The 72,089-nt window shown below is 42.4% G+C and overlaps 2 protein-coding genes and 4 long non-coding RNA genes across 8 annotated transcripts; 3 read left to right on the plus strand and 3 right to left on the minus strand.

Moving 5' to 3' along the window:
* Positions 1–8,502: 8,502 nt before the first annotated feature.
* Positions 8,503–12,634, minus strand: LOC140546934 (uncharacterized). Of its 2 annotated transcripts, XR_011978373.1 has the most exons (5): positions 11,749–12,634; positions 11,360–11,665; positions 10,426–10,706; positions 9,991–10,338; positions 8,503–9,765 (listed from the first exon to the last, which is right to left on the minus strand). XR_011978373.1 is itself a non-coding variant. In XM_072670408.1 (4 exons), exons 2-4 carry the CDS (start codon positions 10,505–10,507, stop codon positions 9,707–9,709), a joined length of 489 nt encoding a protein of 162 aa, XP_072526509.1. In that variant the 5' UTR covers positions 10,508–10,706; positions 11,360–11,414; the 3' UTR covers positions 8,503–9,706. The 2 variants fall into 2 exon arrangements, 1 of the variants encoding a protein (XP_072526509.1); XM_072670408.1 differs by lacking the exon at positions 11,749–12,634 and having other exon boundaries at positions 11,360–11,414.
* A 313-nt stretch (positions 12,635–12,947) lies between these two features.
* Positions 12,948–19,325, minus strand: LOC140547199 (scavenger receptor cysteine-rich type 1 protein M130-like). Its single transcript, XM_072670788.1, has 9 exons — positions 19,242–19,325; positions 18,394–18,687; positions 18,031–18,291; positions 16,876–17,013; positions 16,486–16,791; positions 16,110–16,403; positions 15,344–15,691; positions 15,140–15,262; positions 12,948–14,922 (listed from the first exon to the last, which is right to left on the minus strand). Exons 1-9 carry the CDS (start codon positions 19,297–19,299, stop codon positions 14,762–14,764), a joined length of 1,983 nt encoding a protein of 660 aa, XP_072526889.1. The 5' UTR covers positions 19,300–19,325; the 3' UTR covers positions 12,948–14,761.
* A 3,492-nt stretch (positions 19,326–22,817) lies between these two features.
* Positions 22,818–24,785, plus strand: LOC140547092 (uncharacterized). The gene is made up of 4 exons (XR_011978392.1): positions 22,818–22,851; positions 22,933–23,322; positions 24,315–24,452; positions 24,742–24,785. It is a non-coding gene; the product is annotated as an uncharacterized lncRNA (long non-coding RNA).
* A 1,334-nt stretch (positions 24,786–26,119) lies between these two features.
* Positions 26,120–27,728, plus strand: LOC140547165 (uncharacterized). Its single transcript, XR_011978399.1, has 3 exons — positions 26,120–26,182; positions 26,316–26,380; positions 27,579–27,728. It is a non-coding gene; the product is annotated as an uncharacterized lncRNA (long non-coding RNA).
* Positions 27,729–29,188: 1,460 nt separating this feature from the next.
* On the plus strand, positions 29,189–40,135 carry LOC140547102 (uncharacterized). Of its 2 annotated transcripts, none has more exons than XR_011978393.1 (5): positions 29,189–29,409; positions 33,214–37,427; positions 38,386–38,553; positions 38,865–38,923; positions 39,847–40,135. It is a non-coding gene; the product is annotated as an uncharacterized lncRNA (long non-coding RNA). The 2 variants fall into 2 exon arrangements; XR_011978394.1 differs by having other exon boundaries at positions 38,868–38,923.
* Positions 40,136–58,966: 18,831 nt separating this feature from the next.
* LOC140546539 (uncharacterized) lies at positions 58,967–59,532 on the minus strand. Its single transcript, XR_011978356.1, has 3 exons — positions 59,501–59,532; positions 59,198–59,241; positions 58,967–59,093 (listed from the first exon to the last, which is right to left on the minus strand). It is a non-coding gene; the product is annotated as an uncharacterized lncRNA (long non-coding RNA).
* Positions 59,533–72,089: the final 12,557 nt, after the last annotated feature.

Raw genomic sequence — 72,089 nt, forward strand, 5'->3', positions numbered from 1 at the left:
CACCCAGGAATGGCTTTCCTCCTTGCACTCCTTCCATAAAAATCAGTCTTGTCTGGTCTCTTTCTGATGGTAGATGCTGCACTTCAAAATCAATTCTGCAAGAGCTTCCTACTACTATGATGATATTTTAGGATTGTTGGAGGCTTCTTTACTCATCGTGTTGATCTGCTGTTGGACTAAACTTCCTTAGATGTCCTGACCTGGTCATATTGGTTAGATGTTCCACTTGTAAAAGATTTAGTGAACAGTGGAACAACTGATTTCGAACTGTTCTGAGATCTTTTTAAACACCTTCCCAGACTCCTCTGCATCTCCACACTTCTTTCTGAAGGCTTCAAAGAGCTCTCTGGATCTGACCATGGTGATCTTCACCTCTCACTTCAACCATCAAGATCAGACATTTACATTTAGGGCATTTAGCAGACGCTCTTATCCAGAGTGACTTACAAAAGTGCTTCGCTATTTACCCAAGATTAAACCCAGACAAAATGTCTATGGTTTAAATCAGACAGACTCCTTCAGAATAATCCTCTCCAACCATGTTCTGATCATCTGCTGCTGATCTTCTGCACCTGGTTCTAATTCTACACGTTTGAAGGAGTAATAATGTTTTTTTTTTAAATGGACCCTTTAGAAGCAGCTCTTTACCTGACATGGTGAGGTGGAGTTCCTCACTCTTGGAGGTGAAGTTATGGACAGAGATCCTGTTGCCCTTAACCATCTCCAATCCCAAGTGGTTCTCATATATGCAGCTGTAAGTCCCCTTGTGGAAATCTTCAGCTTCAGGAAAGAAGAAGGTGGCGGAGTAATTGACAGCTTTCTGGGTGTAGCTGCTGATGGTCCATGGCACCTTGAGGTGGAAGACGCCTCCTGGGAACTGTAGCTCTGTGGAGCAGGTGATGGTGAAGTTGTTGCTCCATAGCAACTGATGGTTGTGGAGATCAATGGAGGCAATTGGTGGAGTGGAGAAAAAGATGCTGGGCTCCTCCAGAGCCTCTGTTGAGATACAAAAAGAGAGAAACTGTTCACTTTCAATCACCTACCAACCCAGCAACCACCTAGGATCCACATGAGATACTATAGTAATAATTTGAAATACAATGGCAACCACCCTTACAGCATAGAAACCACAAAGCAACCCTATAGCAACCATCTGATATACTATTTCAACCACCTGAAATACCGTAAAAAAAAAACTTACCTGAACAGATCACTCCCTCGATTATGTTGGTCCGGTATTTCTTCACATGCTTGCATTCTCTCAGTGCAGACTCAGAACCCGTACAGGTGCTCAGAAACTGCCATTGTTGGTCAGCTGCTCTAGCTAGAGTTGTAGCTCCAGCAGCAGAACCACAGCGCAGCTGTCTGCACACCACATCAGCCAGCTTTAGAGACCAGGGCTTCGCACTCACTCTCCTCCACTGTCCACTGTGAAACACCTGTACTGTCCCATCACAGCGACTGTATCCGTCCACCAGCCTCACGTCATTTCCTGCACAGCAAGGACACTGCTCAGGGCTTGTTGCTTTTTGATCAGATGTACGGTTTCGACATAGTGACGGACTGTTCACCGATTATTTTCTAAAGGAATGAATGAACAAATATACTAGACCCAACCAAGCATGTGGGGTACCACAGCAACCACTTGGCAATACACTAGCAGCCACCTGAGACATCTCTAAAACCATTAGAAATACCCAACATTACATTTACATTAGATTCCATTGAAGGCATTTGGGCAGACGCTCTTCTCCAGGGCGACTTAAAGAAGAGCTTTACTGTTCATACAGAAAATACACTAAGCTAGTTTCTATCGGCTAAAATCCAAAAGATCCCTCTAAGCTTAGATGCTACTAAATTCAGAAGTCAATTTGGACTTCAGTCTAGGTTTGAAGACAGTAAGTGACTCTGCCGTTCAGACAGCCTTGGGAAGTTTGTCCCACCATTTCAGAGCCAGGATAGGAAAACACCCTGGATGCTGTCTTCCGTGGATTTTAAAGGATGGTGGGTCAAGCCAACCAAGCATGTGGGGTACCACAGCAACCACTTGGCAACACACTAGCAGCAACCTGAAACACCTCTAAAACTATTACTGTAACATAGGCTCGATGAAACAGACACTCATGGATGTAAAAGCAAGAGTCTTTAATGAAAAAGGGTAATACACAAAAACAGTAGTGAAATCTACAAAAAAAGAACAATAGAAACAGGTGAGGGTACTTAGTATTCCGGTGACATAGAGTGTAGGAACTGTTCATGATTGGTTCTGCAACTATGTTCTGCACCTAAATGACTCTTAGGAGCAGCTCTTTACCTGACATGGTGAGGTGGAGTTCTTGACTCTCAGAGGTGAAGTTATGGACGGAGATCCTGTCGCCCTTGGTCATCTTAAATCCCACTTTGTTCTTATAGATGCAGCTGTACCTGCCCTTATGGATTTTTTTAGCTTCAGGAAAGAAGAAGGTGGTGGAGTAATTGACAGCTTTCTGGGTGTAGCTGCTGATGGTCCACGGCACCTTGAGGTGGAAGACACCTCCTGGGAACTGTGGCTTTGTGGAGCAGGTGATGGTGAAGTTGTTGCTCCACAGCAACTCATGGTTCTGGAGATTAATGGAGGTGATTGGCGGAGTGGAGAAAATGATGCTGGGCCGCTCCAGGACCTCTGTTGAGATGCACAATGATAGAGAGAAACTGTATTGTTTCATAGGAATCACTTACTAACCACCTAGCAACCACCTGAGATACTTACCTGAGCAGATCACTCTCTCGATCAAGTTGGTTTGGTATTCCTTCACATGCTTGCATTCTCTTAGTGCAGACTCAGAACCCGTACAGGTGCTCAGAAGCTGCCATTGTTGGTCAGCTGCTCTGGCTAAAGTTGTAGCTGCAACAGCAGAACCACAGCGCAGCTGTCTGCACACCACATCAGCCAGGTTTAGAGACCAGGGCTTCGCACTCACTCTCCTCCACTGTCCACTGTGAAGCACCTGTACTGTCCCGTCACAGCGACTGTATCCATCCACCAGCCTCACATTGTTAGGTCCTGCAGAGAAAGGATGGGAAAACACCACTGATACAATCCAATAACAACTACCTTTGCAACCATCTGAAATACCTTAGAATCTACCCTTCTACATGGAATATCGTAACAACCACCAATAAAAACATTAGCAACACATTTGAGACACATCCAGCTGAGACACCATTGAAACATTTTATAATATCATAGCAACCACCATAGCATCCACCTGGAATACCATAGCAAGTTCCATAGCCTTCACCTTTCAGGTGTTCCAGCTGACATATCATATCAGCTGCCCTAGCCACCACCAATGAACACATCCTAGCACCCACTTATCAACACCTTAGCAACCACCCAGGAACACGTTAGCAACAAAATTGCAGCTGTAAAATGAAAAATTTTGGTCCAGAACAATCAAAACCCTTTTTTCCCTCTGATTCAGTATGCAATGTAATTCCTACCTGAACAGGTGAGCTTCAGAGGATAGCTATACTTGCAGTTGGGCATCACACTGGCTGAGGTGCTGCAGTTAAGAAGACGGTTCTCTGTGCCTTCGCACTGGAACTTCTCTGTTACAAATTGCGGTTCCATTTCTCCAAAGAGCACCCCCTGTAGAGTTAGCGCTGTCCCACAGCCCAGCTCCCTACAGACTACATCCGCCTCCTGCCAGTCAAAGTCAACATCACACACTGCGGTCCAGGACTGATTGAACTTCACCTCCACTCTCCCAGAGCAGAGTCCATCTCTACCCAAAAGCCTCACAGAGTCTGAGGGAACAAACCAGACATTGCAGTTTGCATGAAAGTCATGAATTTTAGAAAGACAGAGTTTGTTCAATGCTGTTTCTCACCTGAGCAGACCACCACTGGGCTGGACATGGGAGATGGGGAAGGGACAGAAAACTGACACTCTTTAACAGACGCTTCATTGCCTTCACACGTGAAATCAGCGCTGAGCATCTTTTTTATGCCCCTTCTTACAGTAACGCTGACCGCATTCCCGCAGTCCAGCTCTCTGCACAACACCGTAGCAGCTCTCAAGTCAAAGGTCCTGCTGTTGACATTCTGCCATTGTCCATTGCGAAAGATCTCTGCTGTCCCAGAACAATGACCATCACTGTCCACCAGTCTGACATCAGCCATCTCTAAACAGAGAATAGGAGATAGAACAGCATAGCATACAAGTTTCCGACCAACACAACACATAAATAAGAAGAGGACCAGCATCTGTGGTTGAAGGCACTACATGGTAAGTAGAGATGTTTGGTTGGATGTTTTACATTTAGATTTAGAACTTTTAGAAGTTGTTCAGTTAGAAACTGAGGTGGAACCTCTTAAGGTGCTTTTAGTTGCCCTTTGATTCTTAAAATCTTTTCTGGAAGGTTCCTCTATTCAAAAGAGGTTCCCCCACAGTTTCAAATTGAAGAACCTCCAAAAAGTTCTCAAAGATTGTTCAGTTTTAACAGTGGGGTTAAAATCTAGATCAATGGATCTTCTGTCATATTGGAGGTTCTAACACAAAGTAAACAAAAATGGCCACCCCCCTTTGTATCATGGAATTAGTGTAGAACTTCTGACTTCTAACTAAGCTGTGCAAAGTTCTAATTATGCATTTTAGGTTCAAAGTAGATCCAGGTAACATCCAGGTATAAAAAGCATGTTAATGCCAGGTGTAAACAGTCTCTTTGTAATAAATCATTGCTTAGTCTCATTTAGTGAGATGTTTCTTCATATTATAGCTCTTCCTGTTGGGAAAGCCTAGAAATGCTCCTACACCTACCTGCAGTGGAGCAGATGATCATTAGCATTACAGCCGCTAGCATGGCTGTCCACCGTCGACCACGGTCTTTACTCTCTACTTCGAAATGAGGGAAATGTGTGTGTTTAAGCTTCTGTTTGTCAGACCGTGACCAGTGCCCTCATCTCTCTCTCTCTTGCTCTCTCTCATGTTGCAATAGGGGGACATTTCTAGTGGAGGTCTAAGTAAACTACATAGGGGCAGTTCGGGGGGGGGGGGTGGTGTCTAATCTGTAACAGCCACTAAACAGTGTTTTAAATTCATACAAACTCTACCAATTCCGTACAATTCTACACTGTTCAAAGCAGACAAGCTTTCCCACCTGAACACATGAAAATATTTGTGTCCAAATACTTAAGACCAGTAAAACCACCATCACATCTACAGCTTTTCCAGAGTTCAGGGTCAGTGTGTGTGTCAACACTGGTGGTTGTCACGTCCCCCTCTGTACTCGTCGACCAACTGGACTCCAATTCCCAGAATCCTTCACCACATAACATCACTCCCTGGTCATCCACCACAACCAGGTGGTGAGATTGTGTCTTGGTCTCGGTATTGTCATAAAAATTGTCTCTGCCTACCCACAGTTATGCTCAGGTCTACTTCCATCGAGAGTCCAGAATATGCCAGCTTCTCAGAAGTATTTAGTAAACATAATGCCACCAAGTTGCCCTCTCATCGGGACTATGACTGTGCTGTTGAGCTTATTGACAATCAGATTCCACCTAAATCTTGTGTTTATCCACTCACTAAAGCTAAGGAGACTGCATGGAGGAGTATGAACAGGAGGCATTAGCTCAAGGATTTATTTGCCCTTCTACATCCCTCACAGCTGTAGGCTTTTTCTTTGTAAAGAAAAAAGATGGGGGCCTGAGACCCTGTATAGATTACAGAGGCCTTAACCAAATCACCAAAGCCTATTTTTATCCTCTGCCCATTGTCCCTGTGGCCTTAGAACAGCTCAGAGGAGCTGCAACATATACCAAATTGGACTTACGGAGTGCTTATAACCTGGTTAGGATTAAAGATGGTGATGAATGGAAAACTGCTTACCTCACTGCTAGGGGCCACTACGAGTACAGGGTCATGCCATTTGGATTACGCAATCTGTTTTCCAAGCCTTCATAAATATTGTCCGCAGAGATATGTTTGTTCAATTAGTAATTATGTACATTGATGATATATTGATTTACCCGCCAGATAAAGAGTCAGGTAGGAGTTTGGTGGCCGCTCCTCTCACGGTGCTTCTTAAAGGATTCCTATAGGCTCCCCGGGCTGACTCTGAATCCTGAAGGACTGGTTTACATCAGCTCTCCTCTTAAAACACCCTGATCCGGCAGAGCCGTTTGTCATGAAGGATGACCCCTCAAATGTTGGCATAGGTGCTGTACTGTCCCAGTTCTGTGGGAATCCTCATAAATTGTACCTTCTTGCTTACTATTTACAGAAGCTGACCCCGTCAGAAAGAAACTACAGCACTGGTGACCACAAACTCTTAGCTATGAGGAGTGGAGGCACTGGCTTAAAGGAGCTAGACATCCCTTCCTAGTCCTTACTGACTATAAGAACCTTGAGTATTTATGTTCAGTTAAACGTATAAACCCCCGTCAGGCTCGTTGGTCACTTTTGTTATTGACTTGATTTCAGTTCACCATTACATATTGCGCTGAGTCTCATAACACTAAAGCCGTTGCGCTCTCGCATATATAATACCAAACCCACGGCTCTGGAAGACCCAACCAGTGTATTACTGCCTGGTTTGGTGGTAGCTCCCATTACATGGGACATCAACATGGAGATTGATCAGTATAATAATCGAATACCACCACCTGAACAGTGTCCTCCAGACAAAAAATTTGTTCCAATGTCATGTAGAGATAGGTTAATTACTTGGGCTCATTCCTCTGTGACCTTCAGTCATCCTGGAGAAACACAAACGTATCAGTTGCTAGCGGATAAAAACTGGTGGGAGTCTATGCTGGCTGATATACACCATTTTATAGCTTCCTGTTTGGTGTGTTCCCAATGTAAGACCCCTCGTACTCTACCTGCTGGAAACCCCTGCCTCCTCAGGTGTGGAGGGCAGTTATGGAAAGGTTGGGTATTATTGCCAGTTTGACTTCTGGATATCACCCTCAATCTAACGGCAAGTGTGAATGAATGAATCAAGAGTTAGGGAAATTCTTAAGGCTTTATTGTTTCAAAAATCAGCATGATTGGTTGACTTATCTACCATGGGCTGAAATGGCGCAAAATTCTCTCACCAGCTCTACCACCAATCTCACCCTATTACAATGTATGTTTGGGTATCAGCCACCATTAATGCTCTGGACTTTTGACTTCTCAGATGTGCCATACATCAGCGCATTGAGTTGGTTCTGCACTGCCAGAAAACGCCAAGTGGAGTGATGCCCCTCCCTACGCTCCAGGTGACCAAGTCTGGTTATCGACCAGGGACTTTAGGTTTTCTGAGGGAAGTAAAAAGTTGCTTCCTAAATACATCAATCCATTCAAAATATTGGGAAAAATGAATGACGTTACGTTTAAGATGGACTTGCCTGGCCCCACCTCCACCCCCAGTTGATGTTGACAGCTAGCTCGCATTTGCTGTCCAGTGGCTACTGCACTCTGTATGGAGAGGGGGTATTCTCCAATACTCCAAGACTAGGAGGGGTATGGTCTTGGCATCTGACGTGTTGGACCTGGGTCTGGTGGAAGCTTTTCACAGGTGTCATCCAGGCCATCTGGCTCCACGACTGTGGGGTCGCCCCAGGCGCTGCTCGTGGGATTCCCCAGGCCTGCCTTGTCGATTGTCGGGGATTGGTCATCATGGTCACACTCTCTCGACTGTTCCAGGCTCCCCTGTCATGTCCTTCTCTGTACCAATCACCCACCTGGACAATTCCCAGAACCTCACCCCATAACATCACTACCTCATCCTCCACCACAACCAATCAGTTTTCCGCTCATGTTCACCTGTTTGTAATTGTCCTGTTTGTACATATTCATTACATCTCTGTGAAGTATTGCCAACTTTTCATTGTCTACAGAGCATTTGTTATTTTTAATTGTGTTCATGTACTGATTACTGCCTGTTTATAATTTTTTTCCAATTATTGGTTTTGCCCTCCTGGTTTGTTTGTTCAACTGTTTGCTCTTTTGGTTCTGACCCTGGATTGTGTCTCAATTTACGTTTTTGTCTATTCCTTATCTGCCCTGTTAGATTTGTTTATTGAACCTTGGTGTTTCGTATTAGTCCTCAGACTCTCTAAATCTCCTTTTATTAAAGTATTTTATTACTTTACATCCGCAAGCATCTGACTCATTTACCCAGCACCACAGAGGGTGGCAGGCAGAGTGATCAAAGACTAATCCACATCGCAAAGTACATTGCTGCTCTCATTTTAAGGACTTTTTGTCCTTAATTATCCTTAAATAGCCAGGGTTCCAGACAAACATGCCAGAGCTCTAACTGTCTAGGGAAATTTACAGTTGGTGGATAATCAGCCGGAGCAGCTCGGCTACCAAAAGCACACAGTTGTTGCATTTGCTACTGATCAGGCTGGCAGATGTCACAATATCCAATCCAGAGAATTTAGCCATTTAGGAGTTTATTCTGAAACCTGAACATGTGTTACAGTCAGAAACAGCAGAAGACACAAATAAGCAAAAGGAGGGCAGACTAGGCAATCCATGCCAGCTCACCTACAGCAAGGCTGGATGCAATCATATCCTCACAGCAATGCTCCTCCAAAATTGAGCAGAAAGCCTTGTTCACTTGAACCTGGCAAAGAAGCATTTATGCATACAAATGTTTTTTTTAAGTTGGCATGGTTCCATATCGATCCACTGCCTTTACTAAACAACCCTTGACTGTAGAAAATATTGACAAAAGTATTGGGACACTTGCTCATTCATTGTGAGTTTATACAGGCTTTGTTGGATTCACTGTTTCAAGGAAACCTTTTTACTAGACCTTGAAGCAGGGCATTGTTGTGAAGATTGGCCAACAGCTTATTTTCATGTCTGTTTTCTTGTTTAAATAGCATTGATGCTTGCGGTGGTCTCGAAATTAGGTGTGTTTAGTTTGTTGATATGAAATTGTCGTAGAAATCTATAATGTGACCGGACAGGCCCCCAGGTGAACTGGTGTTGAGTCACCCAAATACAAAGCATGTCATGACAACAGTTCATATTTATGGCTGGATACAATCAAATTTAACAAATTATATTTGGTGAAGCACAGGAAAATATGACAAGTATGACCGGACTGTCTGACTGAGCACTGTTAAGAACAGCTGAAATACAAGAGGGCGTCATGGCCAACATTCACACTGGACTTTCTCTCAGGCTGTGAAGTCCATCTTGCAGCTCTCCTCTTTTGCAAGTTAAACATCAGCAGATTCTCTTGTTCACTCTCCACACTCACCTTCTCTCTCACTAACCTATTATCATTTCACGTGATCTCACTGAAGGTGGTCCCATACCTCCTTCACCGATGCCCCCACCTGTAACACACCAACGCACCAACGTATCAACACCCACTAAAGTATCAACACACCACAGTACCTCAGTGTCTGTTCTGGATGGCTGATGTAACTGGTTAAGATCACCATAGCTGAGGCATTTCTGAGGCCTTTAGAAAGAAGGATGAAGATGCAGAGGAGTCTGGGAAGGGGTGAACAGTTAGAAATCAGACATTCCACCGTCCACTAATTTACAAGAGGAACCTGAGGTTTTTAAACATCAAGGGTTTCCTCCATCCACTTCTTCCATGAAGATCAAGCTTGTCTGGTCTCTTTCTGATGGTAGATGCTACATTTTAACATTAGCTGTGGCGAGAGCTTCCTGCTACTGAGATTTTAGGACTGTTGGGGTCTTCTTCATTCAGGGTCTGCTGTTGAGCTGAACTTGCTGGGACGGTCTGATCTGGTCATGTTGGGCAGCTGTAAAAGCAAGAGCCTTTAATGAAAAAGGATAATCCACAAAAACAGTAGTCAAATGAGATCCAAGGAAAAAACAGCGACTCAGTGTAGTACATGGGAGAGGCAAAGACGTAGTCGAGAAGCAGAACATCAAAACCAAAGAAAAGCAGAATCAAAACAAAACAGATGGGCTAGACAAAACGTGAGAAATCAGAGGGCAGAAAAACACGTCGAGCAGCTCTTTACCTGACATGAAGAGGTGGAGTTCCTGACTCTGAGAGGTGATGTTATGGACGGAGATCCTGCTGCCCTTGGTCATCTCAAATCCCACTTGGTTCTCATAGACGCAGCTGTACCTCCCCTCGTGGAAATTCTCAGCTTTAGGAAAGAAGAAGGTGGTGGAGTAATTAACAGCTTTCTGGGTGTAGCTGCTGATGGTCCATGGCACCTTGAGGTGGAAGACGCCTCCTGGGAACTGTGGTTTTGTGGAGCAAGTGATGGTGAAGTTGTTGCTCCACAGCACATGATGACTGTAGAGATTAATAGAGGTGATCGGTGGAGTGGAGAAAAAGATGCTGGGCTGCTCCAGGATCTCTGTCGAGATACATAAAGATAGAGAGAAACTGTATGGTTTCATAGGAATCACCTACTAACCACCAAGCAACCACCTGAGATACTTACCTGAGCAGATCACTCTCTCGATCAAATTGGACTGATATTCCTTCACATGCTTGCATTCTCTCAGTGCAGACTCAGAACCCATACAGGTGCTCAGAAGCTGCCATTGTTGGTCAGCTGCTCTGGCTAAAGTTGTAGCTGCAACAGTAGAACCACAGTGCAGCTGTCTGCACACCACATCAGCCAGGTTTGGAGACCAGGGCTCTTCACTCTCCTCCACTGTCCACTGTGAAGCACCTGTACTGTCCCGTCACAGCGACTGTGTCCATCCACCAGCCTCACATCTGGAATGGAAAGGAAAAAAATACTGCTTCAATCCGTCCCTCCAGAACTTTTCTGACAGAACTTGTCCTGCAGTTACTGAGAAAGACACCAGTCCATCTGCAGATCTCCAGTTGGGTGCAATTCTAGCTAAAGACCATTTTCCCCCTTAGTGGAATCAATGCCCCCTTTATATGTTGCTATGATACAAATATGCTAAAAATATCCAAACAATCCCATTGGGGAAACCACAAAAAACACTTGGAATCACCCTAGTAGCCGCTTGAAACAGCAGTAAGACCATTTTAAAAAATCCAATAACAACTACCATTGCAACTTTCTGAAAAACCTTAGTAACTTTTCTTGCAACCACCCGGAATACCGTAATAACCGCCAAGAAACATATTAGCAACACATTTGAAACACATCCAGCTGAGATCCATTGAAACATATATATAATATCATAGCAACCACCATAGCATCCACCTGGAATACCATAGCAAATTCTATAGCCTTCACTTAGCCCTTGCAACCACCTGGTACACAATGAACACATCCTAGCACCCACTTACCAACACCAGCAACCACCCAGGAACACATTAGCAACAGAATTGCAGAATTGCCAAAACAATCAAAACCATTTTCCCTCTGATTCAGTATGCCGTGTAATTCCTACCTGAACAGGTGAGCTTCAGAGGATAGCTATACTTGCAGTTGGGCATCACACTGGCTGAGGTGCTGCAGTTAAGAAGACGGTTCTCTGTGCCTTCGCACTGGAACTTCTCGGTTACAAATTGCTGTTTCATTTCTCCAAAGAGCACCCCCTGTAGAGTTAGCGCTGTCCCACAGCCCAGCTCCCTACAGACTACATCCGCCTCCTGCCAGTCAAAGTCAGCATCACACGCTGCGGTCCAGGACTGATTGAACTTCACCTCCACTCTCCCAGAGCAGAGTCCAGCTCCACCCAAAAGCCTCACAGAGTCTGAGGGAACAAACCAGACATTGCAGTTTGCATGAAAGTCATGAATTTTAGAAAGACAGAGTTTGTTCAATGCTGTTTCTCACCTGAGCAGACCACCACTGGGCTGGACATGGGAGATGGGGAAGGGACAGAAAACTGACACTCTTTAACAGACGCTTCATTGCCTTCACACGTGAAATCAGCGCTGAGCATCTTTTTTATGCCCCTTCTTACAGTAACGCTGACCGCATTCCCGCAGTCCAGCTCTCTGCACAACACCGTAGCAGCTCTCAAGTCAAAGGTCCTGCTGTTGACATTTTGCCATTGTCCATTGCGAAATATCTCTGCTGTCCCAGAGCAATGACCATCACTGTCCACCAGTTTGACATCAGCCATCTCTAAACAGGGAAGAGCATAGCATACAAGCTTCTGATCCAGGTAACATCCAGATATAAAAAGCATGTTAATGCCAGGTGTAAACAGTCTCTTTGTAATAAATCATTGTTTAGTCCCAATTAGTGAGAGTTTTTAACTTTTGTACTCCAGTGCTGGAAAGATCTGTCCCACCTCCACTACAGCCTAGATGTTGGGAAGTATCTTGGTTCTGATCATATCAATTTAAAGAACTTCAATCTGAAGATCAGGTGTGGGGAACTCTCAGTGCTCATGTAGATTTGTGCGCTCAAGTAAACCTGGCCTTCGGTACCACACCCCTGCTTTAGACTGTGGGGTTGCCATGAAGCACATCAGCTATGTTGATCCTAAATCATTTCAAAACCGACACAGAACCGTGAAGTTCCTGCATCAGACTTATATTATGGCTCTTCCTCTGGGGAAAGACCAGAAATGCTCCTACTCCTACCTGCAGTGGAGCAGATGATCATTAGTATTACAGCCGCTAGCATGACTGTTTACCGTCGACCACGGTCTTCACTCTCTACTTCGAAATGAGGGAAATGTGTGTGTTTAAGCTTCTGTTTGTGTTTCAGAAAGTGACCAGTGCCCTCATTTCTCTCTCGCTCTCTCTCTCATGTTGCAATAGAGGGCCGTTACTGGTGGAGGTGTAATTCACTAAAGAGTGTTGTAAATTCATACAAACTGTATGAATTCAGTACAATTCCACACTGGCAATAAATATTTGGACGTAGAGGTAAACTTTTAGAAAACTAAGGAAATAAGAACTAAAACAAGGCAATGATGCAAAGTAAAAAGGCATATTTAAATAAGTTATTTACAATTTTTTATACAATTTATTTAAATTTGGAATTTTAGCACAAAAATTATTTTGTAACTTTAAAGCCAGCATACTATAATAATCTTTAAAAAGCAACAGCAGAAGAAGAAGAAGGTCACTTTGGAAGGTCACTTTTGTTCTGTTAAATGCAATTAATTATGAATAATAATAAATACCTGTATCAAGGTCTAATCATTTAAGCAGGTAATGTGTATTTAGTCATACATGTTGAATGGAAGGTATCTTAACAGATCCAGATGACTCCATTGTCATGCTCACAGTCCGTGGCTTCGGTTTGACCACAGATCTGTGTTTAGCTGTTGTTTTTGCCGCTGCTGCATTGGTTACAGAGTCATCTTTATTTTGGAGCTTTTCCAGAGTATGAGGTCAATAACAGCAAACATTCCCAGCAAATCCTCGACAGGAGTCAAACAACAGGCAGACAGAGCGAGCAAAGGGTAATCCACAATTACAAACCAGGAGCCAGACAAGAAGATCAACAGCAGGTGTAGTAATACACAATAAGAAAAAAAGCAAATCACAAGAAATCCTTATTTGACTGGTTAGACATACTGTACCTAACAACATGCTAGAAGCTGTTGTTAGAAGCAGAGGCTAGAAGCAGAGGCCCAATATGCATTTTATGTCCAAATGCTTGTGGACACCCCTTCTAACAAAGGCATTCAGCTACTTGAAGTGGCGCACATTGCTGACACAGATGTGCACAGCTGTAGACAAGCTGTTCAGAAGTACTGTACTGCCAACAGAATACACACATGGACAAAATTGTTGGTACCCCTCGGTTAATTAAAGAAAAACCCACAATGGTCACAGAAATAACTTGAATCTGACAAACGTAATAATAAATAAAAATTCTATGAAAATGAACAAATGAAAATCCAACATTGATTTTGTATCATGCTTCAACATAATTATTTAAAAAATAAACTCATTAAACAGGCCTGGACAAAAATGATGGTACCCCTGAAAATAATGTAACCAAAGGTACATGTTAAATCAAGGTGTGTCCACTAATTAGCACCAAGGGTCTACAATCTTGTAATCAGTCAGTGGGCCTATATATAGGGCTACAGGTAGTCACTGTACTGTTTGGTGACATGGTGTGTACCAAACTCAACATGGACCAGAATGTTGACAAACCATAAAGATTCTGGGAGATTGTCCTATGGACAGATGAGACAAAATTGAACTTTTTGCCAAGGCTCTATGTTCACAGAAAAGAACACTGTCCCTACTGTAAAACATGGAGAAGGCTCTGTTATGTTCTAGGGCTGCTTTGCTGCATCTGGCACAGGGTGTCTTGAATCTGTGCAGGGTACAATGAAATCTCAAGACTATCAAGGGATTCTAGAGAGAAATGTGCTGCCCAGTGTCAGAAAACTTGGTCTCAGTTACAGTCTGTGTAGGACTGTCTATCTGGAGTGGGTAAGCATGAACCTATTGGTAAAGCCTCCAACATTGAGCTGTGGAGCAGTGGACAGCAACTGTGTCCTCTGGATGGTGATGGATGGTGCTCCATCCAGTACTTTTGGAGTTGGGGATAAGGTGGAGTGGTGGTCACTTAAAACTCCTGTCGCTGAGTGCAATCAATGGATGGATGGTGGATGGTGCTCCATGCAGTACTTTTGGAGTTGGGGATAAGGTGGAGTGGTGGTCACTTAAAACTCCTGTCGCTGAGTGCAATCAAATCATCAGAGTAATGCTCAGCTCCAAAATCTAGTAGAAAGCCTTCTTCCCAGGATAGTAGAGACAGTTACTCCAACAAAAGCAGGATCATTTCTTTTCAATACCCTTGCTTTCAGAAGTAAATAAGCAGGTGTCCGAATACTTTTGTCATGTAGTGTAAATCCATATGTAAAAATCTAATTCCTGGCCTGCTCCTCCTCTTCCTCCTGCTCTAAGTCTGCAGGCTGCTTCTCTCCAGACCCTCTCTCCATGTTCTGCTGCTCTTCAGCACTGGGCTGCAGAGAGACCAGCTCGAAGATGTCATACTGGACTGCAGCTGCTGCTGCCCCCTGCTGGCCTGTACACACCAATACATGACAGTGATGAGCAGAATTCTCCTAATCTGTGATGTAAACTCTCTGATTCAGACTGTTTGGTGATAAGCTGCATTTTGTGTGCTGGACCTTTACCTGACCTCCTGAACTCTCCGTACAGTGAACTACCAGCACATATCTGCACCTCTTTACTGCATCCAGACCAGGGTGTGTTCATCTCAGAGTAATGGAGTCACTCACCTGATGGGTTTCTAATGAGGGTATGACCCCACTTCTTGAAGATCAGGAAGATCAACAAGCAGGACATCAGCAGCAGAGATGGCACCAGCAGCATTCTGGAGATGGTTGCAGGTAATGGAGAGTCTGTAGCACAGATAAAGTTCTGATCACTGCAAAATGTTTGATTCTGTAACAAGAAAAACACTGAATATGCAAGCATAGTACCTGTGATGGTAAGGTAAAGCAGTTCACTCTCAGATGAGAAGTTGTGGATGAAGGTCTCAGGATACACATTTAAGGATATGTTTTCAAAGATTCCTTTGTTTTCGTAGATGCAGCTGTAGTTCCCCTGGTGGGAATCATCGGCATCAGGAAAAACGAAGGCGGCTGAGTGATTGACAGCTGTCTGGGAGAGGCTTCTGTTGGCCCAGGGCAGTTTGAGATGGAAGGAGCCTCCTGGGAACTGTGGCTGAGTGGAACAGGTGATGGTGAAGATGTGGCCTCTGAAAGCCTGTGGCCTATGGGGATCTCTTATGGCAGTGGAGAGGGAGATAGTTGGCTTTCCCAGGACCCCTGTCAAATAAACGAGGACAAAGAAAATTGTAGAGCTTAATTATTTGCCATTTAGGTCCCACCCAAGACCCTCCCATTAAAGACCCACCCAGAAACACCCAAGGTCATCCAAGACCCCCCCCAGGGCCTACCCTGGCCCACCTGAACCCAACCCAGGCCCACCTGAGCCCTAACCAAGCCCCATCCAGGCCCACCCGAGCCCCTTCTGAGCCCCATCCGAGCCCCACCCAAGCCCCAGCCGAGCAACACCCAAGCCATACCCAGGCCCCTCCCGAGCCACACCCAGGAACCTTTGAAGAGAATGGAAAGTAATTGTCATGGAATTGTGTTGATTTTTTTCTCCCACCCTTAACAGCTATGGATGTGACTATGAGCTTTAAACCCTAGTGTAAAAATTCATGTTCCTGCAATGGGATACCTGAACAGATCACAGCAACGTGGCCCCTGAAAGTGTCAAGCTCAACTGGGCATTCCCGTAATGCAGATTCAGATCCTACACATTGTACGAAAACACCCTTGTCAGCTTCATTTCTACCGGCCTCTACTCTAGACATGACAACAACAGAGCCACAGTTCAGCTGTCTGCACACCACTGCAGCAGCCTCCTTGTCCCAGTGATATCCAGTCACCCTCCTCCACTCTCCATTATGGAACCACTCCACTGTCCCATCACAGCAACTGTGCCCGTCCACCAGCCTCACATCATCAGGTTCTGGAGAAAGAAGACAGAACATCTCTCATTGAACTGAACCATCAGACCTGCAGTCTGTCTTGCGCAGTGTTTTTCCTTTTACCTGAACAGGTGAGTCCCACAGCATTGCCACGACTGCACAGGTGCTTCTTTTTATCTGAAGTGCTGCAGGTACAGAGACTCTTTTCTATGCCTTTGCACTGGAACTCTTTGGTTCCAAATGGGTGGTTCCCTTCTCCAAAGAGCGCCCCCTGTAGAGTTAGTGGAGTCCCACACCCCAGCTCCCTACAGACTACCTCTGCATCCGGCCAGTCAAAGTCAGCCTCACATACTGTGGTCCAGGACTGATGGGGCTTCACCTCCACTCTCCCAGAGCAGAGTCCAGCTCCATCCACAAGCCTCACAGAGTCTGAGGGAACATACAGAACAGTGCAGAGTTAGTGTTAGAGCACAGGGGACTGATTCACCCCCCGCCCCCCCTCCCATGAAGTACCTGAACAATTCACTGTGGCAAGGAATTCAGCTTGAGCCTTTTTCAGATGAACACACTCCCTCAGTGAAGCCTCAGATCCCACACAGACAATCACAAATGCCCAACTAGTCTTATCTAGCCTGGGCTCTACAGTCGTAACTGCAACAGCAGAACCACAGTTCAGTTGTCTGCATACCACAACAGCCTGTGTCATTAACCAGCCATCTGCTCCCACGTCTCTCCACTCTCCATCATCAGACATCTGCACCATCCCAGAACAGCGACTGCTCCCATTCACCAGCCTCACATCATCAGGTTCTTGAAGGAAAGAATAGGAAACAACTCATCTATGCATCAGTGATCATTTTTATGAATGCTAATTCTAATGCTAATCACAATTATTGGCACTCTTGGCAAAGACAGGTAAAAAACACCTTTTCTCCAAACACTTCATGAGCTTCGGGAATTCAGAACAACTGATTCTGAGGTTGCTCCTCAATTGGGAAACCCTCCAGATTCTCGTCTTCAGCTCAGCAGGTTTCCATTGGCATTTAAGTCGGGGGACTGGCTTGGGCATTGCAGAAGCTTGTTCCTATTGTTACGGAACCATTTTGAGGGAAATTTAGTCTTGTTGTGTTGGTCATCTTCCTGCCAAAATATCAACCGTGATGCCATGCATCCTAACATGGCTCCCATTGTCTTTAAAAGAAACCCAGCCAAAGAACGTCACAGATCCCCCACCATACTTTACAGTGGGGATGATGATTGCTTGAGACTGAACCAACTACTTTGAGAGTTTATTGGAAAGTTGTCTCAAACTCCCATAGGACCCAGTTCCAGCCCAAGTTTAAGTGTCTGCTAAACTCCTGCCACTTCGAATTTCTTCTAGCACATCTTCCTAATAGTTTGTTGGCTCCATAGTATTGTCTCCTTGTGGTTGTTGAGACTTGGTGACCCCAAAATGCTGCCATTTGACATGCTGCTGTTTGATTCCATTTGTGTTCCGTTATCTAATATTTCCTTGTTGATGCATGACTTGAGGGAATTTAGCTTCTATATAATCGCAGAGCTAAAACCCCCCAAAAGACTATTAATTTCCAGAAAAAGTCCATCTTCAACAAGGGTGCCTATAATTATGGGCTGACTGTAATACCTACCTGAGCAGATGAGTCCTACAGCAGGTGGCTGAGGTGCTGCAGTTCAGAAGGTGTCTTTCTGTGCCTTTACACTGGAACTCTTCGGTCCCAAATGGGTGTTTCCCTTCTCCAAAGTGCGCACCTGGTGGAATTAGTGGAGGTCCACAGCCCAGCTCCCTACAGACTACCTCCGCATCCTGCCAGTCAAAGTCAGCCTCACACACTGTGGTCCAGGACTGATGGGGCTTCACCTCCACTCTCCCAGAGCAGAGCCCAGGTCCGTCCACAAGCCTCACAGAGTCTGAGAGATCACACCAGACAATACAGAATCGAACATCTGGAGTAAAACTGCTGATTTTAAAACAGTTATTTTGACAGAATCAGTGAAAATCTCATGTCTCACCTGAGCAGACGATGGCTGTGGTGTAGTTTTGAAAAGACAAAGTCCAGAAAATCTCACACTCATTGATAGCTGACTCTTGGCCTTTGCAAAAAATAAAAAACTCAAAGGAAAAACTTGTAATGTTCTCCGTAGTAACGCTGAGCACATTCCCACAGTCCAACCCCCTGCACAACACCATAGCAGCTCTCAAGTTAAAGGTGTTGCTACTGACGTTCACCCACTGTCCATCTTCGAAGAACGCTAGTGTCCCAGAGCAGCGGCTGTTGCCACCCACCAGCTGGATGTTAAACTCCTCTGTAATCAATGGAAACACAGAGCAGGTAGTTCTAGATAAACCACTGCAGTGTAAACAGTAGTGCACAGCAGAGGCACAGCGGAAGTGTTTGCTATGGCATCTCAAGTAGCTAATAAGGTGTTGCTATGCAGTTGCTATGGTATTGCTGGTGGTTGCTAGGGTGTTGCTATGCTATTGCTATTGTATCTTAGAAAGTTGTTAAGTCGTTACATTGTCGCAAGTGGTTGCTGAGGTGTTTCTGAGGGGGAGCTGTGGTGTTGCCCAGTTCTTCCTAGGGGGTAACTATGGTATACCGGGTGTTTACCAATAAATTTCAGGCAAATGCATAGCAACTTCTTTAGCTACTTCGAAGGAAGCACCTTGCAAATGTTCAACATCCATTACGATACTAAAGCAACTGCCTGGCAGTACCATAGCAACCAAATGGACTGCCTAACAACCCCAGATACCTCAGATACTGAAAATACAGTCATCAGTGTTAATAATGGCAGTTGAAGACCCGCTAAGCCAAATCCAGTTCATCCACCACTGCTGCCAATGTCCTGAGTCCTACCTGCAGTGGAGCAGATCACCATCAGCAGCATCATCATCAGTAACCCAGAAGATGGCATGGCTATCCACCGGACCTGTGTAGAAGCTTGTGTCGGTGTGTTTCCAAGTGCATTCTGCCTACATGCAAATTTTAGGAAGTGGCAAATGCTGATACTAATCTCTCTCTCTTGCTCTTCTGCACACTCAGCATATGTTGTTGCCTGAGTGTGGAAAGCTCTTGAGCAATAGGGGAAGGCCACTGCCTATATCTGAACATCTGAACTACGTCAGTCCTGTGTTTGGACTACTATGTAGGGATACAGGTATACAGAAGATACATTTCTCTTGTATCTTATTCAGTCTTATAAGGAACGCCGGCTCATGTCCAGCTTTTTAGTTCATGCATAGTGACCGTTTTTAATATAACAACCACCTAGCAACACCACAGCAACCACATGGCACAGAACAGCAACTGTCTAGCAACCCCACAGCAACAACCTGGAATACTGCAGTTTTCCAGAGGCTGAAACTATGCCAACTCTGCCATGTTCTGTCTGATCAGGAATGCTGGCTCTTGTTCAGCATTTTGGATTCTGCATAGCAACCTCTTACTATCATCCCAGCAACCACCTAGGATACCATAGTTACTACCTAGAAACCAGGCAACCACCCCCTCAACACCCTAGCAACCAAATGGGATAGCAAACATTTCAGAAAGCCATTTTCACTGTACTTCAGTGCTTCCCAAGCAAGAGAATGTCCAACACTTGAGTTTACAGGCCTTCATGTTAATTTAGTGCTTTATAAACATGTTATTCAATGCTTATTCATGTGATCTGGCTCCTATGTAGGTTCATATGGATAACATTCAAATGAAATGTTACCCAACTCTCCGACGTATTGATTCAGTGATGGCAACCCAGAAAGGGTCACCGAATCTTCTAAGATCAAAACGTGGCTGAACTTCCAGAAATGCTAAAATTACTATTCACTTTTCCACTGGCCTCTTTCCTTTTCCTCTAGCTCTCCAAATGTGTTGCTCAGATAGCGTTCTGCAGACACAGTTCCTGTGTAACGAGTGAGGCCTCTGAATGTTGTGTCTGTATGTAAGTCATCTTTGTAGTGATCGGCTGTCTCCTACAAAGGGGACCCTGAAATATGTCTGTAAATGTGGGCAAATGTGGGCAAAGAAGGTCAATGTAGATCTTTCTCTAAGAAGCCTACACATTGCAAGTCACTGCTTTGAGTTTGTTGTGTTAGTCTGTGGCCTTTGGTCCAAGATCTTAGCTCATCGTTCTTCCCTTTGAGCTGCCATATATCTGACAGAGTGTGCCAGTCCCAAACTATGCATCAGTATCCACTGTTGTGCTGTTGATGTGTCCAGTCCTACTGTCTATTATATTGATTATTTATACCTATTACCTCATGCACAATGCTCCAGTCCACCCAACCTGCTGATCGACCTCATTCGAACTACAGCTATCCTGCCTTTCACCAAAGATCTTGCATGCAACACCCTAAAACAGGAAACCCACAATGAGGTCTGGCAGCACACTCCCCTTGCAGAGAGCAGCAGACTGACTCTGCTTGAGCTCTTTGACTGTCCCTACGGCTAAACAGCAGTAATCCATTTATCAGCTGCACGCCTGTTATTTTACATACTGTACTTGCAGTTACAAGGCTAACTTGGTCCCCAATCTTAGACCAAAAAAGGTCTGGACCCATCATTTTACACTCAGCTCCCTCGCCATGCAATCACTGCTCTTTCTCTATGTTATCACCAGACACAAAAAAGCACTTCTCACTTCTTTTCTTCCTTTCATTGACTTTACATAAACTGGCTTGAAAGTGGAATGCACCCCTTTGAGAAGAGAACTACAATTTTTGTTGAATTACAGATATCTAGGCCTATCAAGTGGGACTGTCCTAGGGTTGAGATATGTTTGCTTATAGTATAGTATAGCTTTAAACTATATAACATGTCCCCACCCAACAGACACAGTGTAGTCATTGCGCAACAACAGGAAACCCACAATGAGGCCCTGCACACTGGCAGCAAAAAAATTAAGCCTGGTCTAAGCAATACATTAAACTAATGGTCAGGAACTGGACAGTACACTTCAATTTATCTTCCCTATATATATTAATTCAACTGTTTTAATATGAATTACTGTTTGCTGCTGGTACTGCCTGTTGAGTACCATCAGCACTGCTCTTTTAGACAGTAAGATGACAAAACTGCATTGAATTGAACAGAACTGGACTGAAGTCTGTCGCAATAGAGAGGTAACAAGACAGCTCACAAGCAACGCTCCAAACAGGAAAACCACAAAGAGGCCCTGTAGCTCAGGCCACCTCAGGCCTCTGCAGACTGCCTATACAGACTGATCTCACATCTGTGCTGCCCTGGGCAGTGGCAAATTTCAGGCCTGACTAAGGCTGTGAAACTGATCTAGGCTCAGGTTTAAGCGTTAAATATGCATAAGAGCGATTAAAGCACTGCCTCAGATCTATTCTCGATTGTATAAGGTCACGTCTAACACACCAGGGATGAGATTGGACACCTTTCTGCACCAAGAAGATCCACTACTGATACACTGTGGGACTCTCACATATCTGTGGTGCAGTGAAATACAGGGTTTGATTCCTATTTAGGAAAAAGGGAGGAAATGTGAGGAACGTTCAAGAGTTTAAAAGATACATTTTTTGTGTGATTATAAGGGTTAGGCCTTAAGTTCAGGGGACAAAGGTCAAATGGAAAATACCTACTTGTTGGACACCCCCCCCCAAAATAGGATTCTAGAAGCATGTGAGATCTAAGCTGATGGTAATGAATGTTCTTTAGCTGCCGAGATTTAAAGCCTGCTAGAACCTCCAGAAGGACTGGCGTGAGGCTGATTCAGATGGAATTGGTCCCACCCACTGGAAATCAGAATGTGATTGGTTAATTCTGAATTTTTTTGGTGGTTAAGCTGATGGCCTTCAGTTTTATCAGTGAAGTTCTGACCAATGAGAAAGCTGGTTTAGCTGTATCTGCCCAAATACCACCAAGAACCATCCTGATTGGTCCACCACTAAAACAAAGACAAGAAATGTAATATTGCAGAATATAAGATCGAGCATAAAACATTCTATTGTCTAAAAAGAAATGAAGCAACAAATTGCTGATATGTATTTTTTTAAGTTAGCAGAAATCAGTAGATCCTCTCTGAAGGCCTCCACTGCTTTGTAGACTTGATATAAAGGTGTTTTCCTGTATAAACATGCACTACAAAGGCTTTTAATGGTTATATAAGCTGTGTAAAAATTAATTTAATTGCATGCAACAAAACCTAACAACTTTAGAAAAAACACTCCAAGTCCTCAAGCCAAGGCCATAAGATTAAAATAAAAGATTTCATGAGTCAGGTATAAGACATGTCTACAAGTCCTGACTGGTCACTGGTGTCTGAACAGCATACTTTAACTCCACCCAGTGAAACTTTACAGCACTCGAAAGACATGTTCCACTCACATGGACCAATCAGAGCTCAGCACACACGTCCCCCCTTCAGACATCCTTGCCGCCATCAGTCACCCAGCATTATTTTTTGAGATGGAGACATCAAGAGCTGTTCTCCTCATTCTCATGTGTAAGTCAACTTTACTTTTTTTTCTTTTAAGTTTTAAAATTTTATAAGTGTTGAGTCTAATATGAGGTTGGTGTGTTTCAGGGGTTTCAGGTGTTTGGTTCTCCAAGATCTCTGGAGTAGAAGAAGTGGAGATGAGAGTCAGATCAGGAGATGACATCACTCTCTACAGCGACTGTGTTTGGAAGCCTGGATTTAATACACTGTGGTTTAGAAACTGCTCACATGACCAACAACCTCCTCTCAGGCTAACAAGTTTAGATTTAATGTATGGGGATTGTCCACGCTACTGTATTGTGTGGAACAGCTCCAACCACACCCATGATCTGCAGGTGAAGAACGTCTCAGAAGCAGACCTGGGAGTGTATTACTGTGCCCTACAGGAGGGGTGGATTACCAAAGACCAGAGTGGAATTTTACAATCTGTAGATGTCCATCATTACACAAACAGAACCATTCGACTCTCGTTGTTTGGTAAGATGAAGTATTTGAACTAATTCAACTGGTTTAATTTGGTTTACTTGTGTCAGCAGGGGAGTTGAGGTCTTTTTGATATTGCGTTGTTGTACCAAAGGAATGTTGGTACCTTATTTGTCTGCAAAAGACATCCAAAGAGGACCAAATTTCAACTACAGAGAGGACTACAAGCTTTTCCTTTGACAGTACCTTTGACCAATGTCTGCATCTTATCATGTTGATTTGTATCTAAAATCACACAATGCGACCAAAAGACAACGACTGACTATGCTAACTGTAACAAACAACTGTAGACAGCCAATTTAACATTAGCTGACCTTACTGGGCAATGCCATCCCCACCTTGTAGACCTCATCAAGCTCCCTCACCTGAGTCTGCATCAATTCAGTAACTGTGGAAAGGGTTTATTCCCCCCTTATTGGTTATGCTCTCTGGGCTTGTGAGATTGTGTGAAGTATAGAGTCACCCAATAAAAAGGTATTAGCATTCAGGACTGGGTTTCCTGAAAGCATCTCAGCACAAAAATTACGCTTACATGGTAGAGTGAGCATCACACTAAAGACTCTCTCTACCAGTTGACATGATTTAATTGATCAATGATTGGAGCCTTGCTCCAATAGCCTGTTACAGTGTGAAAATTCATTTCTTTGGTGTGGTTTGGTAAAATCACATTTTTTCTTCAAACATTTACACCGTACGATTTTAGATGAGCATCTGTGCTACTGTAACGGTAGCCAGCTGTTGCCATCAGATTACAAGACAACTGCACCTTTCTTTAGTGCATCCAAAAGCCACAGCCAATTGTAGGCCAATTTTCGGATATTTAAAACTTCCAAACTGAAAGCCATTGCAATAGATACAATGTGAAGTATCAGTGATGACGATACTTTCACAAATCAGATGAGTGTATATTACTAGAATATATATACAACTACCAGCACTTCTGTGTTGTGGTGTTCTGGTAAGCCCTTCTTTCTCTCTTCTTTCAGATACATTGTGCCAAACTCCACCGACTCCTTCTGTACTACACTGTAGCTTCTGCTGGAAGCTGCTGGCCAGTATATGTCCTGTGTGTGTTCTCCTGTTCCTCACTGGTGTGTGCTGCATCTACCGCTGCAGAACTGAAGGTAAACTCTCATGTACAATCTCAAATTTAGAGTTTCTTCAGTTTTCCATATTTAGGACTTTTGTTTCTTTTTCTTTATGGAAACATGAGCTGAGATGGTAGTAAAACCTCTGCTGCAAGGCTTCCCGTTCAGAGTGCTGCATTCTCACTCCTTACCAGAGAGGGCGCTGAGTAGCATTAATCACACTATGTGCTCAGGCGGTTATTCTTATGTTGGAGCTGCTTCTCCACATGAAGAGTCAGAACTGGGTAAATTGGTGTTGGTGGTGGTCTTTGGTTTATCTCCTCAGGTTCTGAAGAAAGAAGAGGACTGCTCACTGAAAATGTGTATCAGGTAGATCATCATCGAACACACCCACCCGAACTCCTGCGTTTCATCCTGTATTTACTGGCAGTTGTCATTTTGGACGTTACTGGCAGCTGTAGTAAGTGATAGTTGTCTGTTTTAGGTGGACGGTGCTGAGGAGCATCAGTGTGAAAGCAGCATGAGGGGGAAGTTCTGTTTCCACACGGAAGTCTTATACACACCTCTAAAATCAGACTAAACACATCAAGAAACACACTCTTCAAATAGTAGCAGACCCTATGAACCCTAATGAATCTAAAACTAGTGCTTTCTCAGTAGAGTGAAGACTGAGGCAGGGGTTCAGCACCATGGAGAGCAACAGTTTCTTGTTCTAAACAGAAAAACAATACCTTCAAAACAATGTTCACAAACAGCAGCTTGTTGTTGAATAAATAATTGCTTTGTAATTGAGCACATCTTGGATTTCTTGTCCTGTTGTGTGTTTATTTCTCGAGATACATCCTATAGTTTTTATATAATAACCCCAACTATACATTTAAACAACTGCACGTTGACCACTTTACCTCAAAACCAGCTCTTGATGTTTTGTGTGCTTTTAAAGTGTCCCTTCATAATGTCTGAGATACTACCTAAACAACATCATCTAACCCCCACCTCCACCCTACTCAGTCATGCTAAAACAGGAAACCCACAGTGAGACCCTTTTGCTCACTACCATACACTGCATATACTGTTGTAGGAACACTGAGGCATAAAAGAAGCTTTCTGACTAGGCACAGTCACAACCAACTCATCAACTCATTTGTGATCTTGTGAACCTTCATGCACCAACAGCTATCTCTCAGCACAAGCGAACATCCATGCACTTTAGATGTGGAGAACTTCTTATGGACTTCACTGGAATGGAAAAACAGGTGGTCAGTAGCTTCATATCCTAACTTTCAGGCCTTTGTAAGATAATTGGGTAATTGATAGAGGGTCAGTTTCCAGGACTGGTTCCAGACTATACAGCTTTCTGAATGGATATCATCCATTAAAAGGAACTTGTTGTCCAGGACTAGTTTTCATCTATTCAAAATGAGCCATTGAAAGGTTAGGTGTCTCTTGTAGGGTTGAAGCAATGTGGTTCACCTGGTCTTCAAAAATCTTGACCTAGCACATTCAGACTATAGGCAAACATCTTTTCACATGCATCAGTCAGGTGTGAGAAGCTTCTACCCTTGACAAACAGGATGTCTGCAAATTGCTTGAGCTGCTGTTTCACATGGTTACGCTTGCACCTGACATATGACGATGTAGATAGTGAGACATTTTCCACTGATGTAGACCAATCAGAGCTCAACACAGACATCCGCATCTAAGACTCTCACAAGAACCAGTCTCTGAGATGGAGAGATCAAGAGTTACTCTTAGCACTCTCTTGTGTGAGTACACTTTTATATCTGTTGGCCTTTATCTCATACACCACATGTACCAAAGTATTGGAACACCTGCTCACTCATTCTTCCTTCTGAAATCAAAAGTTCATATTGCTTTTGTTGGAATATCTGTCTCTAGTGTCCAGAGAAGAAGGCTGCCTACTAGACATTGGAGCCCGTTCTTGCCTACATCTCAAGTCTAAAGTGAGTCTAAAATAAGGTTGGTGGGTTTCAGGTGTTTGGTTCTCCAGGATCTCTGGAGCAGACGTGAGGATGAGAGTCAGACCAGGAGACGTAATTGAGATCTGGGTCATTGTCTTCCTACATGGTGAAGGTCGTTCCTTTTCATTTCTCTGTATATCATCTTGTGCAGACTTCTGTAGATACTCCCTGTTGCTCCCATCAATAACTATTACTGAGCTCATTTCAAAAGCAGCCCAAGTCCAAGCCCAAGCCGTGACTCCAGTACCTCCACAATGCTCAACAGATGAGCTTTTATGCATTGGATCATGAGCAAATTCTTTGGCCTTTTGCATCATTTTGCTAGAGTATAGTCTTGGTCCATAAAACAGCCCAGAACATTTGTGACCCATCAACCTCCCCTTATTATAATGACAAAAGGTCTGATTCCAGGTTACTTGATTAAGTGGAATGACTTGAACCAAACACATGATCTGCTGGAGGGGAACGTCTCTAAATCAGATCTGACCAGAGTATTTGTGGGTCATCTTTGTAGATTCTAATCTTGTTTTCCAGTTTTTACTGGTGTTGAGTGGTTTGCATCTTGTAGTATGGCCTCCATCACCCCATTCACACCTGGTATTAATATGCATCTTGGCATAGACGTTCATCTTATGATTGGGTCACCTAGGATGCATGTGAATGTCAGGTGTGAACAGGGCCTATATTTCCCTGGGTCACATTTTACACAGACGTTTATAATACTATTCACATAGTCTAAACTGGGTAAACCGGCACTATTATGGTTCTCACACACTCATGCACACTCAGTTAGTGATAGTTTTAGTCATTGATTGTCACAGTTACTGATGATTGTAGTGATTGATTATTGCAATTATTTATAGTTTACAATAAGTCAGTTTACAATAATAAATTTATTATAAATAATAAATAAATAAATTATTTATTATTGCAGTTATTGATGTTTATATACAGTTGTATTTATTTTTTACTGTGGTTATTGATTATTGTATTTATTGACAGATGTAGTTTCTAGTTGCAGTTACTGATAACCATTGTTAAAAGATTTTTTTGCAGTCGTTTTAGTTACTGATAGCTGTTGCTGTTGATAGTTTTATGTTGCAGTTACTGATTATTACATTTATTGATTTAGATTTTTTTGTTGTTGAAGTTATTGATTAGTTCTCTCTGTCTCTTTCAGGTGGGCAGTGCTGAGGAGCATCAATGTGAGAGGAATATGAAGGGGAAGTCCGTCTTCCACAAGTCTCATACACACCTCTGAACTCTGTTCTCAAATCAGACTATACACATAAAGCAAAAAAAATGCTTTTTATTTTTTAATTCAATCCTTTTGGCAAGAAATAAAAGGTTTATAAACTGGCATTTGTCATGTCATACACAATGTATTATCATCAGAATTAGAAAATGCAGACATTTATATAACCAGGTCTATAAATATTTGGGCAGTTACACAGTTTTTTTAATGTGGCCTCTGTACGCCACCTTACCCTCCATGTGCACAGGCCTGCACCTGCATCCGCTAACTCATACCTCAACACACCCAGGAAACACACTCTCGCGTCTTGCAGATCAGACCACTCTGAACTACATCAAGCTCATAGCTGCGCTAGATTTCCTCAACAAGGACGACCGGACATTGCTTTCTTCTCTCCTCATTACTAACAATCCAATATGCCCATAAACATTTCAGCATTGCTTTAAGAACCAGAACGATCAGATCTTCAGATCTGCAAGGCGACTGACCTTCAAAGTCTAAAACCACAGTCATGCTTTAAACAGGAAACTAACAAAAAAGCCCCTGCAGCTCCGGCCACATCGGGTTACCTTTCTTAACTGATCTCAAACATGTTCAGCCTGGTTTTGCCTCACTCTCAGACCTGAATGAAGAGTTGCAACTGACCTGGGATCAGTTATCAGACAGCCAGGCTCGGTGTGGGGTGCTTTAGGAAACTGAGCTCTAGAAACAAAGAAAAGAAAAACCCCAAGCCAGGCAAGGTGCTGAGCCAGAAGGTTGTGAGAACATTGTCATGCCTGCAGGACAACTGACCCTCAAAGTCTAAAACCATAGTCACACCCTAAACTGGAAACTGTTGGTCAGTGTGTCTCCTGTTCTTCTACAATTGTGTTGCTGCATCCACAGCAAGAAAAGCAAAGGTTGAGTTGTTTTTTTTTTCATTAAATATAAACTGTTTCATTTAATTTATGAATAGGTATATAAACAATGTGAACAAGCATGTTGGAAAGGCTTACATAAGGTATCACTGTTAGACAGAGCCATGGATGAACTAAGGTCCCCAGTAGATGTGATACAGTCAACAACAGGAAACCCAGATAGATCTGCTTCAGACCCTATTTTATGCCAGTCAGTCTCCATAGCATGGACATTCTCTATTAGAAGGAACTTGTAGTCCAGGACTAGGCTTCATCTCTGTCTTTCATCTGTAAATGAGCCAGCCATCGGAAGGTTAAGTGTCTCCTGTGGATTTGAAGCTCCAGAGGAACCCGGTTAACCTCTGCAGTGTCCTCACAGGTGTCTTTTCACACGGATCAGAAAGTTGACCAACAGGATGCCTGTGGTTGGTTTGCGCTGTTGTTTGCAGAAGGCTAGGCTTACACTGACATACGATGATGTAGACAGTGACACATTTTTCACTGATGTGAACCAATCAGAGCTCAGCACAGACATCCTCTTCAAACACCCTCACCACCATCAGACCTCCAGAATGAAGGAGTCACTCTCGTCACTCTCGTCTATCTCGTCTCTTTCGTCACTCTCTACAGCAACTTTGCTTGGAGGCCTAGATTTAATACAGTTTGGTTTGAAAAATAATTCTTACATGATCATCAACCTCCCCTCGTTATATCAACGAAAGATTTGATGCACCCTTGTGGAAACCTTCCAGCCAAACTCATGATCTGCTGATGAAGAACGTCTCTAAATCAGATCTGGGACTGGACTACTGCGCTGTTTTATCATTATGGAAACAGAACCACTCGACTCTCTCTCCTGGGTAAGATAACGTTTCTCACCTCATACGAACTGCACTGTAATTAATGTAAGTATTTGAACAGTGACACAGTTTTGGTCTACACTACACTACCTCCCCCTCCATTTGCACAAGCCAGCACCTGCATGCATGGCCTCATACATCTAGATATGTGCACATCAACAAAGACAGGAAACACACTCTCAAATCCTGCAGATCAGACCAATCAGAATTATATCATAGCTCATAGCTGCACTAGATTTGCTCAATGCTCAATTTGGACATTGCTTACTACTCTCCTTTTTACTGACCAAATCTAGAAGACCATAGACCTTTCAGGAACAAGAGGATTTTCAGATCTGCAGGATGACTGACCCTCAAAGACCATATCAGGCCACCCAAATCTGTTCTGCATGGTTTTGCTTGCTCAGACTTTCTGGATAAAGCATTGAATTTGAACTATCAGTTAGAGAGTCAGGATCAGTCTGAGGTGCTTTAGGGCTTTACTCAATAATCTGACACCACTGTTTGTCCGTAATACAGAATAAAAAACCCACCCATTCAGTTGTTCGCACTTAGCAGGTAGCAGCGCTTTCCACCGGTGCTTTTTGGCTTTCTCTTCAGTCAAACCGAACTCAACTTTTATACACTGATGTGGTTCCTTCCTGAAGTTCTAGGACTCTTCTTAAACTAATGTACAGTCAACATTCTTCATCTTGGCTTAGCTTCCTTTTAGAATCCACCTAATATCACATAATGACTGATGCTATACACTTTATGGACAAAAGTATTGAGACACCTGCTTTTTTCTTGATGTCAAGAAAACTAAGTAGTTATTCAGTGGGTTCCTCTTTTCCAACAGCTGCCGATGCGACAATGCTGGCACACTTGGAGGAAAGCACTGGGTCTCCAGCTCCACCACACTAGCAAACAAACACCTGTGCTGGCCAACATCACTTAAGAGCATTGAAGGGAAAGAGCGCCATCTACTCACCTTGAGAGAGAATGGTCCATTGTGCTCTATCTGACTCTGGCTGCTGATGGCAAATCGGCATGGCTTGGCTTCCAAGGAATTCTGTGATCATCCTGTAGGAAAGTCCATGGTCACCTTGCAAAGAATTCCAACCTTAATTCGTTTGCTTATTGTAACTCCACTTTTGTAGTACTCAGACTTAAATGTGAACCCTATGTAAGCATTAAGGCAGCTAACCACCTGAGCACCAGCTTTTGTAATGAGAAATTGCCATTTTCAAAGTCCATTAAGGGAGGCAGTAGATTAGGACAATTACTTCAGAGGGAGACATTGGATTTTTAATTGGCATTTATATTCCTAAAGCTATTAAATACCCTGGTTTGAATTAGGATATTGATTTTATTTATTGACTAAAGTAAGTCCCACCGTCTAGTAAAAACCACATCCATTTACCAAACTAACAAAGATCTGGAGGCTCTGAGAGATCTCAGTAACTATAGGGGCACAAGTGAGATCTTTTCTGTACTACTCAACAAATCAGAGATCAGTGCTCTCTTTTTTTGAAGACAATGACTTTCTCAACCCAGAACTGGCACGGGGAATCACTACCTCCTCTATTTTCTTTTTGTGTTGAGGTGGTTGCCATCCATCAAGAAGGTGTATTACTGCCATCTAGTGGGCTGCAGTGTGGCTAGTGATCCACACATCCTCAGATTAGACTAAAAATGTATGTCCACCATTAACAGTGCACTGGTTAGGGCTGTGAGTGAAGAGACTGTAGAGGAGTGTGGTTTGAGACACTACCCAGCACAATGGAGAAGTGGAGCTGGACTGAGAAGGAGACCAGAGTTTAAAAGGAACCAATGCCACTTCAGCTGTTACAGAGGGAGAGATGTGATACAGAAACTAGGGCAAATTGTGGTCTGTGCTCGCCACAACCTGGAAGGAACTTCAACCACGATTAACCTCAAAGTGTTGCACCATTATAATCACACCTACTCAAAACTCTACAAGTGGAGAAGTGGACTGCCAAAACTCTCCCTAGGAGTGGGCGTCCTGTCAAGGTCACTTCAAGAGTCTTCACTTTGGGCGATCCTGAAAGGTTTGGTAGGTGAAATGGTAACAGCAGAAGACCTACAGAAGACTCTGTTAACTGTAAAGACCTTCATCCTTATCTCTGCTACTAAAAACACTGGACAAGCATAGTGCTAGTGGAAGGACACCATGCAGGAAGCCACTATTGAGCATCAGGGTGAAGAAAGCATCATGGTTTGAGGCTGCTTTGCTTCTTCAGGTGCCTGGACACCTTGTGATCCTTGAGGTAACAATGAATTCAAAGGTGCATCAGAAGATCTTCCAGAAGACCTTGTGAGGGCAGCAATCCAGGTTTGAGTAGATTGAACCCATCTCAGAGTCATCTGAACAAGTGCTGACAGTTCGACGGGTTGCCTTTTCAGGAAAATCTATTGTTTAGTGGGTGGCAATACCCAGCCAATATCCTCATTTGTAGAACATGAGCTAGGTACGTTCTGGGTGGGCCTGGGCTCTCAGTGGGTTTGTCCATGTATTGTTAATAGGACCCAAGTCATTACAGCCCACCTTAATCTCACATGGGTCCCATCTAGGGCCTATGTTTAACCCCTCCTGGTCCCATCACTGACCCTGGTGGGCATCCATATGTGGGGTCAAAATGAAACCCATGGACAAAACTCCATGCAACCCAGATATGGTTGAGTTTGATCTGGGCTGAGACCGTCTCATTTGGTCAGACCTAAATTTGGTCTTTTGGACCTGTCCACAGTCCAAGGTAGGTGTAAAAGCACCCTTACAAAGGTCTTATCTTCTCAAAACCCTGTTATATATTAAGGCCCGCTGTAAAAGTTGTGGACTTTGGACCTGAATCAAGTTCAAGTTCACCTTAAATGGCACATAAACAGGAAGTGAAGTTCTGAGGCTGAGTTAAGCTCATGTCTGTCTCATTGGCCTCATTGACTAAGGCCTGCTATGACACACCATTATTGTCCCTTACCCACAAACATACATGCAAACACACCTAGCTCTACAGTCTCATGGAAACAATTGTGGTTATTTACACTCTCTCTCTCTCTCTCACACACACACACACACACACACACCTACACAGGAAACCCACAGCTGAGGCCCTGCAGGCTCCTCAAGCCACTTGCAGAGTGCTGCAGACTGACCTTCTGCTCTGACTGATCTCAGATCTGCTGTGTGTCATGGAAACATATGTGGTTAGTGAAGCCACACATAGATCCAGAGAGATAAACAGAAGCTCCCTTCAGTTTCAGAGAAAAGACAACACACATACACATACAGCTTGTCTAGTTCCTGTAGAGAAGCACTGCCAAAATAATAGGACTCTCTGTAGCAGATAAACCTAATGAACCTATTGGCCAGGCGTGGGCTAGAGGGGTATATAAATCCCCCAGCATTGAGCTGTGGAGCAGTGGAAGAACTGTGTTCTCTGGAATGATGGTGGTGGAGCTCCATCCAACAACCTGACCTCACTGACACTTTTGCTGCTGAATGCAATTAAATCCTCACAGCAATGCTCCTCCAAAATCTAGCAGAAAGCCTTCTTCCCTGGACAACGACAAAAGCAGGGTACACAATTCTTTAATACCCTTGATTTCAGAAGAAACAATGACTGAGCAGGTGTCCCAATACTTTTGTAATCTTCACATGCAGAACTGCTACCATATTAACACTGTTCGCTTCTTCTTCTTAATGTTGGTCTTAATGTTTTGGTTCATTTGTGAGTGCATGTACGACTATTTCACTATGTGGACAAAAGTATTGGGACACCTGCTCAGTCATTGTTTCTTGGCCAGGTGCACCAAGTCCGATCCATGGCAGCTCAACCTCACAACTTCCAGGACTTGAAGCCAGGATCTGCTGGAACGCCTTGGTGAAGATACCACAGATACCACCTTCAGAGGCCTGTAGAGGGAGCTGTTTTGGTTGCTCGTGGTGGAACAGTGTACGTATTAGGCAGGTGGTCCTAATCTTTTGTGACTATGAACTTCACTAAAGTTAGAAGCTCACCTTGTCTACCAGCAGTGATCTGCTGTCCTGCACTCACACCTACGCTCTTCATACCAGCCTTTCTCTACACCCTCATGGAAACTTTTGTGGTTACAGCCTCTCTCTCTCTCTCTCTCTCTCTCTCTCTCTCTGACACACACACACACACACACACAGGAAACCCACAACTGAGGCTCTGCAGCTCAGGCCGCTTGCAGAGCAGCCGTGTGGTCAGGATGAAGATTCAGGCCTGTGTGATGGTAGTCCTGTTGTAAATGGAGTTAATAAAGGAGCACCGGGTAACACTGCACTAATAAAGTCTTATATAAACTAATCAATAAAATTCAGCCAATCAGCTCTCAGCACTCCATTACCAAATATCATGTGACTGACCTTACCCAGTCAGAGTGGACAGACAGTGATGACAGGGGTCAGGACCACAAGAACAACCATACTATTAATGATGATGGTGATGGTGATAAGGTTGGAGGATGATAAGCATGATGATATGGATGATAATGACTGATGATAATGATAATAATCATGATGATAGTAAAGATGAGGATGATGATGGTGATAATAATGATGACTCTATGCTGAAGTTGAGGATCATGATGACAACAGTAATAATTATATTTATGATAAATGGGGAGGGTGATGATGATGATGATATCAAGAATGATGATGATTATGGTCATGACAATGACAGTGATGATAGTGATGATGATGAGGATGAAAATGATAGTGTTGATGATGATGATGATGATGATAACCATGATGATGATTATGATGATGATAAAGAAGGGAATGGTGAGGATGGTGATGATAATGATGGTAATGATGTTAAGAATGATGATGATCATGATAATGACAGGGATGGTAGTGATGATGATGATGATAACCATTATGATGATGGTAAAGATGGTAATGATAATGATGGTAATAATGTTAAGAATGATGATGATTATGATATTGATGGTGATGATGGCAATAATAGTCATGATGATGAGGATAGTGAATAGTGTTTATGGTTATGATGATGGTAAAGATGAGGATAATGATCTTGATAATGATGTTGACAGTGATGATGTCATGAGAATAAGGATGATTATGGTCATGATAATGACAGTGACGGTAGTGATGATGATGATGATGAGGATGAAAATGATAGTGATGATGATGATGGTGATGATAATGATGGTAATGATGATGAGGATTGTGAATAGTGTTGATGGTTGATGATGATGTTAAAGATGAGAATAATGATCTTGATGATGATGATGTTGACAATGATGATGTCATGAGAATAAGGATGATTATGGTAATGATAATGATTGTGATGATGATGATGCTGGTGGCACATGCCTATATAGGTTCACAAAACACAGGTAAGTGAAATGTAATGCCATGTTTAGATCATCCGATTCTGGCAACCCTGAAAGTTTACAAACTACTGAGCTGACCCATATTGACCCACACTGAGGCCTACAGCTCCCTGACTGATCTCACATCAGCTCTGCACTGTCAGACCTGTGGACGGTGGAGGGACTGCCCCAAGACCTGATATAAACAATACAAAGCACTTCTTTTGAACTACCTGATGAACCACCAGAGAAACCTGAAACTCCAAGTCATGTCAAAGGTCTGCCATTCTAGATGCACATTTACCTACGATATGATAAACATCAGATAAGGAAGACAATGAAAGAGTGAGGTCTTTACACAGTCCTTCAAACACAGACGTGCACTCATGGAAACAGTTGTGGTTAGAGACATTCACCTCATCTGTATGAGGTTTCAAACAGAAGCTCAATTCAAGTTCTAAGAAAAGCCACAACACACACACATACACACACACAAACACGGCTGTGAATGCAGACCGCCGTACACAACCCTCGCCCCCACCACGCAAACAGGAAATTTCACTTCCTGCTGCATTGGGTCTGAAGATCATCAGCCCTCAGATTCAAAACTGACCTTACATGAGAGTCATACAACCAGAGTTAAGCATCCTTTTAGGACAGTGTTATTGTTGATGGGGGTCCTGATGTATCAGGACACCTCCCCACTTCATCGGCCCAGTCGATTTCCCGATTTTTTTTAACTCATCACAAAGGTGTTCAAAAAACCTTCATCATTCCGACCCATCCCAGGAGGGTGATGCAGATCTTTGGCTCTCCAGTTCCTCAGGCAGGTGTTCAAAAGACATTCATCATTCCAACCCATCCCAGAAGGGTGCTACTGATCTTTGGCTGTCCAGTTCCTCAGGCAGGTGTTCAAAAGACCTTCATCATTCCAACCCATCCCAGAAGGGTGTTGCAGATCTTCGGCACTCCAATCTATCCCAGAGTTGTTTAATGAGTCTTCATCATTTCAACCCATTCCAGAAGGGTGCTGCAGGCTCTCCAGTTCCTCAGGCAGGTGTTCAAAAGACCTTCATCATTCCAACCCATCCCAGAAGGGTGTTGCAGATCTTTGGCACTCCAGTCTATCCCAGAGTTGTTCAATGAGTCTTCATCATTCCAACCCATTCCAGAAGGGTGCTGCAGATCTTTGGCTCTCCAGTTCCCCACCAGGTGTTCAAAAGACCTTCATCATTCCAACCCATCCCAGAAGGGTGCTGCAGATCTTTGGCACTCCAATCTATCCCAGAGTTGTTCAATGAGTCTTCATCATTCCAACCCATTCCAGAAGGGTGCTGCAGATCTTTGGCTCTCCAGTTCCTCAGGCAGGTGTTCAAAAGACCTTCATCATTCCAACCCATCCCAGACGGGTGCTGCAGATCTTCGGCACTCCACTCTATACCAGAGTTCAATGAGTCACCTGACCAGTTTCTCTCAGTGGTAGGAAGTAGAGGTTCATCACTTCAACTCATCCCAAAGGTCTTTAGTAGAGCTTTACTTTTGGACGGTGAATTTTTCGAATCTCATCACCTCTCTTGACCCCAAGAGTAACAAAGCATTCAAATCAGGAAACAGGAAACCTATAAGACTGCCCTCACCTCTGGTTTTCAATGAGTGTCTACTGTTAGGCCTAGTCTATACCGTGAGGATGGCAAGATGACCTTTTTACATGAACTTGTCTATGCTTGTTTGTTTGTTTGCATTTTTGCTGCTTTAAAGTGTTTAAAACTCTGAACTCCTGAACAGTAATTAAATGTGAGACCTTCTAAAGAAGGATAAGTACCATTTGAGATTAAGGACTTACTGCTAACTAAAAAACTGAACCTGCTAAGTAAAAAAAAGTGAGAGCCAAATGTTCCATTGACGTGAACCAATGAAGTGCAAACACATGCAGATCAAAGGCCAACAGAAAGTGGCCAATGGGAAACCTCCGACTACTTTGCATGAATTTTATTGGCACCCGCAATACATAATGTCGCCCATTTTCCACTGAGGTGGACCAATCAGATGTAGTGCAGGCATCAGATTCAAAGACCTCCACCACAACCAGCAACCCGCCGGCTGTTTCTGAGATGGAGAGCCGGAGAGTCATTCTTCTAATGGTGTCTTCAGTGTGTAAGTACTTTAAAAGCTGCTCTTCACACAACCTTCAGACTCTTCTCACCTTTAACCTTCTTGTAGATCCTCTAAACTTCTTGTGTTGAAGGCTTTGTTTTTTCTAAAGCTTCTTCAAACTTTCCCAGATTTTCTTTTCTCCAGTCTGAAAGCTCTATCTGGAGCAGAAGTAGAGATGAAGGTCCGACGTGGAGACAACGTCTCTATATACTGCGACCGTGAGATGCCTACTGGATTTTACATTGCGTGGTTTAAGAACTGCTCACATGAGAATCAGCCTCCTCTCATAATGCACATTATGAAGCTAGTCCAGGATGAGAGCTCACGCTACGTCTCTGTATGGAAGAGTTCCAGCCAAAGTCATGGACTGCTGATTAAGAATGTCACAGAATCAGACATGGGTCTTTACTATTGCGCTATATATCAGAAAATGGTTACGGAACAATGCAGAGTCAAGAATATTTACAAATTTGGAAACATAACCACTCGACTCTCTCTCCTTGGTAAGATAACTTTTACTGTGCATTCTGTCGCTCATTTATTCAATAGCCACTATGAATTATTCAGTATCCACTGTGAGTTATTCAGTATCTGGTATTATGTATTGAGTAATTGCTATGAATTATGCATTGTCCACAGTTAACTATTCAGTATCCGCTATGAATTTTTCAATAAATACTATAAAAGGTTTAGTATCCAGTGTGAATTACTCAGTATTCACTATGCACTCAATATCTGCTATGAATTATTCCATATTCACTATGAATTAGTTGGTGTCCAATATAAATGATTGTGTTACTACTATGAATTATTCAGTATCTACTCATTACTATACATTACTGAGAACCATTACTTATTTAGGATCCACCATGATTTATTCAGTATCCACTATGAGTTATTTAATATCCACTATTAATTATTCAGTATGCAATATGAATTATTCAGTATCCATTATGAATTATTCAGTATCCACTTTGAATTATTCAGTATGCAATATGAATTATTCAGTATCCAATATGAATTATTCAGTATCCACAATTAATTATTCAGTATCCAATATGAATTATTCATTATCCAGTATGAATTATTCAGTATCTACTATAAATGATTTAATATCCACTATGAATTATTCAGTATCCAATATGAATTATTCATTATCCACTATGAATTAGTCAGTATACACTAGGGATTACATAGTAACTACTGTAATTTTGGTGTCTAGTACAACTATCTGAACTACTGTCTGGACAGGGATTATGCCTAGTTCTGGACTACAGTCCTTTTACCTGTGGATAGTCCAGGCTAGATTCAGGGCTAGGCTCAATCCTTCTGTTGCCGTTTATAGAGTTAACATTTGTTATGAATTCTATATTAATAAAGATTGTTACATAGTGATTAATTCGTTGTCTTTAGGTTAGGGCAAGAAACCTTAATGCAGTTCCACATTCACTCTTATTTCAGATTCGTCTGTCCCTTGCGTCAATCTCTCACAAGCCACTCCCACCCCTCCTGTAACACACTTTAGCGTCTGCTGGAAGCTGCTGGTCAGTGTGTGTCTTGTGTGTGTTCTCCTCTCCTCACTGATCTCCTCCACCTGTGTGTACTGCATCTGCAGAGCCAGAACCAAAGGTACTCTCCCCTGCCCCTTTATTGGGCTCCTCTGATGAATGATGATGCTGATGATGACCACCTCTTATTGTTGTCTTATTGAAGTCATTCACTCACTAATGTTTAGCAGGGTGGAGATTCTCCACAAGGGGGTGCTATTGGTAGTCAAATAGACTTTGGTGCTTCTCACACATTTCTGTATTTGCTCTTAAACATTATGGAAAGTTGAAGGAACATTTGAGCCTGTTTCCAGCAGGAGGAGATGGGGTATGGTGGCTTTTCTCAGTAGCAGGTTGTGTATGTAACATGATGCCCTGAATTAATATGCTCAGCAGATCCCGAACCTGATGAAGAGAACTGTGACAGAAGCCAGAATAAGAGAGGCAATAAGGTACGCACTCACATTTCCTTCTCGTGTCTCCACCCTAGCTCTTGTAGAACCATCTGACTCAACTCTAACTTTTCTATGTCCAGACTTTCTCTTCTAGAACCATCTGACTCAACCCTAACTCTTCTATGCCCAGCCTATCTCTTCTAGAACCATCTGACTCAACTCTAACTCTTCTACATCCAGACTTTCTATTCTAGAACCATCTAACTCAACCCTAACTCTTCTACGTCCAGCCTATCTCTTCTAGAACCATCTGACTCAACTCTAACTATTCTATGCCCAGACTTTCTCTTCTAGAACCATCTGACTCAACCCTAAATTATCTATGTCCAGCCCATCTCTTCTAGAACCATCTGACTCAACCCTTTTACATTTAGCCACTCTTTTCTAGAACCATCTGACTCAATCCTAACTTTTCTATGTCCAGGTTATCTCTTCTAGAACCACCTGACTCAACCCTAACTCTTCTACATCCAGCCTTTCTCTTCTGGAACTTCCAGATTCATGCCTTGACTGTGACTTGTTATCTTTCATTGCAATGTCATTGGAACATTCTGACATTCTGATCCAGTTTAATTTTTCTAAAACCTTCTTACTCCACCACAACTCTTCTAGAATCTACTGATTTCAACCTAACATTGCAGAACATTCTGATTGTCCTCTAATTCGTAATTCATGTAACTTTACCTTACCCATTCTAGAATCATCAGAATTGAACTGAACTCTTCTAGAACCTTCTACCTCCACTCTAACACGTCTGGAAGCTGTTGACTGTTGATTTTTTTAGAACATTCTTTACTCACTTTCACTTAGTAACTACTTTTTGTTTATGAAAAATGTAATAAAAACACAATTTCCTTTGACATGTTACATAACTCTTCAATAAAGGTTTCTAAAAGACACATGTTTTTAAATCTCCTCAGGCTGGAGAAGATGAGGTGTGTTACACTTCATTAGATTTCCCAAGCAGAGGACAGAAACATCTGAAGATGAAGAAGAGAGTGGATAGCTCTGATCTCTGTACATATTCTCATGTTCAGTACAAAGTTTAACTGAGTGTAACACTGCTGAGGAACCTTTGTAACCTTCTGGAGGCCATGGAGATCCAGCATTGGCTTTTTTTATCTGACCATCTAGAAACAGTGAAGAAATAATCAGCCTATCAGTTTATTCAACTGTCATCCCAACATTGTTTGTTACACACAATATTTACAGTCACGTGTTAATAGATAGTGTTAATAGATTTTATGAATATGAATAAAAATTGGTTTTTGTCCTCAATTAAAATTTCGTCTCTTTTCCACTAACATCATTACACATTAATAAACTCCTGATCAAATTCTAGACTATGACCGAATCTCTGCAGTATGTTAGTGTAACACAGAGGAGCCTGACGAAGAGCCTGAAGTCAAAAAACAGGCAGAAGAGTTTAAAACCAGAAACCTCTAGAAAGTAGGAAACATGTCTGCAGAAGAAGAAGATCCTAGACGAGTGAATGTAGAGTCAAAAGTCTAGATGGATTCAGAAGTTCCAGAAGAGTCAAAGTGTTGTCCGAATATTCTAGAGGAGTGAGGGTGAGAGTGAGGTAAGTGATTTCTAGAAAAGTGATGGTGGACACTGAAGGTGTTGGAAGAGTTAAGGCCGTGGTACACCTCTGTGCCAACACGCCCCACACAATAAAGTTCTGAAGGAAGAGCGCCAATAAACTTTGTATACAGGAGCTCCTGTGACTAGTGTTTTCAGTATTTCCCCACTTCGTTGACCCAGCCTACTCCATGTGTCTTTTAAAACACTGGAATCCTTACATTTACATTGAATTTGTTCAAGTCAAAAGTCATACAATTATTTTGGTTTAGATTTAATGCAAAAATGAAGGAATCCTGCATGGCATGATGAGGAATTGAACACTGAGTCCTTGATACATCTATCAAAGAAAAAGGTTGATTTGGCACTGATCTGCATGGCACAGTGGCGGGTGTTGAAGAAAGGCAGAAAAAGCATTTAGAAGGAATCACAGGGTGCTAGAAGACTTAGGGTAGAGTCAGAAGCTTCCAGAAGAGTGAGGGTAGAAACAGAAGTTTCTAGAAAAATAGACAGATTCAGAATGCATTAAAAAGAGTTCTACAGTTAGGGTTGTTGCCTATGTGGTCAGTCAGTAGGTTGTAGAAAACTAAGATTAGAGTTTCTGCTCAAACAAAAGAGCATCAGAATGTCAAAGAACTCAAGTAAGAAGATGCCTTCTCTTGAAGCCCTCGAGTGATGGTTTCCTGTTTGTATTAAGTGACTGTCGCTATCCGTGGTGCTGAAAAATTGAAGGGAAGACTCACAATGAGCATTGGTCTTTAACCCCCTGCTACTGCCCAGTTTACCCAGACAGTCCGCTCAATGAAGATTTGCAGCAGACTTATTCAAACCAGTTAATCCACATTACTTAAAATCTTTGACCTGCGACCAAGGTGAACCAAAATACAACTGAGATCATAATAATAAAAATAATAATAAGAAGAAGAAGAAGAAGAAGAAGGATTTAGAGAAGATTACTGAGCCTTGAGGTTCTGACAGCATCACAAAAATACATTTGAAAGGATTTTCATATTAATGTTTCCTAGTTTGATCAATGTATGGACACAAGATTCCTTTGCAAACATCTAACATATATTAAAAAGTGGAAAGTACACAGAGGTATACAGAAAATAATGGAGATGCAAAAAGTAAAGTCAACAGATAAACAGTTTTCTCAGAATGATGTTTTAATTAGGATTAATGAAGCATAAACATGATGCCTTAAAAATGTCAAAAATATAAGAGAAAATGTAGTCATTATAGATTTAGTAGTATTAGTAATAATAATAATAATAATAATAGTAATAATAATAATAATAAAATAATTAGTTCTAGTAAAAAATAACAAGTGAAAGTAATTGATTCACTGATTGATCTTCCAGTATGTGACACATTCCTTTCCATTTTAATTAAATAAAGGTTTATGATCTCTCTGTTTTAACCTCAGAATAAGTGCTGAAAGCTGACCTCTCAATTTTCTTCTTCTTCAGAGGTTTCTGTTGTCTGCTTGGGAGATCCAATGAAGCATAACACACCTCACCTCCTCCAACCTGCAATCAATTTCACAACAGTTTGCATTTTTAAGATTTCTTCTAAAAAGACAGATTTAAAACTATGGCATTTTAGGGTTTAGAACTTAGGGTTAGTGAGAGATAACCTAGATTAATGTTTATAAATTAAAAGGAATAAGCTGTTAAAATATTGTAAGATGTAAATAGATGTAAATATTGTCAATACATTATATACAAATTATATTGCACTTGTAAAATATCTGGAAATAACATTTACAAGAAGAAAAAAAACATCTTAACAGTATGAAGAAATCCTACTGACAGGAACCAAGACTTAAAAAGGAAAGACCTCTAAGGATGTTACTTGTCCCAAATTCACAAGTCCCCACCCAGGACACAGGAATTGTGTAAGGGATGGGCTTATTGTCACTGGTTTTCCTTCACACAGAAGAATTCAATCTGAACCATGGATCAACTGAGTAATTTTAAACATCACTTGTGCATTTGCAAAAGTGTACCCCGGTATCTCCAGGGACCCTGTGTTTAAGGTTCTCCCAGGGTACCTGGTAGAAGTGACACTGGACAGGGATGTCTGGAAATGATTGCTTGCCCTATTGCCACTGTAGTTCTGAACTGGATCAAGTGGACTTGAGAAGGAGAATATGTAGAAGAACCACTAATTGTAGAAGAACTGGAAGGGTATGAGGAACAACTACTGTGAGGAACCAAAGGTCCAAAAAACACCACAGAAAAGAACCAAATGTAAGCAATTCTGCCTTCAGACAGTGTGAGTGAGCATATTTCCCCATACCTGGTCAACTGTTTCGCTTGTTCTGTCTTTCCAATTCTTTGTTTTGCCTCTCTGTTCCAGACAAACTTTGGATTCTGCCATAAATACAACCATTACATGTCCAGCCTGATGAAATCAGACTTCATACCAAAGCAGTTCTACATTTTCCTTGTATTTGTATCAAAAAAGCACAAATGATTGTTGTGTGCTCAACAGACTCATTGACTAATCTATCTTTGAAATGATACAAGCAATTTCAGAAAGGGAATTGGAGGGTTAGGGTCAGTACCTTTAGTTCTGGTTCTGCAGATGCAGTACACACAGGTGGAGGAGAGCAGTGAAGAGAAGACGGCACTCAAAGGGCACACAGTGACCAGAAGCTTCCAGCAGGTGCTACAGTCTGATACAGGAGGAGTGGAGGTGGGTAGGGTGAGGTTGAAGCAAGGGTCTGAAATCAGACAGGATTTGGAGAAGAATGAAGTACAGCTAGAACTCGAGTGACCTCACAAATCCTTCTGCTCTCATAACTGTCTCAGTTTACCACAGCATAGAAGAATCATGGGACAATTAAAGAGTTCTTGTAGTTTTATGGTTTTAAGCTTAAAAATACTTATAAATCTCAGGTCAGAAGAGTCAGAAGATCAGAGATCTTACCCAGGAGAGAGAGTCGAGTGGTTCTGTTCCCATAATGATAAATGTCCTTAAAGAGTGTAACTCCACTTTTATCTGTGGTAAGCTTTGTCTCCTTTATAGCGCAGTAGTACAGACCCAGATCTGATTCTGAGACGTTCTTCACCAGCAGGTCATGAGTTTGGTTGGATGGATTCCATACACCAGAGTAGCGTGGACGGTCACCGTTCATAAAATTCATAACTGACAGAATGAAAGGAGGTTGACGGTCATGTGAGCAGTTTCTAAACCAAACTGTAATTAATCCACTCTTCCAAACACAGTCGCTGTAGAGAGTGACAGTATCTCCTGGTCTGACTCTCATCTCCACTTCTTCTGCTCCAGAGATCCTGGAGAACCAAACACCTGAAACCCCTGAAACACACCAACCTCCCTTTAGACTCAGAAGATGCAGAAGATCAGCAGATCTCATCCAGTTGAAAATGATCAGATATAATAGTCTACTTACACACGAGTTTGAGGAGAACAGCTCTCGACTTCTCCATCTCAGACACTGCTGCTGGGGGACTGATGGTGAAGAGGGTCTTTGAAGCGGATGTGTGTCGAAATCTGATTGGTCCACGTCAGTGGAAAATGTCTTGCTTTCTACATTTTCAGCGTTTGTTGTGTGCCTACGAAACCACTTGTTTAAACATCACAGGCCAATCACAGGCTTGCTTTTGGTCTCCATTCTCAGAAGAGCCTTCAGTGCAGATGTTTTTCACACCTAACTAGTTCACGCGAATGGAATATTTGTCTTGTCTAAGGAGGTTTGGGGTGCCAGTAAATAGACTATAGGCGCCATGGTAAACCAACTTCCTGTTTCCATTCAAATTGACGAGACATGGTCGATTCAGCCTTTCTACAGAATATGAGCAGATCTCAGTTTCCACTACGGGTTTGGGAACTAAGCGTCTTTTAAAGTGCAGTTTAAGACCAGTGACCCATGTAGTGTATGGATTACATCTTCATCAAAAAGAAGTCATCTTTAACCTACATAGTTTTATCCAATCAAACCCAACAGCACTGATATGAGAGATACCTTCCAGATGCAGGTACATGTAGAGAGGTTTGAGACCTACACGACATTGAGCAGATCTTCAGTCAGTCTTTGCCATCAGTCAGATGGCCTCAATGTGGGTTTCCTGTTGTAGTGTCTAGTGGAGAGGGGGGGAGGGCATTGTTTTGATGATGTATTTGACATACTAACCCACCACAGGTTTAAAGACCCCTAGGTTTAGGGCACCAGTCCGAGCTTTGCTCTGTCTTCAGTGGTTTGTGGAAAGCCTCTATTTAAGCCATCTTACACATCCATCTTTCCACCTTTAGCTCTCTTCAGTTACAGAAGAGCAGGAGTCTACAGCTGAGCTTATCCTGTTCTGCACACAAGCTTATATAGTCTGCAATCCTGTCCTTCTTACCTCAGGCTCTAACAGCCCTCATTGACCTCTGGTACTGCTCCAGATCTTCCAGCAGTTCAGCCTCCAGAGGTTCTGCCTCTCTGATTCTTCAAGTACCAGTTCTTCCAAGTAGATGACCCTAAATTAGTCCCCGCTGACACAAACCTGAGATTCCAGAAGATGCTACAGCATCGCTACTACCTCTCCTCTCTGCAGTTTCCCACATTCATTTTGTACTTACAGGAAGGAATGAAGGGGTCCTGCCCAAGTGTTGCTATGCCAGGACGTGTAACTGCAGGATCTACTGCTACTGTTGATATGCATGGGAGTCGCTCAACAATGGCATCTGTTTACATAAAAAGTGCCACACTTCAATAAAAAGAGCCAATCAGAATGCTGGATAATCAGTAGCCACTACAAACTATCTTTCTCAGATTTTATCAGTAATGAAACATTTGAACCTTCAGTTTCCAGTGTTTTGGTCTCTCCCCATTCATAGAGATTGGAGTCTGAGTGAACATCCAATCAAGCCTAAATTTGTTATTGTGAAATGAATGACACTCAGAGTCACACTCACAGTATTTTATTACAGTATCAACAATCCACACAATTCAACTTCATCCAATAACACCTGACCTAATTGACCGAATGCACAGATACTCCAAGCCAACTCCAGTTACACACACAGACAAAATTGTTGGGACCCCTTGGTAAATGAAAAAAACCCACAATGGTCACAGAAATAACTTGAATCTGACAAAAGTAATGCTATGAAAATTAACCAATAAAAGTCAGACATCGCTTTTCAACCATGTTTCAACAGAATTATTTTAAGTAAACTCATGAAACAGGCCTGGACAGAAATGATGGTACCCTTACTATAATATTTTGTTGCACAACCTTTTGAGGAAATCACTGCAAATAAAACAATCCTGTAACTGTCAATGAGAATTCTGCACCTCTCAGCGGGTATTTTGGGGTGCCTTTTCCAGATGGCATGTTTCAGCTCCTTCCAAAGATACTTAATGGGATTTAGGTCAGGGCTCATAAAAGGCCACTTCAGAATAGTCCAATGTTTTCCTCTTAGCCATTCTTGGGTGTTTTTACCTGTGTGTTTTGGATCATTATCCTGTTGCAAGACCCATGACCTGTGACTGAGACCAAGATTTCTGACACTGGCCAGCACATTTCTCTTTAGAATCCCTTGATAGTCTTGACATTTCATTGTACCCTGCACAGATTCAAGACACCCTGTGCCAGATGCAGCAAAGCAGCCCCAGAACATAACAGAGTCTCCTCCATGTTTCACAGTAGGGACAGTGTTCATATGCTTTATTTTTCTGTCTGTGAACATAGAGCTGATGTGCCTTGGCATAAAGTTTAATTTTTGTCTCATCTGTCCGTAGGACATTCTCCCAGAAGCATTGGGGTTTGTCAACATTTTATCTGGTCCATGTTGAGTGTGGTACACACCATGTCACTAATCAGCACAGTGACTACCTGTAGCCATATATATAGGCCCACTGACTGATTACAAGATTGTAGACCCTTGGTGCTAATTAGCAGACACACCTTGTTTTAACATGTCCCTTTGGTCACATTATTTTCAGGGGTACCTGAAGTTATTTATGTGACCATTGTAGCTTTTTCTTTCATTAAACGAGGGGTACCAACAATTTAGTCCATGAGTGTACCTTTAGCTTCCACCTCAGGAACCTTCCAATATATATGTACTCTTATAATCTCTCAGTTTTAATGTCAGAATATGTGCTGAAATCAGAGCTCTCAACTGTCTTCTTCTTCTTCAGACATTTCTGTCCTCTGCTTGGGAGATCCAGCGATGCATAACACACCTCACCTTCTCCTCCGTCCTGCAGATATTAAAAGTCAGATCTTAAGAGGGTGACCTGAGCTTGACTGATTGTCTTAAAATTCTAAAATTCGACTGGAAAATAAACTATGCAGATGTTTCCACTAAAGCTAAAGGGTCATTTAGAAAATCAAAATAACACCTCATCCAGTCCAGAGGCGAGGGAGCGTGAACTGAATTAATGTTTGGGGGTGGGTCCAAAGATTGTTGGGGGGAAGAACGTCGTCTCTAGGTAACATCTATTTAATAATCCATCTGCTCAAGTTGTTGTTTCAGTATTTGGGACCATTTAAAGTCCATTTTAGAACCTTAAGCTGATTCTCAATGACGTGGAACCCTCAACCTTCTAGACTGCTGCTGCCTGTTTCCTCTGCACTGTTTGCACTGTTGGCGCTAAATGTAATCTTTTCAATCAAAGTTGTAGCTAAGTGGCTAATGCTAACAGGGTTAGGACTCAAGGCTATATACAGTTTTTAATGTAAATGATATGGTAAATGTTTTGAGTGTGTGTGGGCGAGTAAGGGAGAGAGAGTTACAGAGAGGTGGTAACCACAAATGTTTCAATGAGAGGCTTGAGCAAGGCCATTTACGGTACAGGTGTTAACTGTTTGTACCGTTTCATTCTTTCTGCTCTTCCGACATGATCGTCTGTTTCTCAGCTCCTGACCAGCTTCTTCTTCTGCTATGAAAGATCATTAATATTAAGTCAGACAATATCATCTAATTAAAACAAAGATCTACAGAAATAAAGTGGTTCTGATTCTTCAACACTAGAACCATCAAAGATCTACAGATTACAGCTGTGGTCAATCATAGGACATGCTGAACTTCTGTCAACTCAATGCTCAAACTGTCTTTTACTGTGAGGGGACAGCAGTGGACAACAGGGTAACATCAAATCAGAGCCCTTAGAAAAGTCCAGTCGTAGTGAGGTACCTTTGGTTCTTGTTCTGCAGAGGAAGTACACACAGGTGGAGGAGAGGAGAACACACACAGGACACACACTGACCAACAGCTTCCAGCAGCTGCATTCTGATACAGGAGGGGTGGAGGTGGTCTGCAGGTCTGAAATCAGAGAGGATTTGGAGAAGATTGAAGGCAGGAGATCTCAACATGTAAAGATAAAGTACAGCTAGAACTCGAGTGACCTCAGAAATCCTTCTGCTCTCATAACTGTCTCAGTTTACCACAGCATAGAAGAATCATGGGACAATTGGGACATGGTTTTAAGCTTAAAAATACTTGTCAGAAGATCAGAGTGAGGGATCTTACCCAGGAGAGAAAGTCGAGTGGTTCTGTTCCCATAATGATAAATGCCTTTAGAGAGTATAACTCCATTTTTATCTTTGGTAAGGTTCTTCTTATGTATAGCACAGTAGTACAAACCCAGATCTGATTCAGAGACGTTCTTCACCAGCAGGTCATGAGTTTGGTTGGATGGATTCCATACACCAGAGTAGCGTGGACGGTCACCATTCATAAAATTCATAACTGACAGAATGAAAGGAGGTTGATGGTCATGTGAGCAGTTTCTAAACCAAACTGTATATAATCCACTCTTCCAAACACAGTCGCTGTAGAGAGTGACATTATCTCCTGGTCTGACTCTCAACTCCACTTCTTCTGCTCCAGAGATCCTGGAGAACCAAACACCTGAAACCCCTGAAACACACCAACCTCCCTTTAGACTCAATGCAGAAGATCAGCAGATCTCATCCAGTTGAGAATGATCAGATATAATAGTCTACTTACACACGAGTTTGAGGAGAACAGCTCTCGACTTCTCCATCTCAGACACTGCTGCTGGGTGGTTGATGGTGATGAGGGTCTTTGAAGCGGATGTGTGTATTGAGCTCTGATTGGTCCACGTCAGTGGAAAATGTCTCTGTATCTAAATTATCAGCGTTCGTCAGGTTCAAAAATAACCACGTGCAAAAACAACACAGGCCAATCACAGGCTTGCGTTCGGTCACCTTTCTTAGAACAGCCTTCAGTGTAGATGTTTCTCACGTCTGATTGGTCCACATCAATGGAGTATTTCTCTTGTCTGAGCAGATTTGGGGTAGGGGTAAATAGACTATAGGAGGCTTTGGTAAACCAGCTTCCTGTTTCCATTCAAATTGACAAGATATGGTCAGTTCAGCCTTTCTACAGAATTAGAGCAGAGCAGAAGGTCTGAGAGCAAGTGTTTATCCAATAAACAGATGCTCCTTAAAAGTGCAGTTTAGGACCAGTGACTCATGTAGTTTACTGTATTATATTATATCCGCCAAATGAGAGGTCACTTTAACACACACTCAATCAAATCCGACAGCACTGTAATGAGAGATACAGTATAGAGTGATGGTACAGCTGATTGGGTGCTAATTTTAACTGGTGAAAAGCTCTTTATATAGTTATTAGGTAAATCTTCTACATTTAGAGAGGTTTTAGGCCTATATGACATACAGGAGATATTTCATCCTTAATACCAGTCAGAGGGCCTCAATGTGGGTTTCCTGTTGCAGTGTGGCTGCAGAGTGTATGGTGTTGTTTTGCTTGATAGACAAACCAACCACAGTTTTTTTCTTTATTATTGCCCTAGCTTTGTCCTGTCATGCCAGTGGGTTGTGGTAAACCCCTAATAAGGTCATACAACACTTGCAATTGACCACCTCTAGCTTTTCTTAAATTTGATCAGTTATTAAAATTTTTACATTCAGTTCTGAGTGTTTTGGTCTCTGCCCATTTGTATAGATTGGAGCCTGATCTTGTGTGACTGGAAAAAACTTCCTGGTGGCGTTGCACAGATGGCTCCTGAGTGAACAGACTCTTCCACCACTTTTCTTTTCATTTCCAGACATAAGTAACTCCTTCCTTTCCTTGTTGCATTGAACTGAGGGATAATCGATAATAGTGTCCAACATAACCTCTCTCAAAACGGACCAGTTCTAAGAGTGCATCATGGACATGCAAGTATACTCAACTTTGACGCTTTCATCTATTTTACATACTATACTTACATACTGCATATTCAATAAATGGTTAGTATTAGTAATTAGTTTGCAAATGAGTGACACACCCAAAGACTTCTCCCATCTTGTCAGTTTGGAACTGTTCTACTGTCAGTGGTTCGAAGGACCTATCGTCTATGTCAATAATGTTTTGCTGGATTTCCATCATTGACCAGGTACCTTCACTTTCAGTCACGTTCAGCACTTTAATCCAATACAGCCTGAATGTGTTAGTGTGAGATGAATGATACACAGAGTAACTCATAGTTGTACATACTGGTCATGCACATCTGGAGAAAGACATGTTGCCAGTGTTACTGTTCTCCCTTTATTTACAGCCTCTAATACACACAATTTAAGGACACTGATCAAGTGTCCAACCCTGGCAGCCTAGCAGAGACAGACATGTATCCCACAACCCTGTGACCAATAACCCAGTGTTGTAACCACAGAGCCACCGCAGCCATGTAGAGTCATGAGATATCTACCCATTGTTTGTATAACACGTCATACAGCAAGTCTGTTTACATAACTTATTCTTTAGTTTGGACTATCTAGAACCTTCCTTAAGGCCTCAGGACCAGTGATCTGGCCGCTCTGTTCAGTTTGCTCTGAATTTACAGTCTCAATCCCTCCACATAAATCCAGAAAACCCAAAGTGAGACTCAACAGTGTAAACCATGTGTTTGGGCAGGAATTCAGGACAGAAATGAAAGACTGATCTGATCTTTACAATCTTTTATTTCTTCATTTGCTGTAAAAACATTCAAAAAGCTCAAACATGGAGCTTCTAATAAGTGGCGTCTCGGCCTGAAGTTGGCGAGTTCAGTCTGATTTGAGGGCAGAGTTCAGAGCTGTGTATGATACTTCAGTGTGACAGCAGAACTTCCCCCTCATGCTTCTCTCACATTGATGCTTCTCAGCACTGCCCACCTAATTGAGAGAGAAAGAGAGAACTAATCAATACCTACTCAATAACTACAGATATCAGTAACTACAGCAGCAGTGTACAGGTGTGTGTGTGATGATGATCTACCTGATACACTTTGTCAGTGAGCAGCTCTCTTCTCTCTTCAGAACCTGAGGAGATCAACCAAAGACCACCATCAACACCAGTCTACCAGCCTCTGTCTCTTTATGTGCAGAAGCACCTCCACCATGAGAATGAGCCCCAAAGAATGAAGTGTGCATAATAGTAATTACTCAGCGCCCCCTCTGGTGAGGAAGGAGAATGCAGCACCATGAACAGGACAGTGAGACACGTCTGATGAAGAACATTGAGACATGTAGATCTTTCTAGTGATCAGAGTTCATAAAATGATTAATAAAGTACCTCTGTTTCTGGTTCTGAAGGTGAAGTACACACAGGTGGAGGAGAGCAGTGAGCAGAGAAGAACACACACAGGACACACACTGACCAGCAGCTTCCAGCACTCTGATATGGGAGGGGTGGAGGTGGTCTGCAGGTCTGAAATCAGAGAGGATTTGGAGAAGAATGAAGGCAGGAGATCTCAACATGTAAAGATAAAGTACAGCTAGAACTCAAGTGACCTCAGAAATCCTTCTGCTTTCGTAACTGTCTCAGTTTACCACAGCATAGAAGAATCATGGGACAATTAAAGAGTTCTTGTAGTTTTATGGTTTTAAGCTTTAAAATACTTAAAGAAATTCTCAGGTCAGAAGAGTCAGAAGATCAGAGTCAGGGATCTTACCCAGGAGAGAGAGTCGAGTGGTTCTGTTCCCATAATGATAGACATCCTTAGAGAGTATAACTCCATTTTTATCTTTGGTAATGTTTCTCTCGTGTAGAGCGCAGTAGTACAAACCCAGATCTGATTCAGAGACGTTCTTCACCAGCAGGTCATGAGTTTGGTTGGATAGATTATACACACTGGAGTAACATGGATGGTCATCCCTTGTCAAATCCAGAGCTGAGATAATAAGAGGAGGTTGATGGTCATGTGAGCAATTTCTAAACCAAACTGTATATAATCCACTCTTCCAAACACAGTCGCTGTAGAGAGTGACATCATCTCCTGGGCTGACTCTCAACTCCACTTCTGCTCCAGAGATCCTGGAGAACCAAACACTTGAAACCCCTGAAACACACCAACCTCCCTTTAGACTCAATGCAGAAGATCAGCAGATCTCATCCAGTTGAGAATGATCATATATAATAGTCTACTTACACATGAGTTTGAGGAGAACAGCTCTCGACTTCTTCATCTCAGACACTGCTGCTGGGGGACTGATGGTGAAGAGGGTCTTTAAAGCGGATGTGTGTGTTGAGCTCTGATTGGTCCACGTCAGTGGAACATTTCTCGGTATCTACATCATCAGCGTATGTTGGTTGCGAACAACCACATGTAAAAACTTCAAAAGACAATCGCTGACTTCCTATTGGTCATTTTTCTCAGCGTGCCTGACTGGTCCACATGAGGGTTAACATGTAGATTTGAGAAGAAGGTAAAGAAGATAAAATGGGCTTTGATTAACCAGTTTTCCTTCAATAATTAGATAAATTAAATTAAATTAAATAAATTAGATGAAACTTCAAAACATGTAGTTTCATCCAATCAAATCCAATAACACTGAACTGAGAGACATTTCAAAGAGCGTTCTCACATCTGTTGAGTGCAGAGAACTGATTGGGTGGATTTTACTGTAGCAAGGCATGTCCTATACAGACCCTCGGCCAGTCTAGTACTTTGACCAGGCCTGAAATATAGTTCTAACCTACGTAAAGCAGCTCTACCATCAGTCACTAAAGGCAGTCAGTGAGCAGGGCCTTATTGTGGGTTTCCTGTTGTCATGTGACAGCACACTTGTGATTGCAGAGTTTTTAAGGTGGAGGCAGGTGGTGAGTTGCATTGCTAGGTTACTAGATAGATGAACAACCTTATTTTTCACTGTCTGATTTAATTTGATGGATCCTTACCTGCCCTACATTTACCAACAATCATTTGTGGACAGCTGTTAAAGCCTACTTCACCCTCAGTTATAGAAAGTTGAAGAGATCCTGAGCTCTGCATTGTGGCGCCGGCGGATGATTTTAGCTGTGATCAGATGTAGTGCTGTACTCAGATTAAACTGTGCTATTTTGTATATTTATATTTTTGGTATAGTATCATTTCTACTGTTGTTCTGATATTTACATGTACCGCTATTGTTGTCTGTTGCAGTTCTACTTGCCCAAGAGAAGGACAAAAGAGAATTTGGGGGCTCTTCCAGGATATTATCTGATACATTGAGCACCTTAGCATGAGAAATATACCAAACGAAACCTAAAGATTTTGATTTTTCTATATAAACGGGACTGTACAGAGTAATGAAGGTCCTCAGTTTCAGTATAGACTGGCCAGTAGCTCCAAGAGTCAGTGCTTCATTCAGTGAAATACAGGAAGACTGTGGCACTGGTAGAGCTGAAACATCACTACTTCAGCTACATCTGAAAGGGTTGCCTTGATTTAAAATATTTCATAGTGATATTCTTTAAAATACATATCAGAGAGCTCTAAATGTATGTCTGCAACACATACAGCTCACGGATCTCAATGTGCAGTGCTCTGTTTAAGTTTTCCTGAAGCTCTTCAGTCTCCTGAGTGTGTATCTGAAATTGCATGATGTTCTACACCATGGACACTATTAGCAGCTCAGAGAAGTGACCAAAAGCCAAGAGCAGATCATCTGATCTCTAAAGATGAGCTTAAAACAGCTGTGTTGGATTCATGAAATAACTCTGTGGAGTTTTGTGGAATTTAGCCCTGTTAAAGGTGATTAATTTATAGATTTATAGTTAAAGTGTAAAATCAAGCTAAAAAAGAGATAGGTCAACATGACTCTTTATCATTGTATATGATCACAGTATTTTATTACATCATTAACAATCCACACAATTCAACTTCATCCAATTACACCTGACCCCATTGACCAAATACTCCAAGCCAACTCCAGTTACACACGTGGACAAAATTGTTGGTACCCCTCGGTTAATGAAAGAAAAACCCACAATGGTCACAGAAATAACTTGAATCTGACAAAAGTAATAATATAAAAAAATGCTACAAAAATTAACCAATAAAAGTCAGACACTGCTTTTCAACCATGCTTCAACAGAATTATTAAAAAAAAATAAACTCATGAAACAAGCCTAGACAGAAATTATGGTACCATTAACTTAATATTTTGTTGCACAACCTTTTGAGGCAATCACTGGAATCAGACGATTCCTGTAACTGTCAGTGAGACTTCTGCACCTCTCAGCAGGTATTTAGGCCCACTCCTCATGAGCAAACTGCTCCAGTTGTCTCAGGTTTGAAAGGTGCCTTTTGCAGATGGCATGTTTCAGCTCCTTCCAAAGATGCTCAATAGGATTTAGGTCAGGGCTCATAGAAGGCCACTTCAGAATAGTCCAACGTTTTCCTCTTAGCCATTCTTGGGTGTTTTTTAGCTGTATTTTGGGTCATTATCCTGTTGCAAGACCTATTACCTGTGACTGAGACCAAGCTTTCTGACACTGGGCAACACATTTCTCTTTAGAATCCCTTGATAGTCTTGACATTTCATTGTACCCTGCACAGATTCAAGACACCCTGTGCCAGATGCAGCAAAGCAGCCCCAGAACATAACAGAGCCTCCTCCATGTTTCACAGTTGGGACAGTGTTCTTTTCTTGATATGCTTCATGTTTCCGTCTGTGAACATAGAGCTGATGTGCCTAGGAAAAAAGTCCCACTTTTGTCTCATCTGTCTATAGGACATTCTCCCAGAAGCTTTTGGGCTTGTCAACATGTAGTTTTCCCTTTAACATGCTTGTCTGAAATGTCCTTTCTAATCTCCTGAGACAACTCTTTCCTTCGCTTCCTCTGGTCCATGCTGAGGGTGGTACACACCATGTCAGAAAACAGCACAGTGTCTACCTGTAGTCCTATATGTAGGCCCACTGACTGATTACAAGATTGTAGACACCTGTGATGCTAATTACTGGACACACCTTGATTTAACATGTCCCTTTGATCACATTATTTTCAGGGGTACCATAATTTCTGTCCATGCCTGTTTCAAGAGTTTACTTTTAAAAATAATTCTGTTGAAGCATGCTTGAAAAGCAATGTCTGACTTTCATTGGTTAATTTTTATGGCATTTTTATTTATTATTTCTTTTGTCAGATTCAAATTATTTCTGTGACCATTGTGGGTTTTTATTTCATTAAACGAGGGGTACCAACAATTTAGTTCACGTGTGTACATCCAGCTTCTACTTTAGGAACCTTCCTCTATATGTACTCTTACAATCTCTCAGTTTTAATCTCAGAATATGTGCTGAAATCAGAGCTCTCAACTGTCTTCTTCTTCTTCAGACGTTTCTGTCCTCTGCTCGGAAGATCCAGCGATGCATAACACACCTCACCTTCTCCTCCATCCTGCAGATATTAAAAGTCAGATCTTGAGAGGGTGACCTGAGCTTGATTGATTGTCTTAAAACACTAAAATTCTACTGGAAAATAAACTGTGCAGATGTTTCCACTAAAGCTGAAGGGTCATTTGATTATAGAAAATAAAAATAACACCTCATCCAGTCCAGAGACGAGAGAGCATGGACCGAATTAACTTTTGGGGGTGGGTCCAATGACAGTCGATTGTTGGGGGAAGAACGTCGTCTCTAGGTAACATCTAGTGAATAATCCATTCGCTCAAGTTGTTTTTCCTGTCCTCACAAAATCAGTACTTGGAACCATTTAAAGTCAATTTTAGAACCTTAAGCTGATTCTCAATGACGTGGAACCCTCGACCTTCTAGCGTCTCCTCTGCACTGTTTGCACTGTTGCTTGCATCATTGCTAAAGGTAATATTTTCAATGAAAGTTGTAGCTAGGTGGCTAATGTTAACAGGTTTAGGACTTAAGGCTATATACAGCTTTGAATGTATATGATATGGTAAATGTTTTGAGTGTGTGTGGGCGAGTAAGGGAGAGAGAGTTACAGAGAGGTGGTAACCACAAATGTTTCAATGAGAGGCTTGAGCAAGGCCATTTATGGTACAGGTGTTTACTGTCTGTACCTTTTCATTATTTCTGCTCTTCCGACATGATCGTCTGTTTCTCAGCTCCTGACCAGCTTCTTCTTCTGCTATGAAAGATTATTAAAGTTAAGTCAGACTTAATATCATCCAATTAAAACAAAGATCTACAGAAATAAAATGGTTTGTCTATAGTCCGGATTCTGGTTCTGATTCTGATACTTCAAAACTAGAACCATCAATGATCTACAGATTACAGCTGTGGTCAATCATAGGACATGCTGAACTTCTGTGAATTCAATGCTCAAACTGTCTTTTACTGTCAGAGGACAGCAGTGGACAACAGGGTAACATCAAATCAGAGCCCTTGGAAAAGTCCAGTTGAAGTGAGGTACCTTTGGTTCTGGTTCTGCAGAGGAAGTACACACAGGTGGAGGAGAGGAGAACACATACAGGACACACACTGACCAGCAGCTTCCAGCAGCTGCACTCTGATACAGGAGGGGTGGAGGTGGTCTGCAGGTCTGAAATCAGAGAGGATTTGGAGAAGACTGAAAGCAGAAGATCTCAACATGTAAAGATAAAGTACAGCTAGAACTCGAGTGACCTCAGAAATCCTTCTGCTCTCATAACTGTCTCAGTTTACCACAGCATAGAAGAATCATGGGACAATTGAAGAGTTCTTGTAGTTTTATGGTTTTAAGCTTTAAAATACTTAAAGAAATTCTCAGGTCAGAAGAGTCAGAAGATCAGAGTGAGGGATCTTACCCAGGAGAGAGAGTCGAGTGGTTCTGTTCCCAAAATGATAGACATCCTTAGAGAGTATAACTCCATTTTTATCTTTGATAATGTTTATCTTGTGTAGAGCGCAGTAGTACAAACCCAGATCTGATTCAGAGACGTTCTTCACCAGCAGGTCATGAGATTGGTTGGATAGATTATACACACTGGAGTAACGTGGATGGTCATCCCTTGTCAAATCCAGAGCTGAGATAATAAGAGGAGGTTGATGGTCATGTGAGCAGTTTCTAAACCAAACTGTATATAATCCACTCTTCCAAACACAGTCGCTGTAGAGAGTGACATTATCTCCTGGGCTGACTCTCATCTCCACTTCTGCTCCAGAGATCCTGGAGAACCAAACACCTGAAACCCCTGAAACACACCAACCTCCCTTTAGACTCACTGCAGAAGATCAGCAGATCTCATCCAGTTGAGAATGATCAGATATAATAGTCTACTTACACACGAGTTTGAGGAGAACAGCTCTCGACTTCTCCATTTCAGACACTGCTGCTGGGGGACTGATGGTGATGAGGGTCTTTGAAGCGGATATGTGTATTGAGCTCTGATTGGTCCACGTCAGTGGAAAATGTCTCTGTATCTAAATTATCAGCGCTCGTCAGGTTCAAAAGTAACCACGTGCAAAAACATCACAGGCCAATCACAGGCTTGCATTCGGTCACCTTTCTTAGAAAGAGCCTTCAGTGTAGATGTTTTTCACGTCTGATTGGTCCACGTCAATGGAATATTTCTCTTGTCTCAGCAGATTTGGGGTAGGGGTAAATAGACTATAAGAGGCTTTGGTAAACCAGCTTCCTGTTTCCACTCAAATTGACGAGATATGGTCAGTTTAGCCTTTCTACAGAATTAGAGCAGAGCAGTGGGTCTCAGTTTCCACTACAGATTTGGAGAGCAGTGTGAAGTGTTTATTCAATAAACAGATGCTCCTTAAAAGTGCAGTTTAGGACCAGTGACTCATGTAGTTTACTGTATTATATTATATCCACCAAATGAGAGGTCACTTTAACACGCACTCAATCAAATCTGACAGCACTGAAATAAGAGATACAGTATAGAGTGATGGTACAGCTGATTGGGTGCTAATTTTAAGTGGTGAAAAGCTCTTTTTCTCCTTAATACCAGTCAGAGGGCCTCAATGTGGGTTTCCTGTTGTAGTGTGGCTGCAGTGTATGGTATTGTTTTGCTTGATAGACAAACCAACCACAGTGTTTTCTTTATTATTGCCCTAGCTTTGTCCTGTCATGTTAGTGGGTTTTGGAAAAACCCCTAATAAGGTCATCTAACACTTGCATTCGACCACCTCTAGCTTTTCTTAAATTTGATCAGTTATTAAAATAAATTGTGTTTTGGTCTCTCCCCATTCATAGAGATTGGAGCCTGATCTTGTGTGACTGGAAAAAACTTCCTGGTGGCGTTGCACAGATGGCTCCTGAGTGAACAGACTCTTCCACCACTTTTCTTTTAACTTCCAGACATAAGTAACTCCTTCCTTTCCTTGTTGCATTGAACTGAGGGATAATATATAATAGTGTCCAACATAACCTCTCTCAAAATGGACCAGTTCTAAGAGTGCATCATGGACATGCAAGTATACTCAACTTTGACACTTTCATCTATTTTACATACTATACTTACATACTGCTTATTCAACAACTGGTTAGTATTAGTAATTAGTTTGCAAATGAGTGACACACCCAAAGACTTCTCTTATCTCATCAGTTTGGAACTGTTCTACTGTCAGTGGTTCGATTAATTCATCATCTATGTCGATGATGTTTTGTTGGATTTCCATCATTGACCAGGTACCTTCACTTTTCCAGCCTGAATGTGTTAGTGTGAGATGAATGATACCTAGAGTTACTCATAGTTGTACATACTGGTCATGCTCATCTGGAGATAGACATGTTGCCAGTGTTACTGTTCATCCCTTTATTTACAGCCTCTAAAACACACAACCTAAGGACACTGATCAAGGGTCCAACCCTGGCAGCCTAGCAGATGCAGCCAACAGCAGATCCCTCAACCCTGTGACCAATAACCCAGTGTTGTAACCACAGAGCCACCGCAGCCATGTAGATTGAGGAGATATCTACCCATTGTTTGTATAGCATGTCATGCAGCAAGTCTGTTTACATAACTGATCCTTTGGTTTGGACTATCTAGAACCTTCCTTAAGGCCTCAGAACCAGTGATCTGGCCGCTCTGTTTAGTTTGCTCTGAATTTACAGTCTCAATCCCTCCACCTAAACCCAGAAAACCCAAAGTGAGACTCAACAGTGTAAACCATGTGTTTGGAAAGGAATTCAGGACAGAAATGAAAGACTGATCTGATCTTTCCAATCTTTTATTTCTTCATCTTCTGTAAAAACACTCGGAGATTCTGTGACGTAAAAGCTCAAACATGGAGCTTCTAATAAGTGGCGTCTCGGCCTGAAGTTGGCGAGTTCAGTCTGATTTGAGGGCAGAGTTCAGAGCTGTGTATGAGACTTCAGTGTGATGGCAGAACTTCCCCCACATTCTTCTCTCACATTGATGCTCCTCAGTACTGCCCACCTGATTGAGAGAGAAAGAGAGAACTAATCAATACCTAATCAGTAACTACAGATATCAGTAACTACAGCAGCAGTGTACAGGTGTGTGTGATGATGATGATCTACCTGATACACTTTGTCAGTGAGCAGCTCTCTTCTCTCTTCAGAACCTGAGGAGACCAACCAAAGACCACCATCAACACCTGTCTACCAGCCTCTGTCTCTTTATCTGCAGAAGCACCTCCACCATGAGAATGAGCCCCAAACAACGCAGTGTGTATAGCAGTAACTATTCAGCGCCCCCTCTGGTGAGGAGGGAGAATGCAGCACCATGAACAGGACAGTGAGACACGTCTGATGAAGATCACTGAGACATGAAGATCTTTCTACTGATCAGAGTTCAGAACAAGGAAATAATGAATAAAGTACCTTTGGTTCTGGTTCTGCAGATGCAGTACACACAGGTGGAGGAGAGCAGTGAGAAGAGGAGAGCACACACAGGACACACACTGACAAGCAGCTTCCAGCACTCTGATATGGGAGGGGTGGAGGTGGTCTGCAGGTCTGAAATCAGAGAGGATTTGGAGAAGATTGAAGGCAGGAGATCTCAACATGTAAAGATAAAGTACAGCTAGAACTCGAGTGACCTCAGAAATCCTTCTGCTCTCATAACTGTCTCAGTTTACCACAGCATAGAAGAATCATGGGACAATTAAAGAGTTCTTGAAGTTGTATGGTTTTAAGATAATCAAAGAAACTCTCAGGTCAGAAGAGTCAGAAGATCAGAGTGAGGGATCTTACCCAGGAGAGAGAGTCGAGTGGTTCTGTTCCCATAATGATAAACATCCTTAGAGAGTATAACTCATTTTTATCTTTGGTAATGTTCTTCTCATGTTTAGCGCAGTAGTACAGACCCAGATCTGATTCTGAGACATTCTTCACCAACAGATCATTGGTTTGGTTGGAAGGATTGGACACACTAGAGTAACGTGGATAAGCAGCACTCATAAAATCTTGCGCTGACATAATGAGAGGAGGTTGACGGTCATGTGAGCAATTTCTAATCCAAACTGTATATAATCCACTCTTCCAAACACAGTCGCTGTAGAGAGTGACATCATCTCCTGGTCTGACTCTCATCTCCACTTCTTCTGCTCCAGAGATCCTGGAGAACCAAACACCTGAAACCCCTGAAACACACCAACCTCCCTTTAGACTCACTGCAGAAGATCAGCAGATCTCATCCAGTTGAGAATGATCAGATATAATAGTCTACTTACACACGAGTTTGAGGAGAACAGCTCTCGACTTCTCCATCTCAGACACTGCTGCTGGGGGACTGATGGTGAAGAGGGTCTTTGAAGCGGATGTGTGTATTGAGCTCTGATTGGTCCACGTCAGTGGAAAATGTCTCTGTATCTACATTATCAGTGTTCGTCAGGTTCAAAAATAACCACGTGCAAAAACATCACAGGCCAATCACAGGCTTGCGTTCAGTCACCTTTCTTAGAAAGAGCCTTCAGTGTTGATGTTTCTCACGTCTGATTGGTCCACGTCAATGGAATATTTCTCTTGTCTCAGCAGATTTGGGGTAGGGGTAAACAGACTATTAGAGGCTTTGGTAAACCAGCTTCCTGTTTCCATTCAAATTGACGAGATATGGTCAGTTCAGCCTTTCTACAGAATTAGAGCAGAGCAGAAGGTCTCAGTTTCCACTACAGGTTTGGAGAGAAAGTGTTTATCCAATAAACAGATGCTCCTTAAAGTGCAGTTTAGGACCAGTGACTCATGTAGTTTACTGTATTATATTATATCCACCAAATGAGAGGTCACTTTAACACACACTCAATCAAATCTGACAGCACTGAAATGAGAGATACAGTATAGAGTGATGGTACAGCTGATTGGGTGCTGATTTTAACTGGTGAAAAGCTCTTTATATACAGTTACTAGATAGATCTTCTACATTTAGAGTGGTTTTAGGCCTATATGACATACAGGAGATATTCTATCCCTCAGGGGCTGTTTTGCTAATGTATCTGACATATTATCATAACATCTTTCTTTTGTTCCACCAGCCCTAGCTTTGCCCCATGTCTAACGATTGTGGGAAACCCCTTTTAAAACCAACTAACTATCAAGTGGCTCTTGATCTTCATCTCAGAGGCTGGTGGTGCACCTTCAAAGTGCAGTTTAAGACACTGAGAGACACATGAACAAATGTTGCAGCGAGCTGATTGGTTGGATTTTAGTGGGGAGCGTGTCATGTATTAGTCAGACCTTTGTGTAATACTTTGAGCAGGGTCTTGCTGTGGGATTCCTGTTGTAGTGAGCCTGCAGATTGTTGACTGAGTGTCTACAGTGAAAAGGAGATGACCAACCATATTTTTATTGTTATGGTGACACCTGATCGATACATGCCCTAACTTTAATCCCTGGTTAAAACTATTGCACAGATACTTCTGACCCCTGCTAGGAGTTTCCATGCCCCTGTGACTGTGTCCTACAGAGCCAACACCAAATAGGTGGCCATCAGACTGATCCCTTGCTGCTGTTTGGGTTGACCAGCAACATTCCAGCCCTAACCTCCTCCATATCTGTTCTCATCATTTGTTCACTCTACTCCAGATTAGGTGGCTAAAGCATAGTTTATCTGGCATCAAAGATTTGGGAGCCTTCTGGAAAGCCCCTATGTCCTTCTTACCTTGAGTTATTTGTGCTACTTATGACCTCTGGTGCTACTGTAATTCTGCCAGTCCATCCATCCTCAGATACTCTTGCTCCATTTGGTCATCTGATCCTTTTATTTTTGCTTAGTTTGCTTATGTATATCAAGTAAAATAGAGATGCAACTGGACAAACAAAGAGCCATGAGGGGATATAACATCACCAAAAGAGCAAGTATAAGGAGAAAAGAGAAGAGGACCCAGCACTGAGCCTTGAAGGACACCAGTTGAGAGTTTTCATGGAGAGGATGTAGATCTTTGTTTCCCAGTAGGAGCATCCCTTTAAATAGGCCTCAAATCCATGTAGATCCGGTGTTTCCAAGGTTGCTGAAGGTGGACAGGAGGATCTTGTGATTGATGGTGAAGAATCAGGGCCAATGACAGTTTGGTCAAAAGGGAATTGGGTGCATCATGAATCATGCAAGACAGTCCAGTACCAGGCAAGTCACATGTCTAGTACTGTCAGTGTGAGAAACCATCTCAAGTGGTCGCTGGAGAACCAAAATGGGATTGTTAAGAAATGCCTTGCTGAAGGAAGGATCTGAACTTTGAAATAACCATAATCTCTGGTATCAGTAATGTGAACCCCAACAATCTACATTTCAGTGACACTGACACCTGACCAAATTGCTGGCCAAGGTTCCAAGCCATTACCAGGTGAACATTTACAGCTTCCAGCGTAACTTAACATCATGTTACAAGACAAGAATTGTCACCACATGGTTCGAAAACACTTTTTATTGCTGCATTTCAACTTTATCAAGCATCTTTGAGATGAAGCAGAAATCACTGTTTACAAAAAGGCTTCTGTCCCCACAAGTACTTACGCCCAAGACATGCATACACTGTGGAGATGGAACTGCAGATCAATCAGTTTTACACTAGAGGCTTTGATGAAGGTTCAGTTATGCTTCAGTATATAAGCACCACAGGTCAGCAAGTGCTATCTCTCTCTCAGTGGACACTGTCCATGGTGCTGAAACATGTCTGCATTTAAAGTTCCCACAGACCTACTTACTCTTTAACTTGGATATTATGTGTAGACAGTGCCAAACTCTTCACACATCTTCTTCTGAGCCACTGAGTCACGTTCTAAAGCCCTGTCTTTTGTAATTATGCTCGGTGAACTTGGAGACCAGCACCAGGGCAGCAATTGTACAGGACTGAAGACATATACACACAGTTTTCAGTACATTCACAGTGCAGGACATTTTATATTACTGACATCTTAAAGTCCAACAAATCCAACAAAGTGGATCATGACTGCCGTTCTACAGCTCCAGACTCTTCGCTCTTCTAAATGTCCAGAATCCTCCTCAGAAGGTCTACTCAAATATAACCTCAGAATAGGTGCTGAAATCAGAGCTCTCCCCTCTGTTCTTCTTCTTCTTCTTCAGATGTTTCTGTGCTCTGTTCGGGAGATCCAACGAAGCATAAGACACCTCATGGTGTCCAACCTGAAAGAGATTTCAAAACACCTGACTCTCAGAAAAATGGTACAGTGTCATGCAAAAGTATTCACCCCGCTTGGCTTTTTACTTATTTTGTCCCATTACAATCTGTATTTAAATGTTTGAATTGTATGTGATGCATCTGCACAACATATTCTACGTTAGTGAAGTGAAATGAAAAAAAATATATATAAAAAACAAATAAAATAAACTGAAATAAACTGAAATAAAAAACTGAAAATGGGCATGTGCATATGTTTTCACCCCCTTTGCTATGAAGCCTCTAAAAAGAAGTCCACCTGTGTGCAATCTAAGTGTCACATGATCTGTCAGTGTATATACACCTTTTCTGAAAGGCACCAGAGGAGGTAACACCATTAAGGAAGAGGCACTAACCAAACATCACCATTAAGACCAAGGGGATCTCCAAACAAGTCCGGGACAAAGTTGTAGAGAAGTACAACTTTGAAGTTGGGTTATAACAAATATCCAAATCTCTGATGATCCCCCAGAACACCATTAAATCCATTATCATCAAAGAAGACAATAGTGCCACAACAAACCTGCCGAGAGAGTGCCGCCCACCAAAACTCTCAGACCAGGCAAGGAGGGCATTTATCAGAAAGACAGCACAAAGAACGAAGGTAATCATAAAGGAGCTGCAGAGTTCCCTAGCAGAGACTGGAGTATCTGTGCATGTGGCATGTTGGAGACTCTCCAAATGTATGGGGAAGGTGCTCTGGTAACATGAGAGCAGCATAGAAAAAACTATGCCTGGCGCAAAACCAACACCTCACATGACCCCAAGAACACCATCCCCATAGTGAAACATGGTGGTGGCAGCATCATGCGGTGGGGACGTTTTTCAGTAGCTGGGACTGGGAAACTGGTCTAAGTCAAGGGGAAGATGGATGGTGCTAAATACAAGGTTATTCCTGAGGAAAACCTGTTTCATTCTGTCAGTGATTTGGCAAGGCAAGGATGGAGGACAGAAGTTCACCTTCCAACAGGACAATTCCCAAAGCATGCAGCTAAAGCAGCACTCGAGTGGTTTAAGTGAAAACGTGTGAATGTAATGGAATGGTCAAGTTAAAGCCCAGACCTCAATCCAATCTAGAACCAAACCATCTGTGTAACCATAGCAACCACCTAAAATACCATAGCAACCACCATAGTAACTTTTTAGACCACATTTGCAATCACCTCAAATGTTTTTATCAACACCTAGCAACCACAGGGGTACACCACAGCAACCACATAGGAGCACCTTAGCAACACCATATCATGAACAATTAGCAATGCCTTAGCAACCACTGGAAAGTCCATAGTAGCAACTATAGCAACCTTGGAACACCTAGAAAACATCTGGCATACCACAATAAATGCTTAGCAATGATCTAGCAACCACCAGGTATGCCACAGAAACCACCTAATAAAACACTTTCACCTTAGTAACCACATAGCAACAGCCTAGCAACTGTGCATTTCTTCTGTAAATGCACTTTTCTAGTTGTTAGTGTTACTCTGTGTGTGTTTGTGTTCCAGTACCTGGTCACTGTTCCTGCTTGTTGAAGTCATTGTTTTCTCATTTCCTTTCTCGTCACCCTTCTTCTCCACTGCCAATAAACACATCAGAAATCATCCATATTAAAGACAATATCAGCAATGCTCCGGCCCATCAACACCAGCAAGAACACATTCTCTCTAATATAGAGATTGAGAACGTGTGGAGCTGAGGAAGTCACTGTAGATTACATCACCTGAAAATCTAGCATCAAAGCTCCACTTCTACACACCTGGAGCTCTGCAGCGGTAGATGAAGTACATACAGGTGGAGGAGAGGAGAACACACACAGGACACACACTGACCAGCAGCTTCCAGCAGACACTACAATCTGATACAGGAGGGCAGGGGGTGGTCAGGGATGTCTCATCTAAGGTAAGAAGAAAAGTAAAGGGTGCTGATTGAGCTCAATAGGCCTCTGTAGATGAAGAGCAATGGGAGACCCTCAGGAAAGACTTCTGAAGAGCAACTTAGTGATCGTTGATGACACTTTAATGTAGGGCAATATTCAAGGGTACACTGCACCTACATCATCCTTTACAAACATTTCTAAATGTTTTTTTCCAACAAGTATGGGGTTGGCATAATATAGTCTGGTGAAATGATGCTCAAATTGACCAAAGTAAGCTTTAAGACGCCTGACTCTTGTTGAAATAAGACTAAATAAATGCTAATGTAGGTTTACATCAGTTGTCATGAAGGCTTATTACTCATATCCATTATTCTATTAGCAAATCTGCTTCATTGACTTCACGGAGATCTGAACTTGAATTGAATTATATATTAATTATAGATGTGAGATAAGTGGGGTCTTTAGCTCTGGAGAAACATCTAAACAGTCTGAACAGTCACCAATATCTTCCTAAGCTGACTCTACATCAGCTTCATTGTTCGCTGCTCTGCTCTTATATAAATATATACACACTTATATCTGCCATAAGTGGGCTTTCAGAAGATGTTTCTTCTAAACAGTTGATAGAATAAGACCTATTGTTGTCTTTGAGACATTTCTAACAGTCGTTATTTAAGAAGTTCTTGCTGTTCTATTGACACATGCTTTAAACATCTGGACTGCAGATGTTACTCAGAGGAACACTGAGGTGAACTTACCAAGGAGAGAGAGTCGAATGGTTGTGTTTCCATAAAGATAAACATTGTCCAAAGAACCAGTTTGAGTATGTGCTTGTAGAGCGCAGGAATACAAGCCCAGGTCTGCTTCAGTGACGTTCTTCACCAGCAGATCAGTTGTTCGGTTTAAAGAATTCCACACAAAAGAGTACCGTGGATGGGTTCCTCGCTCTACAACTGTGGATGTGATGGTGAGTTGGTGATGGTGTGAGGAGTTTCTAACCCAAACTGTATCAAATCTATTCTTCCAAACACAGTTGCTGTAGAGAACAGCATTGCCTCCCGGTCTGACTCTCATCTCCACTTCTGCTCCAGAGATCCTGGAAAACCAAACACCTAAAAAAGAACCCCATCAACTTCACTTTAGATCATGCATGGTTTCATATGTCTTCTTATGTAGAAAGCCTCAGGTTATAGTACTGGTGTTCAGACTCAGACACAGTTTTAGCTCTTCAACTGAAGGATGCTCTATAATATAAAAAAATTAGCAGATGTAGAAGTTTACTTACACATGAACGTGAGGAGGAGAACTGCTCTTGATCTCGCCATCTCACCAGAGACTGATGCTGGGTGGCTGATGGTGGTGAGGGTCTTTGAAGCGGATGTGTGTGTTTAGCTGTGATTGGTCCACGTCAGTGGAACATTTCTATTTTTGATGATGTCCCACAGAGCAGTGGTTAATGCTTTTGTTTAGAGATTTCACCAATGAGAGATGTGCAACCTAGTCTTCCTGACTGGTCTCTTGGTAAAAAGGTGGTGTTTAGAGATGTGGTCAGCCAGTGGCTCTCTGTTCTAAAAGATAAAAGGCTAAAAAATGACCAATGAAGAAGAAAACGACATTAGATACTCTACGGGTAGACCTCAACTACAGCTAACTCTAATGGGAACATTCCTGGGCCTACTTCTTCTTCTAATGTAACTTTGTGACCATCCAAATTATGTCCCTTAGCATAGGATTGTCTGCCAATGCCGTACGCCACCTGACCACTGAATACTGGGCTGATTTAAACCAGTTACTAATTACGAGTGCCGATTCTGATCAGATCTGGGAGCAGATATTTAAGGTTCTCATGCTGTGGCCTTGCTACAGCTTTCCTGTTTTGTTGCACCTTTGATGCTCATGAGCTTTTAGCCATGTGTTGGTGTGTATGTGGGTGCTTGAGAGGATTTTACAGTCAATGACCACATTTCCATTCCAGTCTAATCTGAGCATGTGTGGGTTTGTGAGGGGGGAGCATGGTTCTGATAGGTTAAAAATAAGCAACAACCTAAACTATATGTCCAAATGTTTGTGGACACCCCTTCTAATTCAGCGTTCAGCTACTGTAAGTTGCACCCATTGTTGACACAGGTCTGCTAATGCACACGGGCAGCTTGTGTAGTCCCCGTAGAGAAGTACTGCCAAAAGAATAGGACTCTCTAGAGCAGATAAACCATGCCTAATGTCCGGCAGATGAAGTGGGGCGGTGGTCATCCAACATATCGCTGAATACAATCAAATGCTTACAGCAATGCTTCTCCAAAATATCGTAGAAGTCTGTTCAGGAGGTTTTTTTCTTGGACAATTGAGACATTTACTCCAACAAAAGCAGAATCAACTAGATTTTTTAGGTTTGAGTTTTGGGTTGAGGGTTGGGATTATGACCAGGTTTATAGTTGGAGCAAATTTACACAACCTTTATAGTTAGTTAGATCAATGTAGGTGTCTACATAGCATCTAATGGGTTCATCATTTAACAAACACTTCAGCTGTCCCTGACATTGCCAATAGCAAATCTCCAAAATGACTTGGAATGAAATATTTTATATTGACATCCACTGAAAGTTAAGATGTATTTTTTGGAGAGTTAGAATTTAGGCCTTTCAGCTGCCTTGGTATCTGCCTGTATCTCTGGATGCTTTTACTTTCACTTTTTTAGTCATTTACCATCACTTTTGACAGAGTTCAAGGTTATGGCCACAGTTAATCCCACATTTATAATATTTGTTTACAACATATTTGTATTCCTTGCTATTGTTTACTTGTTCAAATGAAGGTCTGCTGAATGACCCATACAAACTCTGATTTGGTCAACAGTAAAGACAATGGCAAGACAGATGTCTAAGAGGATGGCAGTTTGTGTTGAAGTGTGTGAGAGTGTTGTGGCTTGCTCAGAAACTGAAACTCTGCAGATCTATGAGCAGGCCGTCTCTAACCACAAATGTTTCCATGAGGGTGTGTTGAAGTTGAGCTATCATAGAACACGGCAGCTCAGGACTGTGTATGACACCTGCCATGACCCGTTCATAATATAGTACAGTTCTCAAAAAGGTGTGTTGTTCATTTTAATACATGATACAGGCTTAAAACAGGTCCTGGATCAGTTTTTCCACTTTAACCAGGTCTGGACGTAGCCTCTACACTGTGTAGAACTGATGTGCACTGGTCTGAGCTGCAGGGCCTCACTGTGGGTTTCCTGTTTTAGCATAGCTCTCAAACTCTCAGGCTTGAAGAGGTGGGAGAGGGGAAGACTGTTTAGACACACTTTATTAATTCCTTTAGGAACTATGTGTATGTGTATGTGTGTTTTCCTACACAGGGCTGGGTTAGCAAATGGGCTAAGTGGGGCTGACACATGCAAGAGGTCTATTGGTTGGCTTGGGAAGTGATGGAAAAGTTTTACTATTTGGTTGATAACAGGACATCTATCGTCAGGTTTATCCATATGTGTCATGGCGTGCTAGGCCAGACTTCCCCCTCGTTTGGGAGGGGGGCAAAAGGGGACACGAAAGGAATCTGGGTTAAACAGGGGATAACTTAAGTTAGGGGGGGGGGAGCTGGGGGACCAGTTACTAAGCAAAAACCACAGCATGCTGCCGTGAGCCAGAATCCTGACAATGAGTGATCGAGCCTCGCTGATAACGTGGATAGCAGGGTGACCTGCTGAGTCAAAGCTGGTCGTAACACACCTCTAGTCGTGCGGGGAACCTCTCAGGCGATCTCAAGGTTCCAAATGATACAATTCTCTGCATTGAACCATGGAGTTGAGGCTCCTTAAGTACCCCCAGTCCCAGGTGAAACACATGAACCAAACAAAAGGACAAAGAAGAATCAGAATGGAAACATGAGTCGACACACTGAACCAAACACATGAACACAAACAAGGGGGAAGTCCATATTTGGGCCTGTGGGTGGCGGCTCAGAATCGCCCCGGGGGAAGGCGCTATACCGAGTGCCCGACAATATGGAGTGTTTATTTTAATTTTTTTTGCATGACAGTGCTGTTTAAGAAATGCTAATGCTGAATTAATGTATTGCACTTGATAAAGTAAGATTTGGTTTAAAGGATAGTTCAAGGAATTGGAAATCCTGCAATCGAGGAATTCATGACTAGATGTACTCAAGATGATTTCAAGGCCAAAAGAGATCAACTGGAACTTTGTTTCACAGTTTACAGTTAAACACGAGTTGCCCTCTCCATGGTGCTGAAAACACTTCTGTTCTTTCATTGAGTAAGATGTTCTGAATAAAGGACCACTACTGACCAGATATTATTGGGGTCCCTTAGCACAGAGACACTGAAATGGTGGTGTTTATGGTAGTGTGTGTGCTGGTGGTGCTGAGGGTGTGGTTGAAAGTGCATCCACCACCCAAAAATATCTGCACAAGAATGTCTCTGTGCTCAGAAAATGGTAATTTGTCAAACATAATAGTGGATAGTCATTAAAGTCATTACTGAGTCATTAATGACCATCAATGGCACTACCAACTACTGTGTTGCTAAAGCTCTTGGCTAGCCTGCAACCTTATGGAAAGATACAGCCTTAATGATGATGGTAGAGCTCTCTTTAGGACAGCCACAATCACACATAAACTTTGCTGATGGATTCTTACATTTGCTTACACAGTTATTTAGTATTCAAATGCATTTTATTAGATCTCCAAATCACCAAGACATTTCCTAGAGAAATCAAAAAGATCCAGTTCTCTTAAAGACTCTTAAAACTCTTTTTAAAACAGGTTCTTCAAATGATGATGCCAGATATGTGCAGGTGACGACCCTTTAAATTGGTGAAGAACCTTTACATAAAGTTAGAGTTCCTTTAGACATTCAAAACAAACATGGTCCTTTCTGAAACTTTAACTAAACCCAAAAACTAACAAACCTCAAACTACAGCAGTTCCTTCTCTGAAAAAGGAACCTCCAGATATCTACACTTTCTCAGATTTGACCTCAGAATAAGTGCTGAAATCAGAGCTCTCAACTCTCGTCTTCTTCTTCAGATGTTTCTGTCCTCTGCTTGGCAGATCCAATGAAGCATAGCACACCTCATCTTCTCCTCCAGCCTGCAGTTATAATAAAATAAGTCTAGTAATCCAGGTCCACCATATCGTACGACTTCTGTATGTAAAGATGTGCATGTACAGAGTGTGTTGTACCTCATCCTGCTTTCTCATCTTCACACTCCTCCCTTGGTCTGCTCTTTGACCTAGTGTTTGGGAAGGACAGAGATTGCATAACTCACCATTCTCACACCTAAGTCAACAGTATTCATTGATATTAAATGTTTTTCATGTCAGTGAGAAAAAGAGAGAGAGTACCTGTAGTTCTGGCTCTGCAGATGCAGTACACACAGGTGGAGGAGATCAGCGAGGAGAAAAGAACACACACAGGAGTCACACTGACCAGCAGCTTCCAGCAGATATTCCGGTCCGATATGGGAGGGGTGGAAGTGGTTTGGGAGGGACTAGTACAAGGGATGGTCATATCTGAAATATATATATATTCAGAAACATGCATTTACTGATACAGAAAATACAGCACAAAAAATTATCTTGACGAACCTCCAGACCATTCAAAGATGTGTGAGATATTGTCAGCCCCTTGGTATCGCGCCCTCCCCCGGGGCGATGCCGAGCTGCTGCCCACAGGCTCACACAAGGACTTTTGTTTTGTGTTTAAGGGGCTTCCATGCTAGACTCGACCCCGAGAATTAAAAAGATTAGTAGATTTATGTCTAGAAACCTCAAGGTTTCGTGTCCTCTTAGCATTAGGCCAGCTTCGCCTCGACTCCGTCATCAACTCCTGATCTTCTCAGAGGGTCGAGCTTCTAATGAGGTACGCTCGCTTTTCAAGGGAGAGTATCCTTCAGCTCTCAAACCGCCTATACTGCTCATGGTCACGCGTCAGTACCAGGTCTGTTCAGCTTTGCCATTTGGGTTCTCTCTCGATTTCCCGTCTCTTAGTTCCCCCAGCACCTGATGAACACAACCTTGGTTCTCCAGTGTTTTCCCCAGGCTCTGCCTGCTGGTTTACGTTTACATTTCCCTTCCTGTTCATTCCTTACCTCCTAGCTCAGCTCCTGGAGTCCTACCAGCCTCAGGTGTGTTTTGTGTTGTCCATTTTAATCGTCACAGTTGTATTTGGATTCTCGTTTGCCTGTACTTGCTACCTTTTGCTACGTTCTCCCCTGTTTTGGTTTCTTATATTCTGTTAATAAATATACTTGCATTGGATCCATCTCTGCAAGTGTTCATCCCTCTGTGTCTGGCCTAACCCGTCATGACAGATATCATAGGAAAACAAGCTTGAGTTTCCAAGCAACTGCATTTTAAACACCTTATGGAGAATCTTTATAAATCTTTCAAATAAAAAAATGCTTTTAATGGTTGTTTGGGAGCAATCCCAAAGAAGAATCACTTGGGTTTTACAGAGATCTTTAAGTAGGGGAGAACCTTTGAAGGTCCAATTAAACCATCTCGTCACCAATAGCACACATCTTTAGATATAAAACCAAAGGTTTCTTCAATGGCATCATTCAGGAAACAGCATCTGTATTTTTAAGAGTGTAGCATACTGAAGACCAACAGAATCCAAGAAGAGGAGCTGCGCTCTTACCTATAAGAGAGATCCGTGTAGTCTGGTTTCCATAATGATAAACTGTCCCATCACTGTTGCCCTGTATCTCCTGTCTTGCACAGTAATACACACCCAGGTCCTTTTCCGAGATGTTCTCCACCAGCAGATCGTAGGTCTTGCTGGAGGAGTTCCTCACAAATCTGAAGCGTGGGAAATGTTGTTTGACATCTGGACTAAATGTTAGCAGAAGTGGAGGGTGGCTGTCATCGGAACAGTTTCTAAACCAAGCAAGATGTGATCGCTGGGGTA

The sequence above is a fragment of the Salminus brasiliensis genome, chromosome 24, assembly GCF_030463535.1.
Source record: "Salminus brasiliensis chromosome 24, fSalBra1.hap2, whole genome shotgun sequence".
In the NCBI taxonomy this organism is placed as follows: Eukaryota; Metazoa; Chordata; class Actinopteri; order Characiformes; family Bryconidae; genus Salminus; species Salminus brasiliensis.

Coding starts and splice junctions, on each gene's coding strand:
- LOC140546934 (XM_072670408.1), bottom strand. CDS start 10,507: ATGGGTTCTGAGTCTGCACTGAGAGAATGCAAGCATGTGAAGGAATAT. Junction 10,339..10,425: donor CGAGAGAGTGATCTGCTCAG/GTAAGTATCTCA, acceptor GTATCTCGACAG/AGATCCTGGAGCAGCCCAGC. Junction 9,766..9,990: donor ACTCCACCTCTTCATGTCAG/GTAAAGAGCTGC, acceptor TTGCTTTTACAG/CTGCCCAACATGACCAGATC.
- LOC140547199 (XM_072670788.1), bottom strand. CDS start 19,299: ATGCCATCTTCTGGGTTACTGATGATGATGCTGCTGATGGTGATCTGC. Junction 16,792..16,875: donor TGCCACAGTGAATTGTTCAG/GTACTTCATGGG, acceptor ATGTTCCCTCAG/ACTCTGTGAGGCTTGTGGAT. Junction 15,692..16,109: donor CGTTGCTGTGATCTGTTCAG/GTATCCCATTGC, acceptor TTTATTTGACAG/GGGTCCTGGGAAAGCCAACT.